At 49.9% G+C, this 60,722-nt stretch overlaps 2 protein-coding genes across 2 annotated transcripts; both read left to right on the top strand.

Annotated features, from left to right (window-relative positions):
• The first annotated feature begins 27,061 nt into the window (after positions 1–27,061).
• waca (WW domain containing adaptor with coiled-coil a) lies at positions 27,062–45,047 on the top strand. Its single transcript, XM_062479457.1, has 13 exons — positions 27,062–27,330; positions 27,514–27,544; positions 28,554–28,746; positions 32,802–32,890; positions 34,379–34,494; positions 35,178–35,293; positions 37,671–37,916; positions 41,380–41,502; positions 42,002–42,150; positions 42,285–42,406; positions 43,071–43,263; positions 43,393–43,520; positions 43,698–45,047. Exons 1-13 carry the CDS (start codon positions 27,290–27,292, stop codon positions 43,765–43,767), a joined length of 1,617 nt encoding a protein of 538 aa, XP_062335441.1. The 5' UTR covers positions 27,062–27,289; the 3' UTR covers positions 43,768–45,047.
• A 3,943-nt stretch (positions 45,048–48,990) lies between these two features.
• On the top strand, positions 48,991–53,199 carry bambia (BMP and activin membrane-bound inhibitor (Xenopus laevis) homolog a). The gene is made up of 3 exons (XM_062479203.1): positions 48,991–49,521; positions 51,150–51,428; positions 52,168–53,199. Exons 1-3 carry the CDS (start codon positions 49,446–49,448, stop codon positions 52,584–52,586), a joined length of 774 nt encoding a protein of 257 aa, XP_062335187.1. The 5' UTR covers positions 48,991–49,445; the 3' UTR covers positions 52,587–53,199.
• The last annotated feature ends 7,523 nt before the right edge of the window (positions 53,200–60,722 follow it).

Raw genomic sequence — 60,722 nt, 5'->3', positions numbered from 1 at the left:
CTCCATGTCCCTGCCTGCCTGCCTGCCTCCCATCCTCCCACCTTCCCTACCTCCCTTCCCCAGTCCTGTCCAGACCACCTACATGTCCCTGCCTGCCTGCCTGCCTCCCATCCTCCCACCTTCCCTACCTCCCTTCCCCAGTCCTGTCCAGACCACCTCCATGTCCCTGCCTGCCTGCCTGCCTCCCATCCTCCCACCTTCCCTACCTCCCTTCCCCAGTCCTGTCCAGACCACCTCCATGTCCCTGCCTGCCTCCTCCCTCCCCCAGGTTTCACCTGCTGCTCTGCTCCACAGCAGTCCCATCAAAACCCTGGGATGGAGAAACCTTGGCCAAAATGTTTGGCTTTTAAAATACTTTGGGGGGGGGGGGGGCGGAGGGGGCGGCAATTTCTGCTTTAACCCTGAGTTTATGTATTCTGTGTCACTGGGTGACCCGGTCCTCGAGTCCCTGTGAGCTAAGTCCATTCCGAACCAGTCGGAACCAGTATGAACCAGTCGGAACCGTACGGCCCTGAAGTCCATCCCTGTGAGGCTGCAGAGCACAGGTAGTCCATTAAGGGACAGCTTGGCCCAAGAACATGGCAGTGAGAACGGTACAGGAGAGAAGGTTCTAGATGAGATCCAGTCCTCGTCTCTATAGGTTTCATGCTTTCTTCAGTGACGGCTGAGTTCTGACAGCTTATTGGCTGAGGAGGCTGTGTGTGTGTGTGTGTGTGTGTGTACGGGACTAGTTCTGACAGGGGTGCTCCTTTCTGTGGAGATGGTTAACTAGCTCAATCGGAGGTCCCTCCAACACCAGTGCCAAATTCCTCGATTTACACGCACACAAACACACACACACACATGTGCCCTTCAATTCCCTACAGTAGTCAACCGAACACACATAGGGTTCAAAGGTCAAACCTGTTTGTAATAACCAGGAAGCCTCAGGCAGCTGGCTGGCAGTTGATATGGAAAGGATAAAAAGGAGTGGTCCTCACACACACACACACACAAGCTCTCTCACACACACACACACACACACACACAACCCCACACACACACAACGGAGACTGCAGCGAGTGTTTCTTGGCCGAGCTATCATCATGGAGAATTTTGCACTGCGCGTGTGAGTGAGTGTGCGTGTATGTGTGAGTGAGTGAGTCGGACTGGGAGGTGTAAATCCTGTGATGGTGATGTGCCGGCTCGCGAGGTGTAACGTTCCGGGCCGTGTCTGACACGCTGGGGTTGCAAAGGTACGTTGGGGACCGCCAAGGCTTCCAGGTGAGGGACAACCCGTGGAAAAGCCTCCCCAACAACATGATCCGGGACCTGGGACGACCTGCGCGGAACCTTCTGGAAGCGCGTCCGGAAGGCGGAGGAGGTGGGAGGGTGGCGGGCGGGAGGGGGGGGGAGGAGGGGGTCTGCTTCCTGACACTGGGCCAGATACGGCTGAACTCACAGGCGAGCGGTTATGAAGGTATCACTTTTCTCGGTGGTGGGGGGAAGGCGGGGAGACGGGGGTGGAGGTGGGGGGGGGGTTGAGGTGAGGTGAGGGAGTGAGGGGTAGAGGTGTGGGGGTGTGAGGGGTTGAGGTGAGGTGAGGGAGTGAGGGGTAGAGGTGTGGGGGTGTGAGGGGTTGAGGTGAGGTGAGGGAGTGAGGGGTAGAGGTGTGGGGTGTGGGGGGTTGAGGTGAGGTGAGGGAGTGAGGGGTAGAGGTGTGGGGGTGTGGGGGGTTGAGGTGAGGGGAGGGAGTGAGGGATAGAGGTGTGGGGGTGTGGGGGGTTGAGGTGAAGTGAGGGAGTGAGGGGTAGAGGTGTGGGGGTGGGGGGGTGTGGGGGGTAGAGGGGAGGCGGGGCGGTGAGCGGCGCCGGGCGTGGAGCGGCGCCACCACAGGATCAGTCCGACAGCTCCGTCACGCCAGCACAGCACCGGCCCAGAAACCAGGCGACCTCTGAGCTCACGGCGAAAGAATCGAGCCCTGCGCTAAACCAGCTCTGTCCTTCCCCCGAGTGGAGTATGGCAAGGTTTTGTCATGAGAGCGTGATTGGATCGACAGACAGGGAGTAGGGAGGGGGGGGGGGGAGGACAGGAGGGGGGGAAGGAGAGGAGAGGAGGATCGATCTGTCAGACGTCCAGGGACATCGGGCCAGTTGCCGTGGCGCCCGCATCCTGAGAAGAACGTCCAAACATTCGCCTGAATACCGAACCTAAGATCCATCTCTTTTTCACCTGAGGGCCATCCCAAGGCCAGGGAACGTGCCGCGGCCTGGACGGACCTGACAGCTTTAACAACCCCCGCTACGACCAGAACCGCTGGACCGCTCTCAGCACAGTCACAATGGCCTGGTCCGGTCAACGCTCTGCCTCTGGTCAGATCCCACTAGCAGACTGCAGGGGGGGGGGGGGGGGGGAGGGGGGGGGGTAGGAGTGTTGGGAGGGCAAGGTGCCAGGGTAGGGGAGGAATAAGCTGCAGACGGCAGACGCACTCGTCCCTGCTCCTGACCTCTCCTGTGGTGTGGCTCGGAATGGCTCTAGCGCCATCTAGTGGAGATAAGTGGCAGAGCGGAGGCAACACCTCCCACAATGCTAGCTGGGGCATCGGCGCAACTTCACTCCGCCGACGTAGCACAGCCATATCTGGGTGGCAGCAGATGGAGGACTCTGCTGTTTAGTCTAGGCCTGAGTGAAGCCTGCAGTCTGATCTGTGTCTACAGAGAGAACAGCAGGGATGGGAGGAGGAGGTTGGAGAGAAAAGAAGGGTGTCAGTTTTTCCTCTTTTGTAGACAACAGAACCATCTGTCTGTCCGGGTGCTGCGCAGGTGGCGCAGTCAGAGGAGGGGCAAGGAGTAACACACACGCACACACCCTCTCACACACACACACACAGGGTGTGGAGGAGAGCCACACTTTACTGCTCCATCAAGGCCTTCACACACCATTTAAACCCAGACCAGGTGCCTCTGTTCTGGCTGTCCAGTAAGAGCAGACAGCACCAGAGACAACATGGAGCAGACACGAGAACCAGAGCCCAGGGATTCACACGCGAACCTAAACTATCCACCACGCACACTTGGCTCGACTTCTCTCGGCCCAAGCAGACCAGGTTATCAGCCCCACGGTGCTGCTGGGAGATTGAGTTCTCATCCCCGGAGCGGAGGCAACCTACGCAGTCCAGGGTTACAGGAAGGACAGGTGCCGGAGACACAGATGACCAGGGCTGCTGCGAGGGGAGGCGAGGTAACCCTGGCCAGATCCTCTCTCACAGGACGGAGAAGGCGCCAGAACAACACCCTACCCCCTCCGACACACCTCTTCTGGTTACAGCCTCCACCTTTTGCAGGCGTCGAATCGCGGGTTGCCAAAGCACCTCGGTCCGTGTCTCTTAAGTGTGCGTGTGGACAGCTTAGACGAAGTTCCGCAGTGGCCATATGTTCAAGCTGCACATAGGGACAAAGGCTCCAATCCAGTCAGTATCCAGCCCTTACCTACTAGACCTGCAGGGGCAATCCATAAGTCTGTCTGGCTTGTGTCTGTGTCTCTGCGTCATAATCCTGGCCCTACACATGTTAATACTGAACTGCTGCGCTAGCTAGCGTCTCAGACACATGCTACCAACAACACACGCACAAACACACATTGACGACAAACACACACCCATTGACACACACTAAAACCCACACCGCTAATAACTCCGGCGTCCGAGCAGGGCTGTTATTATTAAAAGCATGGCGTGTCATTGGAGGCCGCGTGCTGTTTTAAAAGAACACTATCTTGTTTTCACATGTGCGCGCGTGCTCCCATAAAGCTAAGCTACAGTGACGGGTAGCGCATGCTCTTCCAGTCCATAAAAGACATGTCCAAATATTTGCGCTGTGATGCAGTTTGGAGTAAGCGACGCCAGGAAAGGAGGGGAGAAAGATGGAGGAAGACCGAAGCGGGCAACCAAAACGGAGGATTTGAGAGGAGAGACAGACTGAAGTATGGCCGCTCAGAGGATGTGGGATCTGAGAAATGTGGAAACGTCAAACAGACATTTCCCAACGAGTCCCAGTAGGGGGCGTCCTCGCTCCTCTTGCTGTGATGCAGCACAGAAGCTGTGGCTCCAGCCCTCTCAAAGCAGATTGGATGTATAACCAATTTGCCTTTCAGCTACAGTGCCCAAATAATGGCGAACAGAAACCACAAATTATACTGACAGACAGACAGACACGTTCTAGTACATAGTGTTACACCCCACAACCTTACAGAGATCCCGACACACACACAAACGCGCGCGCACCCACATGCACACACACACACACACACCGTAACACACACCAGCGTTCCGTCGAGAGAGTGCATAATTGCCGTGTATTAAACTGCGGTGAAGGGGAACATTCATACACATGACATTTGAAATGGAAAGACAGTTAAATCTTATATCCCCCCTCCCCGTGCCAGAGTAGAGCTGCAGACTCTGTGCTCTGTTTGTGGAAAAACGCATTGTTGAACCCGCTCCTTGCTCCAGAGGGCAGGGCCGGAATGTCACCCCTGTCGGGTGGCGTTAGCCGCGCGGCGCTGGGACAACCGGAGACGTGAGCCGTGTTTTGCACGCCGAGCCAAGTGGCCTGGCGTTAATGGCTGTTAGGTTTATGCGGGATGGGGCCTGGAGGGGGCTGGAGGGAGGGAGGGAGGGAGGGAGGGAGGGAGGGAGGGAGGGAGGGAGGGAGGGAGGGAGGGAAGGAAGGAAGGAAGGAAGGAAGGAGGGAGGGAGGGAGGGAGGGAAAAAGATGGAGGGGGAGAAAGCGGAGGGAGGCAGGGAGGGAGGGAGGGAGGGAGGGAGGGAGGGAGGGAGGGAGGGAGGGAGGGAGGGAGGGAGGAAGGAAGGAAGGAAGGAAGGAAGGAAGGAAGGAAGGAAGGAAGGAGGGAGGGAGGCAGGCAGGCAGGCAGGGAGGGAGGGAGGGAGGCAGGCAGGGAGGGTAGGAGGGAGGGAGGGAGGGAGGGAGGGAGGGAGGGAGGGAGGGAGGGAGGGAGGGAAAAAGATGGAGGGGGAGAAAGCGGAGGGAGGGAGGGAGGGAGAGTGGGGAGGAGGGTGGAGAGAAGAAGGAGGGAGGGAGAGTGGGGAGGAGGGTGGAGAGAAGAGGGAGGGAAGGCGGTGGCATGAAAAAGGCACAAAAACATTACAAATAAAGCTACTGGACGAAGAAAGCAGGGCCTCAGATTGAGGCTGGTCTGTACCTCAGTATGAAACTGGTTTGGACCTCAGTTTTAGGCTGGTCAGGACCTGAGTATTAGTCTGGTCTGGACCTGAGTATTAGTCTGGTCAGGACCTGAGTATTAGTCTGGATCTGAGTATTAGTCTGGTCTGGACCTGAGTATTAGTCTGGTCAGGACCTGAGTATTAGTCTGGTCTGGACCTGAGTATTAGTCTGGTCTGGATCTGAGTATTAGTCTGGTCTGGACCTGAGTATTAGTCTGGTCAGGACCTGAGTATTAGTCTGGTCTGGATCTGAGTATTAGTCTGGTCTGGACCTGAGTATTAGTCTGGTCTGGACCTGAGTATTAGTCTGGTCAGGACCTGAGTATTAGTCTGGTCTGGACCTCAGTGTGAAACAGAGCAGGCCAGGTCTGGCCTCTCCTCCACTGGAGACTGTGGAGGTCAGGAACAGCGCAGGATCAGCACACAGCCCATGTGTCTTTCCAAATAAAAGCACCAGAGAGTGTGTGTGTAGATTGAGATGAACCTGTCTTTCCATCCATGCGGCCCAGCTCTGAGGTCATTTTATACACTCGGCGGGGTCTCCCGTCCATGCAGAACCTTGACACACCAAGCCCCCCGGCTCTTCAGCCTCCTAAAGACGGCATGAAACCCTTCCCTGCCTCACTCCAGTAAACGCCATGGAAACCCACTTCATTTTGACGTTGTTACATTTTCTGCGGGGTCGTCTGGTGTTTCACAGAGAGGTGAGAGCGAGACGAGGGAGTTCGGCGAGGTGGCGAGCGAGGCAAGGAGCGGGGGGGGGGGGGCTCCAGTGTCTGGCGGGGTCACGGCGAGACACGAACACGAGCTGAGGAGCGTCTGGAAAGGTCAAAGGTTAGGTATTCCGTCGACTCCAGCTGGGCTCGCCTGGGTCGGACGAACTTCTGCTGAACTCCCTGGACGACTCTTAACCAGTCTGACATAGTACGGTTCAGCAAGGCAAGCGACGAACATTCAGAAACATTACAAAGACCAGGCAGAAAGAGGGAAGCCACAATTTCAGAGAAGGAAAGAGAGACAAAGGGAGGTGAAGGTAAAGTGAAACACCTTGGAACTACCAACCTGATCAGACCTGATATTCCGGTTTCTTTCGTTTACAGTCACATGACGCCCCTGTCTCTTCTCCTCACATACCACACACACCTTTACAACCCGGGCCTGCCAAGAGAGACAGAGAGAGAGGGGACGAGAGAGGGAAAGAGAGAGAGAGAGAGTTTGTCAGTTCTGGAACTCAATTCTGGAATTCACTCCTGCAAGAGGCAGACGCCAGTACGTACACAGACGAGTTGCAGTAGCCTCTCGCGTGCTGGTACGGTCATCTCACCATGCAGTTACCCCAGTTCACCTCTAGAGGGCGCTGCCGTCACACAAATACAACCCGGCTCTTTCCAGCAGAGCTCCTCGGAGATTCTGAACGACAAGCCCCTGGGTCCTGAGATACAGTCCTTTAGCCTCCGTTGTCAACCGTGCATGTCTGGCCTGACCTTGGTGTCACACTCCCCTTTAGGGGGGTGTCCGTGACAAGATGTGTGTGTGTGTGTGTGTGGGTGATTGTGAGTGTGTGAGTCTTCCCCAGGTAGCCTGTCCTACTGACAGCGTGACCTCATCAACAGCTAGGTGCCAGTGGAGATGGGCACCGGTAATCTCATCCCCAGCCAGGGTCCTATTGTCATTCAAAGAAGGCGAGGCTGGCACAAGGGCAACTGTCCACCGGGGTTCTAGTGTGACCGAGATGTTCTCTCCATGCCCTTCTCAACCTCCCTCGACCCTCTCTCTTCTTTGGTGTTCTTCCTTTTCAACGTGGCCTCTACCTGTCTTCTCCTCCTCCTTCTCCTCCCTCCCCTCCCCTCCCCGCCCTCCTCCCTTCCTCTTCCCACTCCTCCTCTCCTCCCCTCCTCCTCCTCTCTCTCTCTCTCTCGTTCCCAGGCTGACACTGTAGGCCTTTGTGTGGCCTCCGTCCATTAACTATGGGGGAGTTGAGGCCATGGTTACAACTAGCGCATTCCAATGGCGCACACACGCACGCTCGCACACACATGCACACACACACACACACACTCAAACAAAACACAGATAGACCCATCTCCCACTGTAATCGCAGTGGCCCAGATTGCATTCAATTCCATTAATTCGGGACATGGGAGCCTCCAGTGCCTGCTCACAATGGCCGACCATGAGGGGAGACAAAACACTTAGCTGTATTACTGGAACTCATTAAAGAGAGAGTGTTGGTTTGCACTGCGACACAAACAGGTCAAGTCTCCCTGCACGGGTTTCGGGAAAACAGCTACTGACACACAGACTTACCTGTCTCTCTCTCTCTCTCTCTCTCTCTCTCTCTCTCTCTCTCTCTCTCCATCTCTCTCTCTCTCCATCTCTCTCTCTCTCACATTCATTCGTTCGATATCAGGGACCACAGATGTGTGACGTGATTGCGGATTTTGTTTCCCAACCCTCTCAAGTCCCCAACAGCCCCCCCCTCGCTCCCCGTAAGCCCCACACTAAGCCTGCAGTCAGTCACCACCAGCGTTACCTGGTAACCTACGTCCTCATATCTGAGCTACCTGGTCCAGAGGAAGGAGAAGGAGAGAGGGTAATAGTGCGAGAGTGACAGAGAGAGAGAGAGAGAGAGAGAGAGAGAGAGAGAGAGAGAGAGAGAGAGAGAGAGAGAGAGAGAGAGAGAGAGAGAGAGAGAGAGAGAGAGAGAGAGAGAGAGAGAGAGAGGAGATATGGCTATAAGAAGTGTGTATCGATCACTGGCTTACGACCTGAGCAGCGAGGCAGGGCGGGAGATCCATTAGCAGATAAATAATGCACACACCTGTTTGAAGGACAGCTTTCACAGCCTACACTGATAGTACAATAGGCTGTGAAAGGGGGAATAGGGAGTAGGGAGGGACAGCAAGGGGAAAGAATGTGAAGAAGAAGACAAGAGAGAGAACATGAGAAAGATCGATGAATAAGTGCCGTCAGCGCAGCACCAGAATTCTGCTCCGCTCAGCACAGGGCCAGGTCCTCCCGTCAGCTATCCCAGGACTGAGGCCCTTCTCTGGGGACACGGAGCACAGCTGGCACGCAGAAGACTGGAGCCCGGGCGGGGAGTAGGGAAATGTCGATCATGCATAAAACTGCTAGCTGAAACAACACAACTCATTGAGACAGCTTAAATCAAAGCTCCCTGGTGATATTCAAACCATCCGACCTTGACTGAATGACTAAGCAGGTTTGGTGTGTTCCTGGTTGGACCTGTCCGACACTGATAGGCTCCCGCGGGTTCTCCAACGGCCACCAGCCTAACCGCCTGCCTCGCGGGTGTTCAAACATCCCCCTCACAATAGCGGACCACTGCTGCACCTGTGTTTGAGAAGGACAACGCTAAGCTAGGCTAGCACCCTCAAACTCACTGCCGAAAAGGATTCAGAAGTCGACCTGGTTACATTAACCACGTAGCCCGCTCACAGCTGGGTAACTGTCTTAAGAGGTGTTTTCTCAGAGGAGAGGAACTAGTGCTTTTGGTGAAACCATAACAAGATTGTGGGCCCACTTCGGTGACCCCTGTTGAATATTGCTCCTGGATCTCCTCAGTCTAATCTCCCCCCCCCCCCCCTAAGCGGCTTAGCTCTGACAATAAACAACCGTGCCAACAACACACTTGTTAGGGCATGAGGACAAGTGTTGGCTCCACTAAGTCTGCCTCTAAACTCCCTTCTCAGTCGAGAAGCTCCTGGAGTCAGTCTGTGGGAACACAGCTGCGTTTCCATCGCAAGCGCCTGGGACTTTTCATCCAGGGCCAGAACTACTTTTCAAGGAACTAGAAGGTTCCTCCAAGTCCATTGTTAGCGGCGTTTTTGGAATTATTTAATTGCGGGTCGCCATTGACGACAGGGAGGACCAACAGCATAAGGCTCGAGCCTTAACTGGCTCGAGGATGGACCCTGAACTAGCCGCAGCGTAGCTAGACCCGGAGGTCCACAATATCGCTGCCAGAAGACCGACGTGAGGAATGGACTTGTTATTTTAGCGTGGGCCACTGTCTCACTCAATACCTCCCTTTGTTTTCACCCTTCTTCAACAGAGTAATTGATGAGGAACTGCGACAGGGAGAAGTTAAGAGTTTCCTTATTAATGACACACACAAGCGTGCACGCACACAAACACACACACCACTTCCTCCATTGGGGCCTGGACACCCAATAGGGGTCTAAATCAGCCAGAGGGGAGTTCATTCAGTCCGGCTTTCTAATTCATTGTGGCGGAGGGATTCCGAGCCATTGAACACGCTCAGTACAGTGAGATACGGCCAGAGGCGCCACCGCAGCCTCTGAAGGAACAGAGAAGAGAGGAGGATGTTTTCCATCACTCGTCAGGGGACAAGGGAGAGAAGAGGGGATGATGTAGCCAGTGAGGGGAGGAGAGGGGGAGAGAGGGTTCGTGTATCCAAGGCTTCTGATTCATCAGCAGTGTAATTCTAGGCACTATTAACCCCCCTCACAGTTAAATAACATTTACTGGGCATTCCAATTCCACAAAGAGACAGTGTTGGGGTGAAGCTGATTGCAGAAGAAACTGGTTATTTATTGCGGGTGTTGCCTTTCCAATCAATGGCTGAGTGTTCTATTTGAGGAACCGCCTCAAGGTTGGACAGTTCTCACAGACTAGCCTTGTTTTTTTGTTTCTTTTTTGGGGGGGGAGGGCGGGGTGGGGGGGGGGGGGGTTAATGCAAAAACGCACAATACACACACATAAACACACACACGCACTAACTTGGTAAGACCCGGAAAAGCCTAGCTAATCCCACAACTTTTAACACACACACGCAAACAGAAAGTAGCAAGAATGTGTTTGGCAGCTGTAGCTACTCTTTAGTACCTAGTCTGGGTCCCTCTCTCCCTCTCACCCAGAGAGGGCGGGACTGGCTCTCTGCACCCGCCCTGACCAGCTAACAAGCAGGCTAACCTCCCATACGGCCACAGCACAGAAGCACCGGAACAATGAACCAGACCTACTGTAGCAATCATCATCTGCAGACATCTGATCCCCCAGGAGACCACAGCTGACCCTGCCTAGCCCAGCCCTGACCCAGGGGCCGCCAACAGCTGGGAGCCGGCCCCTGGCCTGGCCACCCCCCCTCCCCACACACACACACACACACACAGACACACACACGTACTATGAATACACACATACATGTACAGGAGGACACATGTACATATACAAACACATGCGTGAACACACATAGCACACGGTGCAAACGGCCAGACACACACACACACACACGTTCTCACACCTCTCACTCCTGTAGGAAAACAGCTGATCTGACGAAGGGAGCAGCTTGCGGCCGCGGCGTTCAAACAATGTACGTCGTGCGTTGTGCTTGGGTGAACATGGCTGCTCGGGCTAATCTGTTCCCCCCGGCAAGTCCCGGGCTGGTGACACCCGACACTGCTGGTCCAGACTGGGGTGAGTTGGGGGGGGGGGGGGGGGTGATGGAGGTGGAGGGACAGGTAGCAGGTTGGGAGGGGGCTGACTGTAAGCCTGTAGAGGAGGCCCAGCTTGACTGAAAGGCAGCGGGGTAGGGTAGGGAAGAACGTGGACAATAGAGACAGACACATACGTCTCTCTCTCTCTCTCTCTCTCTCTCTCTCTCTCTCTCTCTCTCTCTCTCTCTCTCTCTCTCTCTCACACACACACACGCACTCTCTGGAGAGCTCTGGAAGAACATTTTGGGCTGTAGACACATACACAGGCACACGCAGAGCTTGACCTTGAGGACAGGTTTCTGCTAGCTGGAGGGAAAGGGACACACACATACACACACACACACACACACCGCCCTGGGAGAGATGACCTGACAGAACAGCGTCACTTTGCAGTCCTGCCAAGCTAATGGAGACAGACCTCAGACTCAGGGATCAGAAGCTCCCGAATTAACACAGAAGGCCACAGCAGGGAAACAAGCTTTGAGGTGTCTGTGTTTGTGTGTGTGTGTGATTGTTTGTGTGTGTGTGTGTATGTGTGTGTGTGTGAGAGTGTGAGAAAGGAGAGAGAGAGAGAGAGAGAGAGAGAGCGAGCGAGATCCATTATCATTAACGTATTTACTTTCCCGTTAGATTTTAAACCCCATGTTCGAGTGGGGAGCCCTCAAGGCAGTCATTACAAAATCCCTCTGCTTCTCACCGGCCTTGGATTATGCATTGTGTTCACTCGGTCATAATTATCACCACAAGTGCTGCCAACTGCATCAGCAGCTGAATCAGGAGGAGAATCCTGCTTAGATTCCTCTCCATTCCTGTTTCCGTGTGCATACGTGCATGCGTGTGTGGTCTTCAGTTCCAACTCCCTGAAAATGCTCTCTTGGCCTGTTAACCCAATTAGGTTGCAGTGTGTGTGTGTGTGGGGGGGGGGGAATTGGTTGAGTTCTCTAAAAGTGCCCTGTCATGCTGTCAGTTAGCCGGTCCCCCGGTGCTGATCCAGCTCCTGTTCCGGGCTCTCATGTACCCTCTCAGGTCCCAGGAGGCCAGGAGACTGGGGCAGGGCTGTCTGCAGCTCTGCAGCTCTGCCGGGAAGGCCTGGGGGCTGTTTATAGAGCCAGGGCTGCACTGTCACTCTGCACTGAGGCAGGGGAGGAGAGAGGGAGAGAAGGGAGCGAGAGAGAGGGTAGGAGGGAGGAGAGTGAGGGAGACTGTGGGGAGGGGGGCGGGGGGGGGGGGGGGGGGGTTGAGAGGAGGGAAGGAGGGGTGGGAGGAGTGGAAGAGGGAGGACTGGAGGGGGTAAGTGGTGCTCAACAGAGGGTGGTAGTGACTTCTGATGTTCTCCTGATGTCATGAAGTGTGGTGTAACTGTAGAACTGTGATATGGAGGAGAGGAGAGGGGGATTAACACCTCTCTCTCTCCCCTTCATGTCCCACCCCCCCCCCCCCCCCCACCACCACCACCTCTCCTCTCCCTGGCTCTCTCGCAGATACCACAACGGTGAAAAAATACCACAGAGTTGTGCAAGATCAGACAAGAAACACGTTTGCATCATGTTTGTCAGGAAGCGAAAGCTAAAACGCTTTGACGGAAGATTACCTTAATGCCTGCAGGTCAGGTAACAGGAGCTTGGCTGAGGAGGACTGGGTTGACAGGGTTAACCACTCAACAAGACACCCTCCTGTGGAAGTTCGCCCCGCTAACACACTCGCCTGACCTTTGACATGAGTTATGGGTTCGAGTCGGGGCCCGAGACTGCAAAGTACAACGGGAGGGTGACAGGGGGACAGGTGGGGGGGTGGACACACACCCGCGCGGGACCGGCTGAGGCATATGTTGGGGGAGGGGGGTTGGGGGGGGTCGTAACAATAAAAGACAGGAAATGAAGCACATTCAACCGTCTGCCTGTGACCGACTCACCCAGCACCCCCCTCCATCCCCGCCGGCCCTGTCGAACCAATTAACGCATTCCTCCATCCGCCCTGTGACAGAGTTTCGTGTGTGTGTGTGTGTGTGAGAGAAAAGTACAAAGAGACGAACAGGACTCACGGTTGGCCCCGTACAGTTACACACCTGGGGGAGGGGTGTGGGGGGGGGAGGGGGCACGTCAGAAGGACTACCAGCACGATGGCTCTGTCTAACCCCCAGTGGACGAGGGACCCCTGTACGCCCCTAACCCTCACCCCCCGACCCCTTACTGTCACACACCACCCACAGCCCCAGGAGGAAGGGCCTGCCCACGGCCTGTAAATGGACACCGGGGGACTTTTCCCATCGTCACTGGATGGATGTGACACGACGATGACTACGATCACTGAGAGCCTCTTTAGAAGTTGGACTACTAGTTGTGAGTCAGCAGCTATTTATCTGCTCGACAAAACAATCTTGAGGAAGTGAAGTCTTTGTGATGAGAACCTATCAACAGTGTGTGTGTGTGTGTGTGTGTGTGCGTGTGTGTCTCGCCTGCCCGATTCATTTGGGTCAGACACAGTGAGTGTGACAGGGAGGGGTGAGTGGCTGGTGACAGGTGCTACTAATCCATTTGTTTGGGTTTGGGCGACAACGGGAGGCAATATTAAACCCAAACCCTCGCCCCACGCCCACCCCCAGCCCCACATAAACACACACTCTCCCCCTTCCACCCCACTAATGCTGACTCAGGCTGTTCACATAAACACAGGAACACTCATGTCAAACACAATAACACTGGACATACACACCCTCATATGCACTCCCCCCACCACCACCACCCCCACACACACACACACACACACAAACTCCCAGACATTCCACGCACAATAATAAACGCCATTTCCCGTTCAGACTCCTGTCTGGAGTATCTGTTGCCGTGGGTGTCATATTCCTGGTCTTCTCCTTGTCTTTCCGTGAACTGAACCCTGGGAGGCGGCTGTGTGTGGAGGCTACTGTCTTGAATGCAGTCTCCTACCTACCATACAAAACACAGCTGCTGACAAAGCAATTGTTTGAAACGGAATCGGATTCATGTCCTTAGCGGTACGTAGCGAGTCGAGAGAAACACAGCATTTTGTAATTAGATCAGCTGGTTTTCCTAAGGGGGCCTCAGTACCTTTCACACAAAAACTCCCATCCGCCCCAAAAAGAAAATACCACAGAGAGAGAGAGAGAGAGAGAGAGAGAGAGAGAGAGAGAGAGGGAGAGAAGGAGAGAAGGAGAGAAAGGGGGGATGGGGGGGTGGATTGATGTCACTGAAACTAGCTGGCTTCTTTATAGCTGGGGAATGAAACGATAACACAGAGGAATTCACCTCCCTTTCCCGCCCTGAGACACGGCCCAGATGTCTCTGAGTGTCAGAGAACGTGTGTGTGTGTGTGCGCGCGTGTGTGTGCAGGCATGTGTGTGTGGGTGTGTGAGAGCATTCGTGTGTGGGGGTGAATGAATGTTTGTGTGGGGGTGTGTTTGTGTGTGTGCATGCCTGTGTGTGTGTGTGTGTGTGTGTGGGAGTGTCTTCATGTGATAATAGCGGTGATAGTACACATTCCCTCAGGAGCAAACACATAGCAAGCCTCCATCCCTGGTACCAGCCAGGATCCAGGAACCAGAAACTCCGCAAGGGGCAGCAAAATCCCCGTCTCTGGCCCAGCAGGGTGAGCCTGGGCTGGGTCACATTACAGGTGCTAAGCCCTGCTTCTGTGAACGGCGCCTGGCCCATGGTTGATAATGGCCATCATGGAACGCTTCACCGGTCGCCGAGCGCCAAACCCGACACCTCCAGCTGTCTGGGGCGGTGGGGCTAAACAACCCCCGTGGGCGGATTCACCACGTCTCGTTTAGCCAACTCGCTCTGAGGCAATGGCGGGACAGGGCGATCATGTGGAACGTGAACTCCCATTAGTGAGCAGCGCTGATCCACTCTGTAGACGTGGTGGGTTGTGTGTGTGTGTGTGTGTGAGGGGAGAGAGGGGGGGGATTTAATTTTGAAGAGGACGCTCTTTCAGCCCAGACACAGATTATACCCAAATTTGGACTAAACAGCACTTTAGATGGATAATCTCCACCCGTATGTTTTTTTTCAGTTGAGGAATCATGTGCCAAACTGGCAAAAACTGCCCTCCCAACCTTCCGACTGTCCTTGACGGAACTGATGGCCGGACATAGGTGACGCGGCGAGAGGAAAGACGAGGACAGGACGAGTGCCTGAAGCTGTCCTCATCAGCGTGGTAAGCAAACCCACCAGTGGGCTGGCCTAGTTGTGAAGCGAGCTCAGCAAACTGAAGAGACATTAAACAGAACGTCCCTACGTGCACACACAAAACTAACACACACACACACACACAAAGAGAGGCAGGGACACATGCCCACAGCAACACAGAGGCCCACATTGTTTCCTGTCTAAACACGACCAGGCATCGGTGAAGCGGTTGCCTGGACACCTACACCGTCAGTCAGGTGGTTTTCCTCTCCGCTCTCCCTCAGTCTCTCTCTCTCTCTGTCTCTCTCTCTCTGCTTCTCCCCCTTCCTCTCCCTCGGTATTTGCCCACACCATGTCTCATTCCCTGGTCCTCTCTCTCGTGCTCTGCGGTGATGGCCATGGGAAGCTCGAGGCTTGCACGCTCTCCTAGCAGTCCCATCCAGGGACTTCCCTGACTGTGCTGACCCAGTCCTGGTGTCATCTCTCCCCTCCCCGCGCCCACAACAGGGAGGGCCTCCCCTGGGGCTGGAAGCACCAGCAGGACTCAGTGCCCAGGGGTCTCTGAGGTGAACTAAGCTGTCGCAGTAAGATGATCACAGAGCCAGGGGGAAGAGGGAGGGGGGTGCTGGGGAAATGAGCTAATTGCCAGGTGATAAAGAGGCTTAGAGAGAGAGAGAGGTGCAGTAGACCATCATTAATATCAGCACCTCAGCAGAGAGAGAGAGAGAGAGAGAGAGAGAGAGAGAGAGAGAGAGAGAGAGAGAGAGAGAGAGAGAGAGAGAGAGAGAGAGAGAGTGACAGACAGACAGACAGACAGAGAGATAGACTGAGAAGGAGAGAGAGAGAGAGACAGAGAGAGAGAAAGAAAGCCAAAAAGACAGAGAGAGAACAACAACAAACAAATAGGGTGCTAAGCAGGAATCGAACCCATGAGTTTCTAAGCAACAACACGCAAGTCAGTGAAAGGCTGAATAAAGCCCTTAATGAATTAAACCCCTCTGGGATATAATCCCCTGTAGAGGTTAGGCTGTAATACTCCCTCCAGCCACTGAGAGACAGAGAGCGGGAGCTATCCTCCACTCTAGATGAATTATATAACCAATCAGGTGATTACATGTAAAGCCACAGAACTCAACTCATCCTGTCCTCCATTAAAACCAGCCTACAGGCTTGATTGGGTTAAAGCACTTCACTAGAGATGATCCATCAGGAAGGAGCTCCTGGAGACCTCTGGGACATGGAGTTTATCCAGTAGAGACCTGAGGGTTGCATATCTCTTCCAGCAGCAGGGCAGGGAGGTCTCTTGCAGGGCTGGGGTCACAGAGGGTACACGGGATGTAAACAATCTGATTGGAGTCTGAGGTGACTCAAGCTAAAGAAGCTCTACTACAAGTCTTCTACCCCGATTAAACACCATTAGCTCAGTGTTAAATCCTTGGGGTCCACTTGATTTACACTATCCCTCACAGCTGAACCAACAACCGCCAAAATTCAAACGCACCGTAAATACTTCCTCATGTTGCCTTCCTAATGTTGCCTGTCTGCTTGTAGTGAGTGTGACTATAAGAGGTCCACTAGAATAGAGCTAAACCTCCACTAGATCTACACTGGAGCTGCAGAAGAACTTCACTACAGCTACACTGCAGCTACACTACAGCTACACCAGAGTTACACTTGAGCTATACTAGAGCTATACTACAGCTACACCAGAGCTACACTAGAGCTACACTAGGGCTACACTAGGGCTACACTAGGGCTACACTAGAGCTACACTAGGGCTACACTAGAATTACACTAGAGCTACACTAGGGCCACACTAGAGCTACACTAGAGCTACACTAGGGCTACACTAGAGCTACACTAGGGCTACACTAGAACTACACTAGAGCTACACTAGGGCTACACTAGAGCTACACTAGGGCTACACTAGGGCTACACTAGAGCTACACTAGAGCTACACTAGGGCTACACTAGAACTACACTAGAGCTACACTAGGGCTACACTAGGGCTACACTAGGGCTACACTAGAACTACACTAGAGCTACACTAGAGCTACACTAGGGCTACACTAGGGCTACACTAGGGCTACACTAGAGCTACACTAGGGCTACGCTAGGGCTACACTAGGGCTACACTAGAGCTACACTAGAGCTACACTAGGGCTACACTAGGGCTACACTAGGGCTACACTAGAGCTACACTAGAGCTACACTAGGGCTACACTAGAGCTACACTAGAGCTACACTAGAACTACAGTAAAGCTTGAACAGGAACTTCACAAGAGAGAACATCCCGGTGTCCTCAGCTCCCTGACTGGTTCAGAGGTGACAACAGACAGTTATGAAGAGGGTGTCAGGGGTGGTCTGGCTGAGGGAATCCCTGATATCCTGAGGAGCTTAGCAGCCAACCACACCACTGACCTCTGACCTCCCGGTCAGGCCTGGGTGACCTGGCAACAAAGAACTGAGAACTAGCGAAGATAAGGGACTCTGTCCTGGAAGGCTTGAACAGGCTAAATGGTATTGAATACGTGAGGGATACGATAGAGGAAATTAAGGAAGGAAGGTTATGATAGGAAGGTAGATAGTACGGAATAAAAGTGAACGGGATAAATCTCATTAAGTCTCCAACATTATTATATGTATACAGATAATAAACAGAAAGTCAACAGAAGGTTCAGTAAAATGGTGCACACAGACTTTCCTAGATAGCCTAGTTGGTTGGCTAATGTGTAGTGTGGATTTTTGACATTTAATAGTAGACCTAAGACAACCTTTTATGGTGGCACCATACTGCTGTCGTCTTCCCTGACTGTGGGGTTCACCGGAGTCATAACAAACACCAGCTCATCGCATTCACAAAAACATTTACTAGCCTACCTTCCCTGGATGGCCTTTGCTCTTTAAATTCAGCTGAACACAGAGATTAAGGATTGTGCTCTGTTTAATCATCTGAGAACAATATATTATGTCCAAATATCCAGACCAGATATTGTGAACATTGTGGTAGACAATGAGACTTTTCAGCATCAACTTGTCAGATAATAGCATGTATGAAGATGTGGAAACGTCCCTGGGAGTATTCTTCTAGTACACTATGGGGCAGTGAGTCTGGTTTAGACACGGTGCAGTTCCAGTCAAATTTGAATCCGTATTCCCCAACAACAGGCCCCAAAGGGCCATACTCTCAGACACAGACCGGGTCAAGGGTCACAGGAAAGGACTCCTCGCGTCACCCTAGAACGGCTGTGTCATGGGGAGCTGACGGTGCAATTGTGCCTACGGTCATCCTCGAGCCACTTCCAGTTCAAGCTAGTCCTCCTCCAGTTTTCCCACCGCGCCACGGAGGGGAAGGCGGAGCATCCGAGCCACACACTGGGCCACACAGCGGTCGCTGGAACCGGCCTTCTGGTCGACCATTTACCAGAGAGCTGTGGGTCTCCAGTAGGCTGTTGTACAGACAGGCAGGCAGGCAGGCAGAAGCAGGGGAGGAAAGGCAGGAGGGCTACATGTGAAGGAGCTGTGTTCCTATGAGGCCCACCCTCACACAATACCTCTCTGTTCACCAGCCCAGTGGTCAAGTTCAGCTTCTCCATCCCCTCTCTCGGCCCCGTTCCCTTTCTCTAACCTCCCCCCAACCCTCGCTCTCTCTCTCTCGCTCTCTGTCTATGGCCCTCTCTCTTTCACTGTCTCTCACCCCCCGTTTTTTGGTCCCCCTCTCTCTAAGAGATGACAGAGGCTACCGATGGTCAGTGAGATAGCTGACCAGCGGAAGAGCGGGAAGCTTCAGAGGCAGTGGCAGAAAGAACAGCTTTGTTCCCCAGGGCCGGGACTCACACAGGGGGCAGGCTGGGAGGACGCACTCTGCCAGAGGGAGCACAGCCTTCTGAGGAAATACCCCCCCCCCCCCCTCCTCCCTCCCCCGTTAGAGACTGGAGCAATATCTGTGCATTCATACACGCACACATACACACACACACACATTTAGTCATTTAGCAGACGCTCTTATCCAGAGCGACACACACGTCCACACGCTACCAGGCAAGGATTTAGCTCGGGTTTTCCTGTATCTCTTTCTCCCGAGAACCAGCCTCACCATGGATGAACCCTCCTGCTGCATCCCTACCCCCACAACCACCCCCCAGCCACCCCCCACACACAACCTCAATAACAATAACTCCCATGGCCCCATCATTTAACCTCCTCCACCCCCACCCATTGATCTCGGCCCACTGGGAGACGAGCGTTTGTGGCTGACACAAAGAGGGAGCCACTCGGCTTAATGGCATTAAAGCCCCGCCCCGCCCCGACCTGATAAGACGACCAGAAGGTCCTCAAGAGGCTCTGCCTCTCGCCATCCTCACGCAACAACACACCCACACCGCTGGCCCACAACTGCCATTCACCATCGTCACGGCACCAATATGGCCGCCAACCTGTCTGAGCGCTTTAGCAAACACAATTCAACTTCAAATACTAACAAAGCTTCTCTAAATATAATAGGCACAACATGGTCACTCGGTTCCCGACCGACAAAGAAGGAAGCAGAACTGGGCTTGGCGGATCCACACACCTGCTAGTAAACACCACTAAACTTACAAACCCTCAATTCCACCACGCCCAGCTCCACGGCCTCCATTCAAACTCATTCAAATTCAAACTGTCTTCTCAAATCAGGGCGGGTCCACCTCGCGTGGTCTGGGGCGAATCCCTCCCAGCTGCCGAAAAAACACCAAACGCTTTTTGATATCAGGCCTCCAGCTTTCCCTACATGTATATTTATCTCGGTGTAATTGCAGCAGGGCCAGAAGGCTGTTGGTTCCGTACCAATTAGTGGTGAGAGTTCAGGGCTATGATAGCAGAGGAACGGGCCTTCTGGTAGTTTGATACCAGAACAACACACCACCAGCAAGACGACTGTTTAGATTCGGGTTTGTGGAATCATTTAGTGTAGGGGCATGCATGCACCACACACACACACATTGTACACACATGCACAAGCAGGAATGACTGCAGGGGTAGATACTGTGGTACAACAAAGGGTTCAAATTATGGTATGAGTTAAGACCTGGCATTCAGGGTATTGTTGAGCCAATCCCATTTAAATGAGATGTGTGGAGGAAAACAACTTCAACTTGACAGAGTGCTGGTCAACATCTATTTACCGGTTTCAGATTGTTTCCTGGTATCATCAGAGGAAAATCCCCTACATGTCATGTACTGGTTAAAATCCTTGACCACAGAAAGAATGCCAGATAAAGGATGTACTAAATATTCAAACATACCAACTCAACAGTTTGGTGTGAAAAGATGTGTGGATTTGATCCAACAGGGCATTAAGTTCAAATATTTTATGTTCAACTAAATTATTTGGGGAATATCTTATTGAGATATAAAGAGGCATACAGACAGACAGACAGACAGACAAGCAGGCCGACAAGCAGACAGACAGACAGGCACACGCAGGCAGGCAGGCAGGCAGGTAGTCAGGCAGACAGACGGACAGACAGACATGCAGGCAGGCAGGCAGGCAGGCAGGCAGGCAGGCAGGCAGACAGGCATACAGGCAGACAGGCTTTCCAGAGGGACAGGACAACAGCAACAAGTGTGGAGCTGCAGCTGACAGCCCTCCAGACGGTTGCAGCACAAAGAGGGGATTTAGGGCATGAAAACTGGCACTGTGGCACACCCCGAGACCCTGCCCCTCTGAAAGGAGCCAGCGGGAGCCAAGGGGGGGAGGGGGGGAGGGGGGCGAGAACCCCCCACGCCAGCATCAGCACTTTTCTCAAAGACCTGCCCAACAGCCCCACCCTCACAAAGCCAGGCACAGTTTGACAACATACCAAAGACAACCTCCTTTGACTTTCTTTTTAGCTTCCCCCCCCCCCCGCCCTCTTTAGACCCTCATGTTTCCAGTCAGCAGGATCAGGGATTAGACTCCACACAGTGGGGACAGTGTCCAAGGCAGGCCTATCCCTGGGTCTAATGAACTCCAGCGCAGGTACGCCGTCGCGACAACAAAGCGCCTGGCTACTTAGGATGTGTAATCGCCGCTCAGGTGAGGAAATGAACTGCGGTCGTAAAGCTACGACTTGTGCCTGCATGTCCTTTAACCGGACGGGGGAGTCAAGCGGGAAGGTAAACAACACGGGCCTCCTCCATCCCTGGTTGCTCTCTCTCTCTCCTTCCTTATCGTGGCAGGGTGTCGACCGTCGGCCCGCACAGCTATTGGCCTTTACCGGCAGGGAGGGGGGGGCAGGGGATGATGGCAGGATCTATTACCCCCTGGAGCTGGGAGCCAAGGGGGATGGGGGAAAGGAGTGTGGGGGTGGGGGGGGGGGGGGGGGCAGCCAGTATCCAGCTGATCCAAGTCAGCAATCTGATCCAGGGCGAGGTACTACTCTGCTGAGCTTTGACAAAAACGAGGGACGGGTGGCTGTACAAAGGGCGGGTGTAACGACACACCACGACACGCACACACACACACTCACGGACGGTCCTCCTTACCTTGGAGCAGAACAACCCAGTGGTATTCGAATACACACACACACAAGTGAGCGCGCTCACATGAACAGGAACAGGCAGCCACTAAAGTCAGTCCATCACAACCAGACACCATAGTCAGGCACAGGACGATCAGGGAGGTAACCAGGCACTCAAGGCAAACACAAACACGCACGTAGACTAAATGAAGACAGCAACCTTGCGGCCGTCAATACAGCACTTGATATCTACTACTGACAGGCTGTAATGTTAGACACTCTGTAGCCTATTTTTCGTTGACAAAGAGCCAATCTGTTGTGACAACAGTGTAAGAAAGGGGAGTGGCATCTTGACCAGGTGAATACAGTGCAGTGATAATCATAAAGAAGCCTTGTCGCGATGCTAAGCTACCTCAATTATGTCAATTGTGGAGTTTATTTTTATTTTTTTTACAAAGAATTCACTTGAGTGTGAATCCTGGTGTCAAATACCTGAGTACACATAATACTAGTAATAACTAGAAACAATATTTTCTGAGAAAACAGAGATAGTCGGCTATGACATTCTACGCTGTGCTTTCCATGTATCGGTGCAAACAGAGCCATCTGTTTTGTTTGACCTAACATTGCCACATTGTGTCTGACAAAACTGTGACCACAATCCACACAGCTATTTTTATCTGGTCTCCTTTCCCGGTCACTTTAATTATTTACCAGCGAGCTATAGGGAATAGTAGTAGTAGCCTAATTCTAGAGACCATCCATGGAAAATCCTCATCAATAAAACAATAAAAGTAACGTCACTAGCTGGGTATAGCTGCTCTTGAAGCGACTGCCTCACACACACACACACACACACACACACAGGGCTAGAGAACACACTGCAGAATGTCTTGGTGTTAGACCACACACATTGTAACAAACCCAGTTTGAGATCCTATGTGGCAATTTCCAGTAACAACTGAAGCTCCTTGTATATGAACTAAGGAGGGGAGCTGACAGGACTGAAGACTCTCTCAACGACCACCTGACAGTTGGCCAAGCTCAAACAGGACTCTCCCAACCTTGTTTCTCACTCGATTTGAAATGAAGTATAAAATGGTCATGACTTGTGGCCTGGAAGTAGGCGAATCGTTTTCATGCTGACTGAGGTAAACAACAGCGGGTCCACGTGTCACCACCTTAACCGCCCCCATCTCCTCCTAGACTTGGTTCAGGCCTCGGTCCCCTCCTTTTCCCACGGTCATTACACAGGTCGTCACACAGAGCTCCCTCCTCTGTTTTCTCCATCAGCGCTCTGTCGGTAGCCGCTCTGCATAACTGGGGAGCGAGGGCCTTTTTTTTATGAGCGGTTATCTAAAGTGCTCGACGCCGGTGTCTGATGGCTGACATCTGCTGGGTGGGCTCATTCCAGCCAGCCTTCCGCGGGTCCTGCAACCGCTGGTAACCCTACACTGCACGGGGGGTGGAGGTGGAGGTGGGGGCAGGCAGTAGAGAGAAGCGCAGGGAGGCAAATGGGAATGTTGGCAGGCGGGCGGGCGGGCAGGCCGACCGTCTGACGGAAATGCAGGATGGGAGGCATGGTGGCAGGCATAGAGACAGGCAGGCAGGCACGCAGATACACAGACAGACACACCAGCAGGCAGGCAGTTTGGCAGGCGGATGATGGCAGCCAGACAGGCAGCCAGACTGGAAGGCTGGCCGGGGAAAGACAGACAGAGTAAAGACTTGGAGTTGATCCCTGCTGGCCAGTCCTAACTTCCTACCCCAGAGAGTGTCTCTACACAGGGCCAGCACACAGGACCACACCTGCCTGGAGAGGGGATGAGCACATCTGGATCCGGACCCTAAGGAATTAGCCTACCGTGACGTGCTCACCTTAGTATATCACCGGACAACCCTGACGTGTGCAGCCAGAGAGCAGATGAAGCAGCGCTTCGGTAACCGAGACGTTTGTAAGCATCTCCTCTCCCATTCCTTTTCTACTCTGAAATTTCAAAAAAGGAGTCCTGTATTGCTGCCTAGGCCCAAAAACTGAACACAGCTTTGAGCACGTAAGGCCAACAGCCGATCTCAACGACAGCCTAGGAACAGAGAACGTATCGGGAAGGTTTTCCTGATCGACAACAATTCAACTTTGTCTTGATATCAGTGCAATCTAGGCCCGAAGCAGGCTTGTGTAACGTACGGCCCAACCCTCGACTGAACAGGAAACGTTTAAAAGCCTCTATCAGCGGGTTGCTCGTATACGAAGCTGGAAGGGTGGCATAGCAAACATAGCATTCCCAAACCTCTCTCCCAGCTCCCTTCCCCTCCTCCTCCATGACCTGCTAGCCCTGGAACAAAACCCCAGGAATGTGAGCTATGCTGGGCCACGGTCTTCAGACACCTGCTACGACCACGCTGGCTCTCAGTGCTACCACCCACCTCCAAAACTCCTGCTCTGACCCTACTCTGACCCAAGCCTGTTCTCCTCTCCTCCATCCACCCTTCTTTCCTCGCCCGCTTCTCTTCATCTCCTCCCCTCCAGCCAGGCTCCAAATTATCCTGGCCTCCTCAAGGGTGTAGACTTGGAGAGAGGTTTACAAGTGAATCTGCCCTACTTACTCTCTCCAAACTATAAATAAAGAATTCTAGACTGTGTGTGTGAATGGATCGTCATGCAGTATCACTGTTGGCTGTGCAAGACCATGCCTAATATATCTTGGATCCTTGATGAATCTAGCTGGACAATGACGAAGGTCAACACTCCCTGCTCACTACATTCGTATGTCACAAAGTGATGTCCTGGCTGGATAATTATTACAGAACTTCTGGCAATACCCCATGAAGACAACTAGTGATAAAGCCGAAGTCCACGGTCTTACGGCATTTGTCGGTAAGACATCGTTACTTCCACCACCCTGTCGCTGTTGCTTGGCGCTGTCAGTCAGTGACAAGCTCCGTGTCAGAACACTTGTCTTGGCCAGGCACGGGGGGCTATTCATTCTGTGCTGATCACAACAGAGTAGGCTACAAGCGTGCCGCAAAACGATAAGAGTGTAAGCTATGAGTAAACAAAAAAATGTTTGGTCAAACTTTCTGTTATTGGAGAGAGTGGTGTTTTGCCCGCTTTCCCATACACTGTGGAATACAAGTTCGTCATATCAAAACAGCTACGGAGTTGTTACAATGTTACAACGATGGTACTCACTCAAGGTCCGTAGGCGTTGGTCAAATGTGCGCTTTATAAGATCACTTCGTGGTCGATACCTCACATGCAAATACTACAAAAGCTTTACATTCGGAATTGATATGCTAATATTTGCTTTTCAAACTCATCCTTGTTCTCGTGTCTGAATGCAATTCTCATCCACTCCTATCCTGATTCGAAGTGGTAAGCTTAGGGTACAGGGCAGACTGTAGACGCTGATCTTCATTCGGTTTGCGTTTTTCTCTTCCGGTGCTTCGGGTCTGGATTTCTGAATAATAACTGATCCTAGTCCAGTTCCTAAAGGCAGTTTACCACCGGAACGTCTTTTTCAATGAGTCTATATTTTGATTGGTCTGTATTCCTCAAAGGCGGTGCCAGTTGTTTCTTGACACAAATGTACTGGCTGTTTGAAAGTAATATTGAAAGCACGGACTATTCGTGAAATCTTCATCTAGGGCTACATTTATCTGTTTGGTTTGTGTTTTGAGACGATTTTATAAAAGCCATGGGCTATTTTAATTTTGGTGGTCTACAGTAGACCTATGCTTAGCACTTTTAATGCATTGTATTCTTTGGCAGATGTTGCAAGGATATTGATTGCATTACATCTCTGTTTGTCAATTGTCTATCTGTGTCAAATAATGTGTAATTTCAAATATGAGTTTTTTTGTTGCATTAAAAGTTTATCATGCACAAAGGCTGCGGATAGAAGCCAAAACATGCCCCTTGTTCAGCTTTGGTTGACCTAATTTTACTGTAAAGTTATCGTGCTGGTCCCAAACTTCTGTATATGCTATCTGTGCAGATTAACGTGCAATAGGTAGCCTATCTTAATGTTTCTCTGGACAAAGCATAATATTATCTACGTACATTTTCAACATGGATGTTTTCACAAATTGGGAAAGTAAAGTTGGTTTATAGTGACGCCTACAGTTCATCTTGCGTAGGTACCAGAGCAGATTCCATTGTCTCAGGGGAAATAAACGTTTCACAAGTGGCATGATACATTCCATAACAACCAGTTGAACCTGGCCATCCATTGCCTGTTTTAAATCTAGGTTTGCTTTAACATAACTGAACTTAACTGAACAGCTGTGATACAGTCTAATACACGAATCCTTTTTAGAATCACAAGCTTACATGTACAAATGTATAGATATTGTCACGGTGATAAACTAGGAATGAGTTTGCCACCAGCATGTTCTGGAAATGTATCAACAAAGAAAGGTCCACTTTGTGCCGGACTGACAACTAAATGTATTGTTGCCACAAAATGCTGATATACGTCTTCTTTTGTCTATATAATCTGGGCTCGTAAACCTTCCTTATAGGACAATTCGACACAGTGGCCATGAAATGACTATCTCTGCACAGGCCTATTAATACCACGGACTGCATACAAATATGCAGACCGCTTTTCAACTTCAATTATTTAGTGGCATTGTTGACATATATTGATGACAATATTTACAAATTTCTAGAAATGTGTAAAACCACTCATACATAGCATGCATGCCCCTTAACTAAAGAGTGCTTTTTTATTTTCATTCAAGAGCGAAGAAGACAATATTTAATGTAAGGTTCTATAAAACACCTACTCCATGTAGAATTTATGTATTTGGAGTTTAGTTGATACTGTCAGTAATTTAAGATCATTCTCACACATGTTATGTTGTCTAAAACACTATCCTATTGTTCACATATTTACTTAATTGAGACCGTCATCGGATAATGCTTTGTGGGCTGTCACATAAATGTACCCTCGCATTTTAAATTCAATGTCATAAATAACCACAAGATGGCACAAGACACTCGGCTTTGCAACATTTAGTAAGCTGCCATTTATTAATTGTTATATTGAGGAGTAAATATGCAACTTTTTTTTGAAGACGAGTTTATGTGGTTAAGCGATTTGTTTTCGCATTTAAATATTAAAAATGATTCCTTGTGTTTGTAATTTTGTTCTCAAACCCAAGCCTCCAGACAGTTTTAGCGCCACGGTATCCCGTATGTTGCTGTGGGAGGGGCGCGGGTGGTTTCAGTCAGGGTTGCCAAACACTTAAACCCCCTTTTAATGCAAGTCAACAGATATGGCCATGGCTATTTGGGGATACCATTATTATGGACAGAGAGCAAATTATAGTTATGCGATTCAGTGTTGCCCCGCTGAATCAAATTTAGCATAATCGAGACAGTGAAACCACGTGCAGAAGAAAATGCAACTATGCAGTTTCACCCAAATGTGAATATTCCATTTGTATCCAAAGTAACTAGTTTGTGTTTTACTTGTAACTATAGTCACAGTTCTAAATTAGTCAAATCATGCAAGTGGGACCTGGACTCTGCACTTATTTACCAGTACATTAAGTTATGTCTGTAACTGTCACAAACTTCAAAAGCTTCTGACTGCCCATCAAAAATATCGTTTTCTTATCAAACCCGGCCTTACGGTGAAGATCCTAATCTCAGGTCCCCAGGGGTTCTCAAAACTATTGATTGGGATTGTGTGTAGTCGGAGGGTCCTGTTGCAATAACCTGGCAACCTTGGTTGCAGCCTGTGCGCTTCACTTCTCTAGGGCATAGCTTGCTTGGTGTGTGCGAGTGAATGATGGACTGAGGGCGCTCTTCCGATTCCGAAGAGCATATTCAGAACTAAAGAAATAATAGACGGTTTCAGTTTGTTGAATACACAAAAGGGCGTATAGCAGTCCATCTTTCACATCCACTCTACACACACTAACACGGCATTGATGGTAATGTATGCAAGGAAACAACCGAGACTCAGCGATGGGTAAACAGCCTCTACTTACTCCGATTTTCCTTCTTTCCTGCTACGCTTTGACAATCCGCCATTTTTTATTGAAACCATAATAAGTACAAACTTAGCAGTCAATTCAGCTGTTGCAGGAATCTGCCAACTGTTTACACTGACAACGATGTATCATATCAATAACTATTTTATTTCTATTTGTAGGTGCGACCGAAGGGATTCTCAACCCTACCAGGTACTTCATAGCTCGCCACTAGCTGGCTAGCAACAAATAAGATTAAAATGGATACTCTAGCGCAGGCTTTTGAAAAGCACAACAGGCCTTGGTGCGTAAAATTATTCTAAAAGTAGGGAATTACTTTCGGGTATTGAAGGAAATGACAATGGTGTGTGTTTACTAACACGAAGGTTATGTTTCTTAGAGCATGTGAGTTTATTTGAACGTCGAATTCGAAAGATTGGACACGTTTATAGGCTAGTTTTATGAGAGCTAAAAGCAAGGCCTGATCTGTCAAAGCTAGCTGGCTAATGTTAGCAAGTTGACTAGTTTAGCGTAGCTACGACACAGAAAAGAGCAGAAAAATCAAGAACACAACATGCAATTTTACATTTATCAATTTCGGTCGTTTACATGGTTCTTTACTTATGTTCCGTGATGTGTTAACGGTCAGACCATAGCTATTCAGATATTTTTTTATATTGACACTAAACCTAATCAATAAAGAAATGTTGCCAATAGATTGCTAACGTTACGTTAAATGACATCAGATTATTAATTGTATTTATTCATAAAATCTGAAGTTGTGACATTTCTAGCTACTATTGCCAAACGAGGTTTGTAGAAAACTGATCTGAAGTAATTTGGGATTAGGTCGTTAGAATTACAATTGATCCTGATTGATAGCCTAGCTAGGTAGCCGAAGGCCAAACAGCGAGTTATTAACGTTAGCTTACTAATGCCAGTAATAATGGTGCAGTGTAACGTTATACAGCTGATCATGGTGTGTGGCGTAACAACCAGCAGTAAAGCATGACAAGTCATCCTTCGACTTGCTAGCTAAATTAACAGAAATGCATGACAAATCGAAGTGCAGCACACAAGCTTGGCTATATCCTATTTGTGTTATGCACATATTGAATGGCTTGATAAAATATGAAACCGGGAAAGAAATATACATGTAGAAATAGTCATCACTTAAGTTGATGGATTTGCATACCACAGATGGGTTTGATTTGTGTTTCAGACTCTCAAATACTCATCCAAGAGTCACCCAGGAGGTGATCACCGCCATGAGAAGATACGAGACTCGGCGGATGCCACCCCTCCCTGCAAGATGCTCCGGAGATCTGACAGTCCTGATAATAAACACCTCGACAGCACAGGGCACGGCAGAGCCAAGGCATTCCACACGCACCGGGCCAGAGAGAGAGATGGAGGTGAGGAACATCTGAAAGGCAATCAGATTTAGGGAGATGGGAATCTAATCGTAAGCTTGACAGATCTGCAAGGTTGTAGGTCTTTTTTTTTCTACCCGCTTTGGTTTTGCAAAGCAGTTGGAACGTGTTTTTCTGCAGAGCATTCGGTTGTATGTGGACACTTTCTGTAGACTCAAATCTGTATCAAACGCGGAATAACCTTTCTGTTAAATTATATAAAAGATCGCTATCTTTTGTACTTAAGGATGCAGATCGGTGCAATGTTTTGCCAGGCTGATTTCGTTTCACAAGGATTCTAATTATTCTGGGCCTGGGTATCCCTTTCTTACACTCACTGAAACACGCATACTAATGCAATACAAGTAGGGCTTGTTTTTGCTTAATTAATGTTGGGTAATGTGTATGGTTCCACCATGTATGCTAAACTTGACAAGGGACTGAAGAATGAATCAAATATATTTTCTGGGTTATGTATAAGGGCCTCAAATATATAAGTCCATTTGCTAATTGTGTAAACATTCACGTTTAACCACTAGGCTGTCTCGAGCACAATACTGATTAACAGACAATGAAAGGCAATACAGCTGCATCGACCTGGGAAATTCACCTGTGGTCTGTTATCGCTGATACCTCTGAGGGGATCATTTCCGTTTCAAGAATGATATTCAGTTGTCACCTGGGCTCTCCGTGCCCTTTCGGTAGCCATAGATACGGGTGTCTGGCAGGTGCAGGGAGGCTGTAGTGGTGCCCAAGGCCACAGCTGCTAACTGACCCCTGGCATGTGCACTCGCCAGGTACTGTGGGCAGAGACACCCTAGCACAATCTCTGCAACCACACACACACACACTGTGAGCAAACCCAGCCTTGCTATCTGGTCTTACTGCCTCCCAGGCTAATGGCACGTGTAGATATTAGAAGGTTGGGAAGGTCCCAGTAAGAGGCTAACTGATGGACCTTTCCTCAATTTGGCTCTCGTGCTTATCTATCGAGCCCTCTCAGATCAATATAGTGGTGGGGAGGGGACGGTGATTTGTTGTATTGAGCGCAGAGGAAGGTGCAGTGCACAAAGTGTGCCGATCATATTTCAAGTTCTGGGTTAGCATTTCAGCCCCTTTCAGAAAACGGTTGACATTGTGCCACTGTTGCTCTCGAGCTGGACAGTAGCTTCAGCATTGGGGTCGTCTGACATGCAACTTGACGAGACCACCACCCAAACCAGGCACAGTACGCAGACTGAAAGCGAGCAAAGCAGCCGTGCAGGCGGCCGGTGTTTCCACCAGCAAGTTCAGCCCGTTGATCTCGGGTCACATTTCGCGTCTTCTTATCCACGCAGCAGGGAAGAGGTCTGACTTGGATGCATGGGAAACATTCAGCCTGCCCCACGCGTCATATTTACCTGGCTGCAGCAGTCCTTACATCTCAGCATTCTACTCATGCACAAGTCGCCTAGTTCACGTCTTTCATGCCTAGCTCATGGCCTTTGTGTCTGTCTGATTTGGCCTCATTTGAGGAACACATCCGACCACCTTTGCTCCCTTCACCAGACATGTCAGGCATGGCAGCAGTGTGAAGGGACTCTTGTTTGTTGACTCTCAAACCGAGGTGTGAAGCGATGTTGACATGACCTCACAACCTCATAATGTCCAGAGTTTGGCAGATCTGGCCTTGTTTTTGGCCTCTTCAGCCCTCATCTGTCGTCCCCAGGGCCAGAGGAGAGGGTAATCCTTGTTGATTGATGTTAAACGCAGGCTTATTTTCAGGAACTGTTGTGTAGCCAACCTTGTTGGATCATAGGCTCGTTTTGCGCTCGTGATCCAATAAGATGCCTGACTTATGTAGCCTAGTTTAGTCGTTACAATGTCTTGCTGTCATCCTTAAATAATGGATAAATCACATGTTAATACCCGGAAACAAGTCAACATCAAGTAATCCTAAAAAGAGACGTAGGTCTACCGTCTCTGTGTAAACTCAGTATAAGGTAAAAGGGGGTGTAATATGTCAGGTCAGCTTTTTCCAAAGTGTGGTGGGTGCACGAGAGCCAAATTGTGATAGCGGAAATTAAGTCCTGCGGGGGGAAACCAAAAAGCCCTTGTTTACACCTGGCGTTCACGCGCGTCTCGGGCGATCCCATCCCCAGTGGCTAGCTCTGAGTGCGTCAGTTCACACCTGGCATCAGAATGCGTTTCCACGTGCCTCTCCAGTGACCACTTTGGGATCGTATCGCACGTCCCCTGCCACATATGCATGTAAACACGTACATCGCTTCCGTTTGCGAAGACCAAATGTGCCGTTTTAAACCGGCGGGAGCCGGTTGGTTGCTGTCGCCGAGGACTTAATCAGAGGACGTCGGTTTAGCGGGCTGCCCTTCACTGTGGCAGCCCTGTACTTATTATGCCTGTCCACCTGTGATCAGATCACCCATGAAGCATGTCGAGGCCAGGTGCTAACAGGGGGCTAAGTGTACAAACATGTCCAACTGGTTAACATGGGGGGGACTGACACGCAAAAACTTTCAGGTATTCATCGATTCGTCTGTCAGTAACGAGGGAGGAGATGGAAAGATGAAGTGAGAGAAGGGATCGTGGCCAGAGAAACGGAGGGAGAGGGGCCGGGAGAAACTGGAGAGAACAGGAGGAGGGTGAGGAGAGAGACTGGAAAGGGGGAATGGAGGAGGAGACCACAGCAGAGACCCATCATCAAGCCCAGGAGGCCTAAGAGACAGGGAGAGGGAGCCACCACACTGGGACAAGGAGAAAACACGACAACGTCTATTTGAGTGTAGAGCTTGGGGGTTCACGTGTACCGGGGGACACCGATTTCTAAACTTCTGTGGTGAAGCGGTTGCTCACGGTTGTCTCAAGCCTGGCTGGTGTGGAACTTTGTTGCAGGGCTGTAAGTGTGCTTGAATGTTGAATAGCCTATTGTTGATTGCCTCAACACTGTTTTGGCTGTTCGGAGCATTTTCCTCTCTTTTGCATATAATTAAACTTGTGATGTAGAAGAGTAAACAATTGTGAACCGCTGGGATAGGTGATGGTCCGAGCTAAACTGACCGACTCATGTTTGACAAAGATCATTTTCCAAAACCCCTCGCTTCCCCTCAAGCTTTTACTGTGGAGATCGGACCCAAACGCTTTCTCCCCCCCCCCCCCCCCCCCCGAGTTCATACACTTGATTCGTTCGCATATCGTCCCTTTAGTAATACACAAGCAGATGCTGGTGCTTGCTGTCCACCTCAGAATGTGACCTGCTGATTCACGGTGACAGCCCCATCAGTGAAGACGACCGAGCCAGGTCATCTGGCAGCCACTCTGTAGGCAAGCTGGAACCATAACCTAGCAATCCATAAAGGAGAGGGGAAGGTCGATGGGGCCAGTTCCTCGTTTCTAAAACCTCCATGAAGGTTGCGGCGTCGTATTCAGTTTCATCTGTCCTGGCAGTAGGACTTTGTTACAGAGCACTACAGGGTTTATTATTATTTTTTGTTGGTACTTTTTAAGCTATCTGTAACTTTGCCAATCTCTTCTGCAGTTGGACTAGATCGATAAATAATTTTCCTGCCCGGTGTGGTGGCCAGCTGTACTTGGATTGATGCTGTGGGTCAGATGTCAGCCACAAATCAAATGCAAAGCGTCAAAACCACGACAGGATTGGTTGTGGAATCCTTTGGTTCACGCAAGCTAAATAATGCAACGTTTTTATCCCAACAGGTACTTTACGGGCACTGTGTTAGTCCAAAACGGACAGGGATGTTATTCTATTAAAGCTGACAGTGGACACATCCTCCTGGCCATCGCATCTCTCCAGATTCAAAAAGTGCCTCGCATCTCTGTCGGCCAAATTAGGATTGAGAAGGCAAACGCAACGTAGACTTGACTCGTCCATTCCTGCTGTGAGGGGGGGGGGGGGTCTGTCTGGTGGTCTACCTGTCTGCGCCAGCGCGCATGGAGGTTCCTCCGTAGACGCTGACGTGTGTGGGGCGGGAATGTGTTTTGCAGGTCCCTGTTATTTGTGGTGACGGCGGCCTTGTTTTCTTGTCTCTGTTCTCTTTCAGGGACCAGTTATTCTCCACAGGAGAACTCGCACAACCACAGCACCCACCACAGCTCTCACTCAAACCCCAGCAGCAAGTCCACAGACACAGTAAGTATGCCTCTTCTCTCTCCTGTCCCCGCTAAATATAGAACCGTTCCATTCTGGTTATGTCTGGGATTGGGTTCAAAACCTTGGAAGACCTTCTCCCCCTGGTTCGAAACCTATTTCGGTCGGCATTTGAGGTCGAAGAGACCTTGGTCAGGTCATACCTAAAATGTCTGAACGTTCTGCTTTTTTTCCCCCCCTTCAATTTCTACGTCTTCGCTTTGAGAAGATGGGGTTGACCTGACCTGTTTATGTAAGGTTGTTACCCATCCTATGTGGGTTCATGTTGGGATTAGGAAACTAAAGATCTCCCCTGTGGCCAATTTATATATTTTTTTCTGTTAATTGTCGGTCATGATTTTGGTCAAACAGCCTTTCAGGTTGGCGCAGGGTAGCGACTGGCCTGTCCTCCTTCAGTCAGTGATGAGATGTTAAGCTGATTTCAGTGATGTTGCTCAAACACTGCTTACCAAAAAACTGAGACTGAAGACGGCCGTGCTTCCTGCTAGCTACGCTAACCTGGTTTTGGATCTGCATGAAAGCGATCAGCAGCTGATTAGCAGGCCTTGCTAGGCACTCTTAAACCAATCACAGCGCCGGAATGTGATCTTAACGGTTCAGATGGGAAACATGTTCTCTCTGCATGGGTCCAATTAGGCTAACAGGTTTTGCCTCAAGTTTGGGGCAGCACCTGAAGTGCAGTTTGATTGCTACACTGACTACTTGTTATTAAACGTTAGAGAACCTAGAGGCTTACGCACTTGAAAAATCAATCCGGAAAATGTTTGTCCTCGTATTTAGGACTCGGCACATTAACAGTTACAACCGCATTGTGAGGGTTGCATGGTTGTGTTGGCCTCAAGTTAGCTTTGAGGATGCTAGCCTGCTGTGTCGTTGAACCCCCTCAGTGACGGACTCACAGGCGCCAGTTGAACATCACACCTGTACTTCCCTGCAGCCTTCACTGATGTGAACCAACCTTCAGAGAGATGGCTGTGCGCTTTAGCCCACAGATTTGAGTTGCATGCTCTTGCATCAGGCTTCTCCCCGTCTTTGTCCCCTCTCTCTCTCTTCATCTCTCCCTCTCTCTCTCTCTCTTCATCTCTCCCTCTCTCTCTCTCTTCATCTCTCCCTCTCTCTCTCTCTCTCTCTTCATCTCTCCCTCCCTCTCCTTTTTCTGCAGGCTTGTTCTTTTTCTCTGGTTCTGCCACAATTGATCATTTAAAATTGTCACTCGCCTCTCGTACCTCACTGTACCTTGCCCCGTCTTCATGTAGATTAGCCTAATTAGAGTCTCAGAAGGAAGTTCTCTCTACTGTGAAAGTTCGGATGCGATGTGCACCAGTACTGCAGCAGCTTATATCCTTACCCTGCACTCGGTCTAGATGCACAAGCTCCTCTATACCTTTTTGTCTATGTGCTGTTTATGAAAAATGAACTGTGTGTGTGTGTACATGACTGACCCAGCCCTGTCCTCCTGTCCCCCCTCAGCCCTACGAGCCTGGAGATGACTGGTCGGAGCACATCAGCTCGTCTGGGAAGAAGTACTACTACAACTGCAGAACGGAGGTGTCCCAGTGGGAGAAACCCAAAGAGTGGCTGGAGAGGTGAGCCCCCGCGCCGCGCCTCCACACCGCGCCTCGTCCACCCTCTGCTGGGAATGTTTGGGGGGGAACGATGACACGCACTCGTGTTGAGCCGTACGGTTGCGTATTCAAGCAAGCCGAGCGATTCGTCGGACCGGTCCTATTACATTTTGCAGATAAAGATGTAGCTTAAGTTGTGTGAAACACAATGTTCTTAGTGTCACTGTTCTCAACAAGCCAGCCCAACGACGCAACTGGCAACATGCTGTCTGCCTATCCCATCCCCCAAAGATAAGCACTCTGCTCAAGCTGGGAGCCACGCTAAGCTAACTCGTTGCAAAATGGCTAGCTGTTTGTTTGTTTGTTTGTTTTTTATATGCTGCTACAAAGACAACCCAAAAGCTCCATCTTTGTTTAAAGTCCAGAAGGATCATACTTTTGATTTTTGATTGAGTTCTTTTTTAGGCTTTATTTACAAAAAAGAAGTAAATCAAGGAAAAGATCTCGACATTTCAACGTAATTTTTTTTTGCTGTATTGAAAACATACCGAACTGGAACACCATAGTTATTGTATCGAGGCGAACCATGAGTTCAGTGTACCGTTGTTACCCCCTCCCTCCCCCCCTCAGTAAGTCACATGGTCCCAGGATGCGTGAGTGTCTTTGCTTCCAGCCTGACTGATGGGTTGTGTGTGAATCCACAGAGAGCAGAGGCAGAAAGAGACGGCTAAGACTGCAGTCGTCAACAGCTTCCCCAAAGACAGAGACTACAGACGGGAGGCCATGCAGGCCTCGGCCGCCTCTGGCTTCACTGGAGCCAGTAAGTGATCCAGCTGTATTTCTCTTTTTGTGTATGTATATATATATTATTTATTTGTTGAAGGTATGCCTTTTCCAAGGAGCTTTCTTTCATACATCCCGGTTGTCTGGGATACTGGCTCATCTCAAAATACGCACAGCAGCTAGATGTATTTTTATTTATTTTTTTACAGCTTTATTTTGTTTTGGCCATGTTTTCTTACTGATTCACTCGATGGGGAACAAGGGTCTGTTGTAGAGTCTTACCTCAGGATGGTGTCTCCACGGTGGGATACCGTCCACCGCTTCAGACTGAAGCCCCACCCGGCATCGGCGGCACTAGGGAGGGGCTAGCAGGTTCCCAAGAAAGACCAAAGCACCCCGATAGCACCACATAGTCTGACACGGAGCAGTCCGCTGATGCGTTTGCCGTGGATGCAGAGACGGCAGCTAGCACAACTGCAGTTCCATCAAATTAGCATCAAGAGTGGCCAAGTTTTGCTAATTTATTGATAGTACTCATATATAATGTATATATATCATTGCGCAGATCCCCCTGTCAATGACCTAGCACCCCCTCAGAACCTGCATTAAAAATGATCTGGCGCCACCGGGGCCTGGGCTGCTCCATACAACTTGTCCTGGCCCAGTCTGATCTGTGGCTTGTGGAAGCTGCTAAGCTAAAGACCGAGACGCAACGTTGCTTACATTCACATTTAGTCATTTAGCAGACGCTCTTATCCAGAGGGACTTACAGTAAGTACAGGGACATTCCCCCGAGGCAAGTAGGGTGAAGTGCCTTGCCCAAGGACACAACGTCATTTGACACGGCCGGGAATCGAACCAGCAACCTTCTGATTACTAGCCTGATTCTCTAACCGCTCAGCCATCTGACTCCCTGCTTCATTTCTATAGACGTAAAGGTTTAGGATGCCTTTTTGTTGAGCTGTTGTTCAATGGCTATATGTTTCTGTCAAGAATACACTTGCACATTGATATTTGAATTGCTAGACCTAATCCTTAATACTGTAGTATATTATGCCAAAATGCTAGATTCCTAGCTTACAACAGGAATATTGAATTCAGTTTGTCTCAGTGTTGCCCCAGTGTTGATTATTTTTGCTTTCCATGCACAGGGTTTAGCCTGGGTGTTTGAGTGGCTCTTGTGCCATGACTATAAAATCCTCAGGGACAAGAGGATGGTCTGTAGGCTAGTGATGGAGCCTGTGTGTCTTAGTGTGTGTGACGAGCAGAGAAGGAGCGCTGCGGTACAGCAGAGAGAGAGGGGAAGAGAGAGGTGTGACTGGGGCAGATGAGCGACAGGGGGAACATGGGCCGTCACACTGGGCCTGATGGATGTGTTCTGGGAAAGACTGCATCGCAGCAGCACCCCAGCCCCTGGCTCTCACACTGCCCATACACTGCTGTTAACCCTGCACCTCCCCAGTCACTGTTAACCCTGCACCTCCCCAGTCACTGTTAACCCTGCACCTCCCCAGTCACTGTTAACCCTGCACCTCCCCAGTCACTGTTAACCCTGCACCTCCCCAGTCACTGTTAACCCTGCACCTCCCCAGTCACTGTTAACCCTGCACCTCCCCAGTCACTGTTAACCCTGCACCTCCCCAGTCACTGTTAACCCTGCACCTCCCCAGTCACTGTTAACCCTGCACCTCCCCAGTCACTGTTAACCCTGCACCTCCCCAGTCACTGTTAACCCTGCACCTCCCCAGTCACTGTTAACCCTGCACCTCCCCAGTCACTGTTAACCCTGCACCTCCCCAGTCACTGTTAACCCTGCACCTCCCCAGTCACTGTTAACCCTGCACCTCCCCAGTCACTGTTAACCCTGCACCTCCCCAGTCACTGTTAACCTTGAAAATCATGTCAGCTAACACCAGCAAACTGATGTTAGTTTTAAATCTCATCCATATTAACTAACATCAGTTTGCTATGGATGAGATTTAAAACTAACATCAGTTTGCTTGCTCAGTCTTGTCTGTCTGTGGCTCAATGATCCAGGTCGCTGTACGAAGGGGGAAATGCGGCAGGTGTCATGCTCAGGACCCTAGGAAATGCAGTGGTTTTCCGCAAGTCATAAATATACATATGCCAACGTGTTCGCCGCCATCTTGAGTTGCACTAAGTGATGGAGCCATGAATCTCTCAAGAAATAATACAACCTCTTTGAGCTGCACTAAGCACTGGAGCCATGGATCTTACAAGGCACCAGTGGGCACAGCAATAGTGCATAGAGTAATGTTGACATTTAGTAATTTGCGGGAGTTGTATTGGTGAGCGGTGGAAGATTTCATCCATCCTTTACTACCCAGACAATACAATAACATGGCTTCCTCCTTCTCTCTCCTCCCCTCTCTCTCCTTCTTCCGTTCCTCCAGAGTCCGGCCAGGTGGACAAGCCAGCGGCGGTGCCCCCCTCCCAGCTGTCGTCGTCGGGGCCGGGCCTGAATCCGGCCGGGCCCCCCAGCTCGTCCTCGGCCCCCACCGTCCCCGTGTCCCCCGTGCTGCAGTCCCCCACCCCGCCCCTGCTCCAGGACCCCACCCTGCTCCGCCAGCTCCTCCCCGCCCTCCAGACGGCCCTGCAGCTCAACAACGCCAGCGTGGACATGGCCAAGATCAACGAGGGTGAGGGCTCGTGGGAGTTGTAGTCTTTTTTGTAGTTCTCGGAACGAGAACGCGTCTTGATTTCTAGCATTTCTCTTTTTGCGCCGTTGAGCTACTTGTCATGTGATCTCATCTTTCTCGCCCTCCCTCCTTCCGAGTCTCTGCTTGTGTCTGTCTTCTCTTAACCAGTGGTGTGTTTTGGTGGTTGTTGTTGTGTAGCTAGCACTCGATTCTTAAGACTTGGCTGGCCTTTCCGCAGAGCCGCACGCACAACCAAACCGCAGCCCTGCCCTTATTCAATATGCACCAGTGACAGGCCATGCGGAAACTACCGTGTCTCTCTCTGTCTGGGCCAGCCCAGTCACCCTGTCTGATGGCTGTTTTATGAGCCAGCGCGCTCTGTTGCAGTGCCTAAGTAGACACTGCAGAGCAGCACCGTGGCTCTGCCACACTGCCAGGGAAGGGGGGATAAGTTAGACACGGCTTATTGCCTGGACACACTGGGCTGTACTGTAAAGACTTGCAAAGGCTGTCTTCTTCTCAACATGCATGTTCACTTTCAACCCTCGTGGTTTTCGCTTGGGTTGGATCAGCGCTAGAGTCAACTAAATGAAGGCCAGGCTTCTTTAGATAAGGTTTTGATGAACACTCCGGCCTAAGGTTTCTGTAGTCGCTGGATGGGTTTGGTCAGGTACAGCGTAAGTGGTAGCAACCTGTGGTGTTCTGTAGTAGTTCCGTGTGGGATTGTTTTGGCCAGTAACTCCAGACCTGTATACCAGTACCAGATAATTGCTGTCCTGCTGGGGCTGTGTTACGAGTCATCTCGCTCCCTGCTCCGGTAGGGAGAGGAAACCCACCAGGTCACAGCTATTCTGAGGCAGCAGGGAGGTCCAAATTCTGACAGGATCGAGTCCTTATTACCGGTTGTGTCTGTAATACTAGTCTCTCGTATGTTTTCCTTACCCTGCTACTTCCTGTTTGGTGGCCAGTCAGAATAACACTAGGCATCAAATGCAATTCATGAAATGAGTTGCGATTTTGCTGGGTTTTATTTTGTCTCGACGAGCAACCTTGTTAGCTATAACAACAACTGAGTATCGCTTCCTTATGTCCTTGATGGAGTTGTGGACCATCTTCTCCAATTTCCTTTTTGGAAGCGCTTTCCAGCTCAATGCGAGATGAGAATCCGGTGTGTTTGTCCTGCTGACTGCACAGTCGGGACCTTGAGAGGCCAAGGAGTAATACTCACTTCTCTGAATGTTTGGGGGAACGTCACTGAGGGCTGCTGTGTCAGTTGCGTATGGAACGGGGGTGGGTACAGACGACTGGAAAAGACGTGGCACGCCTGGTCCAGAATACTGATCCAGGCAGAAGAGTGCGGTGATGTGAGTCATCATAGGGACCCGTCCGTTTTTAGTCTTCTGTATTCGAAGATGAATAGTAAGAGCAGTCGTTTTTGTTTCCCCCCCCCCCTCCCATACCTCCTTAGTGTTCCTTAGCAAGAACCTGTCGTCATTTAACAAGTCAGTAAGAGCTATTTGTTAGCCTTTGCATACTTTTCCCGAAACGTTGTGGCCTTCACTAGAAACGCTTTATTGATCCTGGCTCTGGGATGTTCCTGTCAGCGGGAAGGTGTAAGGTTCCTCTGGTTCCTCTGCTTAGTGTTGGATTGGGTTTGAGGTGGAGTTTTCCATCCCTGTTGGCTTTGCTCTCCAGGCTAAGGCCTAATCCCAATACTCTCTCACCCTTACCCCTAGCCCTTAGTTTTGCGCGTTCACGTGAGAGTAAGTGGTGTCCCAATACTCTCTTTGACCGAGGGCTAGGGCTAATAAGCAAGCCGGTATACACCCCTTAAAACCAACCAAGAGGTATGTGAATAGTGCGCTACATGCAACAATGGCGGACAGATCATCCAGAGTCCCATAAATGTTATATTTCTGGCTTAAAATAATTTCATAGGGCTATGTAGCTCTTACCCCTCAGTTTCGAGACACAAGGGCTAGGGGTAAACTAAGGGCTAGGGGTGAGGGGTAGGGGTAAGACAGAGTATTGGGATTCAACCTAACAGTCAGCCATCAAGGCTCCTGGATTCTCCTTTCTTGGGCACATCAGTAAAAAGTATTTTGAGGGGGTTTTCGTCACTTTTGCCTGGCTTGTGTGGAAACAATGGATGCTTGGAACCAAAGACTTAAATATGTGTATTTGGTCAGTATTATTCTGTAGCTCGGAACATCCTTCCTGGTTTTTGGTCGGCTGACCAGTGGGCTAGGTGCTGTCCTGTGGGCTAGGTGCTGTCCTGTGGGCTAGGTTCTGTCCTGTGGGCTAGGTGCTGTCCTGTGGGCTAGGTTCTGTCCTGTGGGCTAGGTGATGTCCTGTGGGCTAGGTGATGTCCTGTGGGCTAGGTGATGTCCTGTGGGCTAGGTTCTGTCCTGTGGGCTAGGTGCTGTCCTGTGGGCTAGGTGCTGTCCTGTGGGCTAGGTGCTGTCTAGTGGGCTAGGTGCTGTCTAGTGGGCTAGGTGCTGTCCTGTGGGCTAGGTGCTGTCCTGTGGGCTAGGTGCTGTCCTGTGGTCTAGGTGCTGTCCTGTGGGCTAGGTGCTGTCCTGTGGGCTAGGTGCTGTCCTGTGGTCTAGGTGCTGTCCTGTGGTCTAGGTGCTGTCCTGTGGGCTAGGTGCTGTCCTGTGGGCTAGGTGCTGTCCTGTGGGCTAGGTGCTGTCCTGTGGGCTAGGTGCTGTCTAGTGGGCTAGGTGCTGTCTAGTGGGCTAGGTGCTGTCCTGTGGGCTAGGTGCTGTCCTGTGGGCTAGGTGCTGTCCTGTGGTCTAGGTGCTGTCCTGTGGTCTAGGTGCTGTCCTGTGGGCTAGGTGCTGTCCTGTGGGCTAGGTGCTGTCCTGTGGTCTAGGTGCTGTCCTGTGGTCTAGGTGCTGTCCTGTGGGCTAGGTGCTGTCCTGTGGTCTAGGTGCTGTCTAGTGGGCTAGGTGCTGTCCTGTGGGCTAGGTGCTGTCCTGTGGGCTAGGTGCTGTCCTGTGGGCTAGGTGCTGTCCTGTGGGCTAGGTGCTGTCCTGTGGGCTAGGTGCTGTCCTGTGGGCTAGGTTCTGTCCTGTGGGCTAGGTGCTGTCCTGTGGGCTAGGTGCTGTCTAGTGGACTGTGCCCAGTGTTGTCTGAGCAGGACCAGGCTATCTCTGGTAGAGCAGGACCACTGAACTGGTCTGCTGTCACAAGGATCACTAGCTGTGTTGTCCAGAACCCTCCTCTAGACCCCTCCTCCTAGACTCTGGAAGCAATGGACTTGGAGGAAGATGGTTTGAATTCCATCAAAGTCATGAGGCCAGATAGAGACGTGTGGTTGTAAAGTTCAGGACCGGGCCACGACCCAGCCCTGAGCTAACCCATCTCAGTTTCTCTCCCTCTCTCTATGTGATTGTATAGTGGCTTGTTTCTTTATTCTCCCCCTCTGAACTCACCCGGCGTGTCTCCATCTCCCTCCCAGTCCTCACAGCAGCAGTGACCCAGGCGTCGTTACAGTCCATGCTCCACAAGATCCTCACGGCCGGCCCGTCGGCCTTCAACATCACCACCCTCCTCTCCCAGGCCGCCCAGCTCTCCAGCCAAGGTAGGTTACCCCCCCCGGCCCCTCGCCTGCGTGTAGGCATCCCCGTTCACTCTCGACCCCCTAACCCGACTCCCTCCCAATACCTGACCCTAACCCAAAGGGGAGAGACACTTCTGTTTGCGTACCTGAATGAGCGGCTCGCTCTTCTGTCCGTGTCGTCACGGTGCGTGTTGGGTGTTCGACAATCCTGACCGCCTGATGTCGGAGCACTGGGATTCTGATGGACTACACATGCAAAATGTGTGTCGGTTGTATTAAACGCTGGGTTCCCACGGTCATGAAAAAACCTGGAAAGTAAGGGAGGGGGAAATCACAACTCGTATGCAAAATAAGTACAAAAAAAAATCCCAAGATTCCCTGAAAGGGTTCCCACAGGCCTTGAAAATCCTTGCAAGTTGGCCGAATCTAGACGGGTCAAATAAGGCCTTTTATTATTTTTAACTTTGCCGTTTATTCTCCTTCTGTCCCACCTATGTGCACACCCCCCCCCCCCCAACAGCCCAGCAGTCCAACCAGTCCCCCATGTCGTTAACGTCGGACGCCTCGTCGCCCCGCTCCTACGTGTCGCCCCGGATCAGCACGCCACAGAGCAACGCCGGGCCCCTCAAGCCCCTGCTCTCCACGCCGCCCGTCATCACCCAGACCAAGGTAGGGCCGACCACCTCCGGAACCTTCCGCGTCCGGCCCAGAACATCTCTCTCACACCTGACACCTGTTGCATTCCAGAACAGTCCTTCCCTTGTGTGTGTGTGCACGCTGACAGTCTCCTCCCTGTGTTCCAGGCGAGCACGCCGATGACTAAGCAGGGCGCGGCGCCCCAGCACTCCCCACAGCAGCCCCTCCCCAGCGACAAGCCCCACGGCCACGACACCACCGCCTCCCCCCGCACCCTCCAGCGCCAGGGGTGAGCCAGCGACACGCGCAGCTCACTTTGACCTCGTCTACAACATGGGTCTCCGGAGGTTTCCACGGCACTATTTCCAGTTGATGTGGAGTTTGGGGAAAGTTTCAAATGCCAACACATGATGAGTCAACGTTAACTTGTCACACTGTCGGCTTCCCGTGAAATGGGATGCTGTGGTGCCACCTGCTGGCAGAGTTACGAATAACATGCCATTCTACCTTGACTCAGTCTAGTGCCCGTGATGTAGCCAGGGATCAAGATGTCGGTTAACTGAATTGGTGTGTGTGTGTTTGCACACAAGGGACGCATTCAGCAATGCAGGCAGAGTTTATCTATAATAGTGCGGTGCCCTTTGGCAGCTTGTGTGATTCATGGCGCCATCGCTTCGTAGCTGCTCACGGTGGTTGGATTTCTCATGGCTCCATGGCTTAGTCTCTTACTCAGCATGGCAGCGAAGGCGTTTTCTATATTTATGATAACCTAGCCACAGACGCACACAAATGCCTGGATTTACAGTTTGATTCTCAACACAAGTCGGCAGGATTTAAAGTCCCCTCTCTCTCTCACTTTCTCTATCTATCTCTCTCGCTCTCTCGCTCGCTCTCGCTCGCTCTCTCTCGCTCTCTCTCGCTCTCTCTCTCTCTGCCCTCTGTGTGTCCCCCAGGAGCCAGAGGAGTCCCTCCCCGGCCCCCAACCACGTCACCCCCGGCGGTGGCAGCGCCCCCCTCTCCGCCTCCGCCCCCCCCAGCGCCTCCGCCCGGCCCTCCTGTTCCTTCACTCCCACCCTCGCGGCCCACTTCAACGAGAATCTCATCAAGCATGTCCAGGGCTGGCCCGCCGACCACGCGGAGAAGCAGGTACGACACCCCACCCCCATTAGGAGAGAACAAACTAGCCTGCTTGTTTCCTGTGTACGCGGCTCACGATGACCCCTTCTCATCGCCTGAGGACGGAAGAGTGACCCACGCTCCGTGTGTGTGTTGCAGGCGTCCAGGCTACGCGAGGAGGCCCACACCATGGGCAGTATCTACATGTCCGAAAACTGCACCGAGCTCAAAAACCTCCGCTCCTTAGTCAGAGTCTGTGAAATCCAAGCGACGTTGCGCGAGCAGAGGTAGACGTCTCCTTTAACTTCCCCCCCCCCCCAGCCCAAACAGATGGTTTTACTGGGGGGCTATGGCACGTTTAGACAAGGCTAGCCAGATACATAATGGGTCTCCTCATGCCATGCAATTATGTCATTGTCTGCCCTGACAGGCTAATTCACAGGTTGTCTCTTTCTCTCCCCTAGGATACTATTTTTGAGACAGCAAATTAAAGAACTTGAAAAGTTGAAGAATCAGAATTCCTTCATGGTTTGAGAACTCGGGGTTTGACGTTGAAGAGGAGGAGGAAGGGGAAGGAAGACCCATTGCACATGGTTGGAAGAACCGGTTGGAGAACTGTCATTGAGTTGTTCAGTTCCCCCCCCCCCCCCCCTACCCCCCAGTCTTAACACTTAGGAGCTGCGCTCGGGTCAGCTTTGGACCGTTGGGCTGGGCCGGGCGGGGCCTAGAGGGGGGGAGGGAGAGCGGTTGAGGGGTTAGGGGAGGAGGGTTCATTTACAAGACACGGTATTGTAAAAAAAACCTTCCCCCTAGTGGGGAAAAAAAATGTAGATTTCTTGTAGATGTTATCTATGTTGTAAATATGTTTTGTAGATTGAAGCCATGGAAAGCCATGCCTATCAAAAGCTTTTGACATCCAGACTAATCAGCACCCCAAGTCGGCTGCCCTCGAGTAGCCTCCTTCATGTTAACTACAAGTTTTTTTTCTTTTCGGTTTTGGTATCTCGTTTTCAATAGATCGAAGAACCACTGCCATGAGCATGTGTATGACCTGCATGGACATGGTGGGAGGTGTTATCTGGAAGAAGGAAGGGGGGGGGGGGGGGGGGGAATAAAATACAAAAAACACAACAACAAAAAAAGTCATAAATCAAAAACATACACCCCGGTATCATTTTTCTTCTTCTTCTCTGCTCCTCTGTATTGGTGTCTGGATCATCTGGTTAGGTTCTGTTGGCTCTGGTTTCCACCCCTGACCGATCAGCAGTGGTCACCACCGCAGACCCATTCCGACAGGTTGGTCATGTCCGGCCGCAATGGTTCATAGATCTATTCACAGCTCCCAGTGACCCTGCATTTCCTGACCGTAACAACAAACTTAAAAAAAAAAACCTGTGCCTGGTGGTGTGATGGAGTGAGTGACTGATTTTGGAAAAAGAAGAGAGGAACTCGATGGTGTGCTTTGAGATCAAGGACCATTCCCACTGCTAGCCCCTCTGGCCCCGCCCCCCACCCAGTGGCAAGCCCGCCCCTTAAGGGGAGGATGACAACAGTTGCGTTGTCACTTTAAAACCCTTCTCTTTCTCTCTGAAAACGTTCCATTTTTTCCCCTTTTTTTTCTGAGAACTGTACTTTTTAACTCCTAGTGGCACCTTTGTGTCTACCCAGAGTTCATTCCTGTGTACAGTTGCTAAATATTGGAGTTTAAAGAAGTTGGAAGAAAAAGAAAAAAAAATGTTTTATTAAAAGTTGCAGTGATCACTAGTATATCAGAATATGTTGTATTCATAAATTATTGCTACACGTTTTCCTTTGCACCCTGTTGGGATGGAGTTGAGTGCTACTGGGGAAAACAGAGGTTCAGGGCACAGCTGAGAGGGGCGGAGTCAGACATTGGTGAACCTGCACACCTGGGTCAGAGCAGGGCAAGGAGAGGTCAAATGTGAAATGTATGTATTGTAATAAACATGCTCAACTCAAAGCAAGCACTGGTTATTATTTTCTTGGAGTTCGCTGTTTAGGTCTCGTTTATACACTAGTGCCTTGTTGAGCATCTTAAATTGTCACAACCAGACATGAGTTTATCACCACTTCCCTTTTTCTTTCTTTTTTTGGGGGGCCAACAAAATATTTTCAAGTACCAGGCATAGGGATCTGTTGCTTGTCATAATTACAGCCCCACATGAGTTGAGGGGTGTTCCTATAGACGAGAAACAAGTTAGCCAGCTAACTTGCCAAAAAAGTACTCATTACTCTTCAAAAAGAAAATTGAGCATAATTGACCACTGAACAATTCCAATGACCCATATTCAAGTTTTTCTTTGCCAAAAACTATACATCATCGAGGAATATTTAATTGGTTTGCAAATTAAGTTGCCTTGCTGGAATGGTGTTTGTCTGGAACACGTATCTGCAGCGGTGGCCTATAAGCTGCAGAGAAGCTGGGTTCTCCACTGTTTGAGTCTAACAGAACAACACCATAAACCGTCAAGATGACCACGTTGTTGCTTTGTAAATTGTTTCTTGAAGTATATTGGAAAAAAACGAATAAAAGATGCCTCTGCGGTTTGTGATTTTGTTTGTCCTTTGTTTGGCTTGTGCAGGGAGCTCAGGCAGAATGATTTCAACCTGGGTTTAGTTGATGGAAGACTTCTCTGAAGGGTTATCGTGAAAATAATTTCACATATGCAGAAGAAAAGTATGTTCTAATATACAGCTAACTTTAGTCTTAGTACACTAGGTCTGTTGGATTCTGATGGATTTAATTACATGCATTACATTGTTAAAAAATATAGTTGTTTTTATTCTCTGTACAGTGCGAGATGCATTTTGAAAACATGGATCAGATTTTGCCTGCTGGTCTCACAGGGATGGCACACTTGTGTGCTGGACAATATTGCTGGTATTAATTTTCATCACTAGAGTGTGCTATCGCCCCTATAAAAAAAAAGTATTAAAATCTTGAAATCCCAATCTGAGTTTTACCAATTATACTGACAGAAAAACTAACTTCAAACCCCACTTCAATCACTGTTCAGATTTGGATCTTAAATGTTATTTACTATGGTCTACATAGTATGCAAATAGGATTCTGGGCTGATTATTCTCCTGACAACATTGATATGGCCGACATCAAAGAGGAGGCAGACAAAGGAGGTGTCAGAGGATGTGTCTACCCAGTCCTGCTGCCTCCTGGCTGGCTGGCTGGCTGGCTGGCTGGCTGGCTCCTCTTGGGGAGAGATGTGGGGGTGAGGTGAGGGGTTACAAAGCATGGCAGTCTGGTCTTTCCGCACAGGTGACTAGACATAGTCTGGGCTGAGCTCAAGAGTAGACTAAACATAGAGAAGAAGTACCTGCCATTGGAGGAACCTGTGCTCAATTACACTAAACCATTAACCCTTGTGTTCTCCTCGGGTCGTTCTGACCCATCAGTCATTGTGACCCACCGTCGTATTGCGACAACTTTACCGCATACAAAAACAAAGTGAAGCATTTTCTTTTAACCGTTGGGCTGTCTCAGACCCCCCACATTGCGAAGGTTAAAAGAAAATTATTTTTATTTGTTTTTGTATTGGGTAAAATTGGGTAAACACAACGATGATTCGTTATGAACCTTTGGGTCATGTGACCCGAAGGCAGCACGAGGGTTAAATGTGGGGGGCGGGGAAGGGGGGGCAGGTGGTTGAAAGTATTAGTGTTCATGTTTTGTCGAATGCTGTGTTTTCTTCTTTGTCTTATTACCCAATAGGTTTCATGCCTCCCACCCTGCCATTCAGGTAAACGTTTCTCTCCTTTGACATTTAAACGATGTGTCATCCCTCTGTATGCCCCAACCATCACAGTAAGCAGGGGGTCTCGTTCTCAACCAGGCAGACTGGGGTATCACAGGAACAGGGCAGGGTTAAGGTCTGTCACACAGAGACACACACACCTTTGTTGCTCTTCACACCTATGTGTCGACTATCATTGTGTGAAGACAGCCACAAAATGTGTCTGACAAGAAAAAGTATCAGATGAAAGCTTTGCCTTCAGCAGGAAAACATACACGTTTGTTTTTATTTCTGGTCCTGATTACATAAGCTATTCAACACAGGTCATTAGCTAAAGGTGACAAGGAAACTGGGTGTCTGAAATGATCTTGTGCATACTATCTTAACTATTAGCTTCTTGAAGGGAAGTATCTTCTACCTCGGTAGATCTTCCTCGTTGAAGTGGAGATGGGCTGTAAACCTAGATATTGTCTCTGAACAAGTGACCGGTAGATGGCGGCATTCTATCACACACCTGAGGGAGAGCGCGACACCTGGAACTCCACTCCGTTAGGTTGTAGGTTAACACATTTCCCATGAACGGATTTATATGGACTATGAGAGGACACAACAGACATTTTGGGGGTTAGATGAGATGTGATGTAAAACACAATTCAGCTGGCATTTTGAGAAGCGAAAAACATATTGGGCAATTTTTTAAAGATTCGGGGCAAATGATCCAAAGCAGGTCTTGGACTGGCGCCTCTCAGGAATTACCGACAATTACGATAATTGCTGTCTCTCCAGTTATTTATCCGCGTGTCCCCCTGAGCAGAATCGCACCCTTTTACCCTTTGACACCGTGACGCTGGACCGTTTATCCATAAGGAACACAAGGCGCCCGTGAGAATGTCGTCAGCAGGCTCTTTGTGAAGATTCCGCCCCACGGGTTAATTAGAGAGAAGAGACAGGAAAACTACTGCTCAATGTACTGGGAATGTTAGATACTATCAGGCCTAGTTTAGTCCACAAATGGCAAACATGCAACATATGATTATAATCTTTTTCCTCTTTTTGTTATTATTCTACTATCAGTAGGCCTACCCCAGACGGCATGTAGGCATACTTTACAAGGAAGATCCTGTTATTAAAGTTGAAATAAAATATAAAGTTAAAGAGATGTCTCCTATGTGCATGGCATCCATTCGTGTGTAGTCCAGGCTATTTTATATGAATGGGATATAAACTATAGAACATATCACTAAACTTAGACAATTGTAGGCCATGCTAAATAAAACATTTAGTGGACTCACTCGAGTCCCTCATCTACACAACAACAGAGAAGTTGAGGGTTGCCTGATATCGATCTGACCGACTGTGTGTTTTGCATGGGATTGTTTAGAGGGTAATTGAGTGTCAGTGTCTGTCTGTGTCGTCTCACTGGCGCCATGTGCCTTTTTGGATTGCTAATTTCCCTAACCGCCTGGCCGCTCCGCCCATAACATCTATTCTCACAGCAGCCATCAAGATCTCTCTCGGGCTGCGGTAGCCGGGGGAACCTGCTTGCTGTGGCGTCGACCTGGCGAGAACTGCAGGTCTAGAGTCTGTTGTAGGGTAAAGTTTAGTCATGCAAACCTGCCCTCAAATACAGGGAGGAAACATTCACTATATAAAATAAATGTTTTAACTAGCTTAGCCTACCTAATACACTGCATGACTAAAACGCAGTAATAGGTAGTAAGCCTACAATTGACAATTGTACAAAACCATTAGGCCTATAACTGCAACTATAGTTAACAAGCAAGTTGCAGTCTCCGGCAGAACAGCACAAGCGCCTGAGGTATACTGTCAAGTAAGGCGGGGTCATCGTGAGTGTGTGACTGCCGCCAGGGCCAATGAGAAAAGGTTTGTAGCGGAATATGGAAATTGAGTCCGGGGTGAGTGCAATGGGAGTCTAGTGGGCGGAGTTTTGCCATGTAGAGAAGTCGGGGCTCAGATATTTCTTCAGCTCAGGGTCCTCTATCCGAAGTCGGTCTTAGAAGTACCAGATCCGAAGGAAGCAGTCTTTGTACCCTTTTCGCTGTTTTGGGATTGTAAATGCGATATAGAAACATCATTGAAGGACTATCTGAAGTCGAAGAGGACACACTGCGTCTATTCGATTCCATACACAAAGGAATATATTATTTTGCCCATACAGCATCAAGGGCCGTTCCGTTTCACACTGTACGACGGAAGAATGCATGTCGGCTTTTAAGCAATTTTACATGCAGTTTCTGATGCAGGGGTAAATCACCTCGGTTTTCGGTGCTTTTTACCCTGTAGTCTGAAGGATTTGTGGCTGTGCCATCGTACGTTCAGGAATGCATCGCTTTCTTTTATAGTTGAATGTAACTTTGTCTTCGATCCCAGCTCTGAGGGTTTTGATAGCCTACTGGATAAGAGGACTGAAAGCAATCGTAAATGGATCGTCATTCCAGTTTCATATCCATTTGGCTTCAACTGGAACTTTGTGCCATGGCAGTTCTTCTTACTAAAGGTAGACTTTGATAAGACGCAACATACTAGTTTTGTTCATTTTAAAGTGAAAATGTCCCTTATGTAGCGAATGTGAGGGTCGGAACGGGGCCGGACCTCCAAGGATTGGAGGCCGTGTCATTGCTCACTTATCCGTCTTGTTTTGTGCAATTGTGCAACTTTGAAGAAACAAATAAGACTAGATACTTGTAACATCCTTTTCTTCAGACACACGTACAGTAAATTAAGACATACGTGCAAAATATTGTAATTAGGCTATAATAATGTTTAATAACGCTTAGTATAAAGTTAACCCAACGTCAATCTATCATTTTAAGATATTATAATATTTAAAATTATTGACTTTCTGGTGATAAAGTAAATTAGCCTCATGAAATGTATTGCCGTTTCTAGGCCTACCATGGAAGACATCTCAAATAGGCTAAAATAACTTAGACCGCATCATTTTTCATTCATGTTGGTACTTACACATAGCTTACCTGGTTCAATTATTGTTCTAACAGTGTATTCTTACTACAGCATTCATGTTGTTTCTATAAATAGTAATGGTCCAAAAAATTGGTAGCTTAAACAAAGATCGACTAAATGTTAAGTTTGAGAATTCTTTCCAACTATATTCTGTTGTGTTAATGTGTCTACAGTTTAGGTTACTGACCAGGGTTTAGTCAACTCATCAAGCTAATAAGATGACATGTAACCCTAGACTCTGGAAGTACACACAAACATGTTGTAACAACACACAAAGGCCCGTGTTTAATTGTGTGCGACTCCCTGTGTTTTTATGTTTGGTGCTGAGCCCAACCCATGATAATTGGGGTAGACCTAAATATCCATCAATAATGAATGGAATTAGCACAAAGTGTATATTAGCCTATTCCCTTTAAAATGTATGGCCTAAAACTATAGAACTATTCCAAAAATATTATAAAGCAGCATCCATTTACATAATCAGACAGGCATATTCGTTAGTTTTCAAAGCTGTAGAACAAAATAATTTAAATAAGAAATTAATCAATTAAAAAACTTAATGACAAGGCTGATGAAGACTTTTGGATGAAAACTCAGTGCACCCCGCCCCCCCCAAGCAGTAGGCTACCGACCACAAGTAAGCTTGCGTGCAAGACGAAAAGGAGGCTCCCGCGCCACTCTCTCACCCCCCCCTTTACGAGTTTCCATTTGGGTTGAAAGAAATTGACTTTGGCAAACAAACCACTAATTATAAGCTACACGGTTCCTGTTTTATAATACAGACTAAAAGGGCCATTTTGCACGGAAAGCTCTTAAACTTTGCCTATTTACTGTATTTGAGTTGACACCAAAATATTCCCCAAAGTCTGTAGTTTAGTTATGGGCAACGTTGTCACTGACTTGTGTTCTGACAGTGATGTCAATAAATGTTCAGACCCCACTGCTCGACAACGTGGCTTATAAGTGGAGAAGTCTCATCGTATTCATAAACTGTAGCCGAAATAAATACATTTTTGAACGTTAGATTTTGCCATGTCTAATTAGGCTAGTAAATGCTCGAACGAGAATTATTTAGTGAAATCCCTTATGCCTGTCAGATTTCATTAACATGCATTTTATTATCTTGCCTGATCCTAACCTCCATACGTTTTGTTTTCACAGGGGAAATAAGATGTTACTGTGATGCGCCGCATTGCGTGGCCACCGGCTACATGTGCAAATCGGAATTAAATGCCTGCTTCACCAAGGTGCTGGACCCACTCAACTCGAACTCTCCGCTCACGCACGGGTGTCTAGATCCCATCGCGAACGCAGCTGATGTGTGCAGCTCCAAGATCTCCGAGACCCTGGCCGTGGGAGCGTCCACGCTCGAATGTTGTCACGACGATATGTGCAACTACAGAGGCCTCCATGACCTCACGCACCCCCGAGAATCTACAGGTAAGCACAACCACAACCACTATTACCGAACTGAGTCCAGTACCAACCACATGAGAAAATAACCATCAAGATTTAAATTGTGATTTTGTTGGCAGATGTTGTTGTGCTGGCTGTTGGATGTTTGCATTAAGGGAAATATTCCAGTCAGTAATGTCAGGAGTGTGTGCAAGTGAAGTTGATTAACAGGGTTTCTTGAAATGGCCTACTGTTTAAGGACAGGCATGCTATCCATGCCCCCCCCGTTTATAATTCCCACATTTACAGAACTCCAGTTTGATTTTTAATGGGTTCCAGCACAGCGGCACACAGAGGGGGAAAAGCCAGTTTACCTTAAGTATTTGGACTTAGATCAGATCTTTTTTTATGGCGTGTGCACCATGTAATTTCCCCACTGAGTAGGAATGTGCTTGTAGACTATCCCTACACAGACGACACAGAGAACAGGAATACAAGCTCATTGACTTATGAGAAGGTGCATAGACAGAGGAAGGGACTATTCGACCCTGACCCGGTCCTGGGTACTTTATTAGTGACAAGTAGTTCCGGGCTCATTCGTTTGCTGGATGAAATGAATGTCAACACACCCCTTCGCCAGTGGAACTGTCCCCTAGGGCGAACAGCTGTGAAGTTGAGAGGCGGACAGGCACCATCGCTGTGTGTTTGTCTCCAATGCTCACAATGGTGGATGTATTTGTCCAGATAAGACGACTGACCCCTCCACCTCCACCTCTCCCTGTAGATCACGGCAGGTACCACACAGAGGGGAACAACCGCAACCTGATCACACGGGTGCAGGAGCTGGCGTCCGCCAAGGAGGTGTGGTTCCGGGCGGCGGTGATCGCGGTGCCCATCGCGGGCGGCCTCATCCTGGTGCTGCTCATCATGCTGGCGCTGCGGATGCTGCGGAGCGAGAACAAGCGGCTGCAGGACCAGAGGCAGCAGATGCTGTCGCGCCTCCACTACAGCTTCCACGGCCACCACACCAAGAAGGGCCACGTGGCCAAGCTGGACCTGGAGTGCATGGTGCCCGTGACGGGGCACGAGAACTGCTGCCTGACCTGCGACAAGATGAGGCAGGCCGACCTGGGCACCGACAAGATCCTGTCTCTGGTGCACTGGGGGATGTACAGCGGGCACGGGAAGCTGGAGTTCGTATGACTTCCTGGTTTTGTCGTCTGTTTTTTTTCTTCCCTGGCCACTCCCCCCACAACCCCGGCCAAAACAGCCAAGACTGCCTTTTCCTGGTTGGGTTTCTCTTTTTTTAAATATATTTTCTTTTACTTAAAAGAAAATCCACTTTTTTCACGTCCATTGTACTGAATTGCGTTTCTGTTTCAATGGAGGACAAAAAATGAAAAGGACGATTGAGCGCAAGCTGTGTGGTTTTTTGCTAAGGAGCACTTTACTTGAAACTAAAAGGCAGACCAAGGAGGAGCTGTATTTAAACTTGAGAGGGCTGGACTGAGAGGGATCTCTGCAACTGCCCTGTGGGATTTCAGAGTTACACTGAGCGCTGAAGGATTCCACGTCTGTCTTATTTGCACATTTGTAAAAAGTCAAAAGAAAATACGTTGTTTTGCTTAAAAAAAAAGACAAAAAAAAGAACGAAATCGAAGAATTTTACACTGACACCAGGGTACAAACAGGACTTTTTGAGGAGTAAAAAAAGAACAGATTCAGTGTTGACTGTAGGTATGTGCACACTCCTCTGTGTACATTTCTTGATTCAAGCTTATTGTAAAGATTTGAAATATATATATTTTTGTCTGAATACCTGTCCAGTGTGTTCTTGTTTTGGCGTTTGACTTCTCTCCTGTGATCGAACTGAGCTTAATTATGAGTGTGAAAGAGACAAAAATCCATTAAACTGATCTGTTATTTATTTGAGTTTGAGCAATCCGTCTTTACTGAAAACCGTAGCTTATGCAATTGAGTGTTTTCTTAACCAGTGAGGGTTTACACACAGAACACAGTTCATAGGTAGGGAAGGAATGTTTGTTAAAGGCCCACACAGAATACACTTGGCTATCATGTAAGTGTGTGTGTGTAGGAAATAGATAAAAATAGTTCGGTGTGTGTGTGTGTTGGCGGGGGGGGGGGGGGCGGGGGGGGGCAACAGTGGGAGACAGTGTGAGTGAAGACCACACTGCTTCTTTCGTGTGATGTTTCATACCAGGGAGGGGCATAGTGTGTGTGTGTGTGTGTGTGTGTAGGTACTGACAGTAAGTCCTTGTTTCCCCGTAGTGCTCCACATCTGACTCAGTGATTCTTGAACCTTCTCTAAAAGGTCACATTTTTAGCTTCAAACACTTTTTTTTGGGAGCACACTGGATTTATCCTGGAAGTAGTAAGGCTATTTATTTGACACTCTCTCCAAAGCCTGTAAAGCCCTCTCCATTCAGGGGCTCTGGGTGCAGTCCAGCTCATACACTAACCCTCCTGTGCTCGCCACGGTGACGAGAGCTCTCTTCCTGCCAGCTCCAGGTTAGCTATCATATCACATATTTACTGCTATACCCCTTAGGCCTGTGGAATGGGCTGCATGTTAGGTAAGAGGAGTTGTAGGCTGTGATCGAAACTCTTGTCTTTGGGGCCATGTCCTACTCCACGTCCCCTTGGCAACGTCAGCCTAACGGCGTTGGTATGGCTCTTCAGGGATAACACGTTGGTTTCATTAATCCAATTCGAGGTTTGAAAGCCAGTGGAGGTGTGGAAGAGAGATGGAGTGAGTGTTCTGGGGGAAGGTGTGCTGTTCTGGGGCTTAGTGTCTCTGTCTGTCTGGCAGGCTCTCTCTGTGAGGCCCAGTCAGGTTGATTTAAACATAACTTACAGTCTAACCTCCCACCTCTGAGCCAATTCATACCATTTGACATAAGCAAATACCTCACCTTTCACTGAAGTTCAACTAGAGAGCTGTTTGGGGGCGCCCCGGTGGCTCAGCGGATAGAGATTGAACCACTTGGGCTCAGGGCTTACCGCAGGGGCCTGGGTTCGATTCCAGACCAGGTCATTTGCTGTATGTCTTCCCCTTTCTATCTATGTAAAACGGTCTCTGTCGAATAAAGCAGGAAACTGCCCCCCCCCCCCCCAAAAAACAAAACAAAACAAAACATATTTAAAAAGTTCAGACAGTTCAGTTTCCACTTTAATAATATAAGCACACATGCCTGGAACTATCCCTTCAAACGTGTGTCGAGAACATGACATGAACCATGTACTGGGTACGACACGTACAGAAGGTTCAAAAGTTCACCTCAGCCTCTCCATGGCAACCAACCCACCCAGCAGGGCCCTGGACAGTAAGTAGTTTGGTTTAGGTCCACCTGCAGCGTCTGTGTCTCCTCTGGAGTTGACCCCTGTTTCTCCCCATTAGGACTTCAGGAAAACACTATTACCACCTCGCCACTTAACAGCAGCCTGCATTAGCTAGACTCGGCCCACGCACTTAGCCTCCCCGAGGACTATTAGCCTTGTTTTGATAACAGGGAGCTCTGGTTGGCCCAGCTAGCCGGCTAATGCGCCTGCTGTTTTCTTTAGCGCGGTTCTGCTCCGTCGGGTCACCTGCTGACACCAGACAGGGATGTCGGCAGCCCGCACGCACGCACGCACACACACACACACACATGTACACACACACTTCCCCCTGGCCTCTGAGGAAAGGGCTTCTTCCAGATCCTACCGTCTGCTCACGGTGAAAGGACCAGCACCAGTCCTCACCGTCAGCCGTGTTGGGCAGCGGCGGGCGGCCGAGCTGTTCGTATTGACATGCTAATGTTACGAGGCGGCCAACGGGGGCCTCCCTCAAAAGGCCCAATTTGTTTTGAAGTGACTTCAAACTGCTCCCTCCTAATCTGGCTTCTTTTTCTTTCTTTTCTTTTTTAACCTTTTTTTTTTCTCGATTGACGCCGACTTCTCGTCTGGTCTCCAAGCAGCCCTCCCCCACCTTCCCACCTCCCCCCAGCCCCTCATCACCAGCACCCCAGGCAGCCGTAACCCAGCTCTCCAAGCCGAGCCAGCAGCGAGGTGGAGAGGCGTGCCCGTGAACGCCGCACCCCCCCCCCCCCCGGAGCCTTGATTTCTGGGTGACGTTCAGGAGGCTCACAGCCAGGGGAGGTTAGGGTAGGGGAAGGGGAGGAAGGGGGGTGTTAACAACCCGGGATTTAAATCAGAGAGGTGCCGTTTGCTTCATTTTCTCCCGGCAGACTTTTTGTAAGCTCCCGGCCGGTAGCGGAGCTGCAAGCTCTCCGGGGCCGCGGCGAGACCGTGTGAAACAATATATGAAGTGTAAACACACATGAGACTTGTTAACACCTGTACATAGTAATGGATGCTCACCTCCCAGGGCTGTAACAGGGGCTTTTATAACCCTCTGTGTTGTTCTTGCTGCCCCTAACCCCTCCGCTCCCCCCCTCACGATCCCCAGGCTGTGTGGACGGTCAGATTCACGATAGCACATTCCCCTCAAAGGTCTCGTTTTGGCCATGGCGGAGGCGATTCTGGTTATGATCATGTCTCGTGTCCAACACCTTCAGATGGAGTCGGCCCTACCCAGGGAGACGGGTTCATGTTCATGGAGCGTACATGGATTAAGGTATCCCGGAGACACAGATGGGCAGCGTGTGTGTGTGTGTGCTTTTGCGCTCGTCTGTTCACGAGTTCGTACTTTTCATGGGGCAGAATCCTTTATCGTCTCTGTAAAGTATGCTAATGGTCCTCAAAATGGGGCGGCTGTGGCTCAGGGGGTAGAGAGGGTTGTCTGTTAATCGCAAGGTTGGCGGTTCGACCCCCGACTCCTCCTAGGCCATGTGCCGAAGTATCCTTGAGCAAGACTCTGAACCCCAAGTTGCTCCCGATGGGCAGGCCGGCGCCTTGCATGGTAGCTCGCTGCCGTCGGTATGTGTGAGTGAGAGTATGAATGGGTGAATGAGGGGCAAACATTGTAAAGCGCTTTGAGTGCCGCTAAGGTAGAAAAGCGCTATATAAATGCAGTCCATTTACCATTTACCAAAATGATCCACCAGTTTATCAGTTAAATAAACCTAGAATCCTCGTTTTGGACGAGGGCAGAATTTACAGCTTGGCGTTGTGGTTGTATTGTGTTGAACTGTCAAATGGTAGTCTAATGCCACTCCCCCCTACTGACAGACATGCCTTTCAATAAGACCATGTTCTAAATATTTAGCCTGGCCGTGCAAATTCATTTCCTCCAAGTGGATCAAAACATGAACTGGTCCTTGTCCTCGCTTACCTTCCCCATCTAAACATTTATCCTCGCATGTTGTTAACATTAGATATGAATCTAACCCGAAAAGAAACAATAATTTGGGAAATGTTTACATGGCTGACCGGCGCTCTCTAAGCTTAATGTCAGCTTCTGTAAATAACCTGTTTTGTTTTGTTTCGACAAGAGGGATCTTCAGGGCATTCCGACATGTTAGAACAAACAAAGATCTTTGAAAGAAAAGGAGTCTAGGATGGAGGTTGCACAATGAATGTCTCCAGTATACAATTAACCACCTTAAACCTCCCTCCAGATCCATTTAATCTTAAGCCTTCTTGCAAACACACCCACACTACACAGTCTTAGCTATCTAAAGTTAGTTTGGAGAAGGTATCTCGTTCAGAGTAAGAGGAAAGACATTGGGAACACTGTGTATCTCAACTGAACTCCTGTCCAAACGCCACACTTGGTATCGGAGGGTTGGTTGTGTGTGTGGGGTGTGGCACAGGAGACAAGAGCAGCTTTAGCTCCAGACTCAGAGAGTCTCAAAGTGACAGGTCCCCATGGGCCGTGCTGAGTCTCCAGGTATCGGCTTACCCCCCCACACACACACACACAGACCCCCACCCCGCCCCAGTGGCACACAGACTGGGCCCCAGTGACAAGCTGTCCCCAGCAGGCTGGTGTTGAGTCCGGGTCGCCCTTGCAGTCAGAGAGGTCTGGGCCCCTGCTTCTCAGATCCTCTTTGCTCTCCTCGCGTGCAGTGACACCATCTTCATCCAGGCAGATAAAGGCACTTACAGGGCCCCTCTCTGTCAGTTTGTGACATGCACACACACACACGCGCACACACACACACACACAAACCTCTTTAAAGACAGATGGTTATAACAATACCTACCTCTTCTAAGAGGCTGACTCCTGACCTGACAGTGAGTCCCCCTCCCTCCCTCCCTCCACCCACCCACTCATCCACTCATAGCCGACATAGATACTGTAGGCTTACAAGGGTGGTGCCTAATACACATAAGTGTATATGTGTGTGTGTGTGTGTACATGTCTATGTGTATGTCTGACGCGTTCAGAAGTCGCCTATTCTTCTCCGCTGACAATCTGAATCGTTTTCGCCCTTCAGGGGGAAACCAGCGCACAGAAAGGTTTCCATCGAGTCTAAAGGCAGGACTCCTTACCCGACCACATCCTAACCCAGCCCCAGCCTCTGTCCCAACCAAACCCAAAGACTCCGTAGCTGCCTGCAGTCTAAGCAAAGGATCTGGTGCCAACAGTGAAAACAGTTAGCAGGAGGAAGCCTCGTTCAAACTGTGAAGTAAGCATTAAAAGGGAGAGGAAACCCAAAGGTTGCGTGCATGCTAAGGACTAATAAAGGATTTGACAAAGCACCCTTGGCAGCTTGCCAGGTCTCCCTGAACAAGGAGGACGTTACACCTAGAGCTGGCAGCCGTCGCCCCGGGACTTATATGTGTGTGTGTGTGTGTTTCCGTGTGTTTGTGTGTGTGGTATGAGTGCAGATCCCTGGGATTACCGGGCTGAAAGGAGAGATGGCTGTGTCTCTATGAAATACTCCCTGCCTGACTAACCCTCTATAGTTCCCGTGGCAGCGATATGCCCAGCGTATCCTGAGGTCTAGAAACAGAGAAGTCTATGACCCACATCAATAGGATTCTAGAACTCCTGCTGCCGTCCCACACCTTCTAGACCTTTCCGCTCTATGACAAGGTAAGAGTCGCCAGGCCTCTGGAAGATTGGAGGCCGTGAGGATTTCTGTGAGAAAAGGGAGTTTGCTTAGGAGATTCTATAATGACTTCTAGAAGAATAGGAGTTGGCAGATTGCTGTGCCCCCCCCCCCCCCTCTCAGTCAAACCAGTATTCTTTGGTGGGTGGGCATTGCAATGCTGAGTGACACCTTATAAAATGTTATGGAAAAATGCGCCTGTGTGTTTTCACAGGGGAACACATTACAGACAGCCAAGAGGTCCTTACGTCATAAAACTAAGTGGGGCGATAAAAACCCTTCTCCTGACAAAATGAATTTATCTATTTGTTTATGTTTGAGGACTCGCTAACTGACACAGCTACCACATGTTGAGTGCATGGCTTCAGGAGAGTTGAAATATGACATTGAGGGCCCGCTGCTGTGGAATGCTGGGTAATTACTCACTCTGTTGCGAGGATTTTTACGACAGATCCTGGGGAATGTTCAACTGCAAGGGTTGTTTGTGTAAAGTGTCCCACTGACTATCTAGAAGACAGGGACAGACCTGTACAGTAAATAGAGGAGGGAAGGCAAGCTTCCGTTTAGTTTTCAGTGCTGAAAAGATGCTCTCTCTCTCTCTCTCTCTCTCTCTCTCTCTCTCTCTCTCTCTCTCTCTCTCTCTCTCTTACACACACACACACACACACACACACACACACAGAGACCCCTCTGACCCCTCTTTCTTTCGACATGGTTCGTGTGGATAATGACTTCATCCTTTTGACCCACCAATCCAATCATAATTCCTTTAACCCCCTCCAGCCCCTCTCACCCCCATCCTTACCCCCAGCCACACCATCACCCCCACTCCCACCCTCACCTCTATCAACTGAGTGTCCATACTCCAGGTCCTTTACCTAAGGCCTATGGTTGATTGTAAACATGATTCAGTGTTCTCCAGGCACTCAGACCTGTGTTTGGGGCCTGTGCCTTTTTGGAAACTGTATGAATAAACAAGGTCCTCTCTTCTCCTCTTTTCCTCCCTCCTTCCCTTCCCTTCCTCTCCTCTCCACCCATCTCTTCTCCTCTCCTCCTCTCCTCTCCTCTCCACCCTCTCCTCCTCTCCTCCTCTCCACCCTCTCTCCTCCTATCCTCTCCTCTCTGCTCCTCTCCTCACAGCTCCTCTCCTCCTCTCCTCTCCTCTCCACCCATCTCTTCTCCTCTCCTCCCCTCCTCTCCTCCCCTCTCTCCTATCCTCTCCTCTCTGCTCCTCTCCTCACAGCTCCTCTTCTCCTCTCCTCTCTGCTCCTGTCCTCTCCTCACATCACAGCTCCTCTCCTCCCCCCTCCCCCTCCCCGGACACCATGGACCAGGGACACGCCATCATACGGCGGCGTTCATGTTTAATTCAACAAGCCGACTCCCCCCCCCCCCCCTTCTCTTTCCGAGGTGTGGTGTGTTATTTTTGCAGGCAAGGCTCAGGTGTGGGCAGCGACCTCATCTCCAACCCGTGTTTGAAGCTCATCCCCCCCACAGGGAGCTGGCTGCCCTGCCCTGGACTCTGTATTTGTGGAGCAACAAGCCAATGACCCTTGCAGGGATTTAACAGCCTGTCTGGACAGCCTAGAGGGCCTGGCGACCGTCAGAGTCGAGCCTCCCAACCGAGCACTCCGTTTGAAATCTTTTCCTTTGGACTTCGGAATCCACCTTGTTTCGAGAAAGCGTCGCACAGCCACTCTCGGCCTCTGTTTCTCTCCTCCTCTCCCATCTCTCCTCATCCCCTCCCCTTCTTCATCTAGCCTCGCTGAGAGGCCATGGCTGTAGTGTGGAGGTGGAAGTTCACTTCCAAACATAAATAAGTAGAAACGTTGGCGCGTCCCCCGGGGTGACTAGGAACAGGGCAGGGAACACAAACACGGGGCTTGCTCTTTTGCTCTGCTCTGCTCCACTGCTGTTCCCTACTGTGCTCTACTGTGCCAAACTCTACTCTACTCTACTCTACTCAATGCTATTCTTCTCTGTTGTACTCTGGTCTGTTCTACTCAACTCTAAGCTGCACTACTCTATTCTGCTCTACTCTACTCGGATCTACTCTACTTCACTGTACTCGACTCTGCCCGACTCTTCCCAACACTACTCTACTCTACTCTGCTGTACTCTGCTCTCTCTTGCTGGTTTTTCACTCCAGAGATCCCAAAAACCCAGTCTAACCCATCACGTCTACACAAACTCCAAGATGTAGGTATAGAGTATGGTGTGTGTGTGTGTGTCAAAGAGAGACAGTAAACAAGAGGGATGAGAAAGACGGTGAGAACGAGAGTTTGACAGAGAGAGAGATAAAGAAAGAGAGGGAGGGAGG

The sequence above is a fragment of the Osmerus eperlanus genome, chromosome 15 (genome assembly GCF_963692335.1).
Source record: "Osmerus eperlanus chromosome 15, fOsmEpe2.1, whole genome shotgun sequence".
Taxonomy (NCBI): domain Eukaryota; kingdom Metazoa; phylum Chordata; class Actinopteri; order Osmeriformes; family Osmeridae; genus Osmerus; species Osmerus eperlanus.
The sequence above is the reverse complement of the archived record's forward strand: the minus strand, read 5'-3'. Positions and strand labels throughout refer to the sequence as shown.

Excerpts from the sequence above, each read along its gene's own strand:
- bambia (XM_062479203.1), top strand. The coding sequence starts at position 49,446 with ATGGATCGTCATTCCAGTTTCATATCCATTTGGCTTCAACTGGAACTT. Across the intron at positions 49,522-51,149 it reads GGCAGTTCTTCTTACTAAAG|GGGAAATAAGATGTTACTGT; the intron begins GTAGACTTTGAT and ends TTGTTTTCACAG. Across the intron at positions 51,429-52,167 it reads GCACCCCCGAGAATCTACAG|ATCACGGCAGGTACCACACA; the intron begins GTAAGCACAACC and ends CTCTCCCTGTAG.
- waca (XM_062479457.1), top strand. The coding sequence starts at position 27,290 with ATGGTAATGTATGCAAGGAAACAACCGAGACTCAGCGATGG. Across the intron at positions 41,503-42,001 it reads CGCCCAGCTCTCCAGCCAAG|CCCAGCAGTCCAACCAGTCC; the intron begins GTAGGTTACCCC and ends CCCCCCCAACAG. Across the intron at positions 42,151-42,284 it reads CCGTCATCACCCAGACCAAG|GCGAGCACGCCGATGACTAA; the intron begins GTAGGGCCGACC and ends CCTGTGTTCCAG.